We start from the raw sequence: 72,089 nt of genomic DNA, 5'->3' as shown, positions 1-72,089 counted from the left end.
AAATAAGGCTAGGTTAGTAGCAAAAGGGTATAATCAAGAAGAGGGAATAGACTATGAAGAAACATATGCTCCAGTTGCAAGATTAGAAGCCATTAGAATGCTATTAGCATATGCATCCATAATGAATTTTAAGCTCTATCAAATGGATGTTAAAAGTGCTTTTCTAAATGGCTTAATTCAAGAAGAAGTATATGTTGAACAACCCCCAGGTTTTGAAATCCCGGATAAACCAAATCATGTTTATAAATTGCAAAAGGCTCTTTATGTTTTGAAACAAGCCCCTAGGGCGTGGTATGAACGTTTAAGTAATTTTCTACTAGAAAAAGAATTTTCTAGAGGAAAAGTGGATACCACATTGTTCATAAAGAGAAAGCATAATGATATTTTGTTGGTTCAAATATATGTTGATGATATAATTTTTGGATCTACTAATGATTCATTGTGCAAGGAGTTTTCCCTTGATATGCAAAGTGAATTTGAAATGTCAATGATGGGAGAACTAAAGTATTTCCTGGGATTACAAATCAAGCAAACTCAAGAAGGTATATTCATCAATCAAGCCAAGTACTGCAAGGAATTAATCAAAAGATTTGGGATGGAAAGTGCAAAACACATGGCTACACCGATGAGCACTAGTTGTTACTTAGATAAAGATGAATCCGGACAGTCTATAGACATGAAACAGTATCGAGGTATGATCGGATCTCTTCTCTATTTATCTGCAAGTAGACCTGATATTATGTTTAGTGTATGCATGTGTGCTAGGTTTCAATCCAACCCCAAACAATCACATTTGAGTGCAGTTAAGAGAATCATGAGATATCTATTAGGTACAATAAATTTAGGATTATGGTATCCTAAGAACTCAACATGTAACTTAATAGGATATTCTGATTCTGACTTTGCCGGATCTAAAACTGATAGAAAAAGCACAAGTGGAACTTGTCAATTCATTGGATCCGCTCTTGTCTCATGGCATAGTAAGAAACAAAATAGTGTTGCTTTATCCACTGCTGAAGCGGAATATATCTCTGCTGGCAGTTGTTGTGCACAGATTTTATGGATGAAGCAACAATTATCTGATTATGGTATCCTTCTTGATCGAATACCTATTAGGTGTGATAACACTAGTGCCATTAATCTATCCAAAAACCCTGTACAACATTCTAGAACGAAACATATAGAAATAAGGCACCATTTTCTAAGAGACCATGTTCTAAAGGGAGATTGTTTGCTAGAGTTTGTTGATACAAAGAATCCGCTTGCTGATATCTTTACAAAACCTCTCCCAAAGGATATATTCTTTTCAATAAGAAGAGAATTAGGACTTTTAGACCTTAGTGATTTGGATAGGTAAAGTTTTATGATTGATTGATTGTGTTTTGATTAAGTATAACACTTGTTTTGTTTAATTTAGTTTACTTTTCTTGTTAGTATAATTAACTCTTATGATAGTATAAGTTATTAGACTTAGAAATAAGTTTTCTTTTAGGAAAAGGCTATTATTTTGTTCTGGCAATCGATTACATGAATACTGTAATCGATTACACTAGAACAGACGACCTGTAATCTATTACAGTATTCATGTAATCGATTACCAGTAGGCTGCCTCAACCTGTAATCGATTACCATTACTTGTAATCGATAACAATGCGTCCTGGTCTATAAATATCACGTTTTTTAGAAACCCTTGCGCAGCCCCTTCCCCCTTGCGACGTTCCTCCATTCCCAAACCTTGAAACCTTCCTATCTTACTTATTTCTTCATCAAATCGACTCCCGTAACTTGCAATCTTCTTCTTTTTCATTTTTCTTTTGATTTCACCGATTGAAATCTGCAAAAACTCAATCATATGGCAGAATCATCAAAGAAATGTAAGGGTTCATCCACCTCCGCTTCGGCTTCAAGAGCTCATCGTTCCGGAGCCAACAGTGCATCCACAACACCAATTCCACCCTCCTTATCTTCGTCCACACTATTTTCTTCCGAAGAACAGCAAAAACGGTACTCAAATCTTTTCTCATCTCATTCCATTATCGACCCTAAGTTCATTGATATGGAATTCTTTTCTGCTGAAACTTTTGATTGCATTCAAGCCTTTCAGAACCTAGGTCTTATACCTTTCATGTCATTACAATTGCCTATTTATCCTGAATTGGTTAAAGCTTTTTATTGTAATCTTGAAATTCAGGACAACACTTTGATTTCTGAGGTTTTTGGGATAAAAATGGTCATTGACCAATCCCTTTTCCATGACTTAACCCAATTGTCCAGTGACGGTGTACCATTTGAAGGTACACTGAATGACGATTGGAAATTTGATTTCTCTGCACATGATGCCCGCCAGTTGGTTTGCACCAACAATGCGGATATGACCAGTTGCCTTCTTGCCGGTTCATTGGCTTTTGAAAGCCGCATTCTTCATTATCTGATTGTGCAGATTTTGCTTCCACGATCTTCCAATCTTGCCCAGGTTTCTGAGGAAGATCTTGTTATCATGTGGGCCTTTCATACCGGGCGTCAACTTGACTGGGCACATTTAGTTAGATATCGCATGCATAAGGCATTGCGATTAAATGCTCCTTTGCCATATCCACACCTTGTTACTCTCTTTTTTCGCCATTTTCAAATTCCTCTTGATTCTGAACCTTACGTTTAATCAAGAGATCCTTTTTAATTGGTGCTGCTGTGATTGCTTCTTTTGGTTACCGCAAAGAGCATGATGGCTCTTGGGTCAAAAAGGGCGCTCAACCCACTGATGAAGAAGGCAACCTACCAGTTGAAGATAATTCCACTCTTCTTCGAAGGCTTATGGACAAGTTTGATGGTCTTCAAACCTTTGTTGGTGACAAGTTTGATGCCATGGAATTGCAAGTCGACATGCGGTTCGATGCCATGGAATCAAGGATCACCAAAGTTGAAGAAGATGTCTCCTTCATCCGTACTTGCTTTGATCCACCACCACCACCTCCATCATTATCTTAGCTTAAGTATTATGACTAAGTATTATTAGTGATTAAGTATTATTAGTACTATGGTTTATCACCGTGTATTTGGCTTTTTATTGCTTAGTTATCGTAATCTTGCACTTATATTATATTTCTTGACTTTGCTTTGGTTGGTTATGACAATGTATGGATTTATTTTGGTTTATTGTTTGGCTCTGTTTGGATATTGATTATGTTGCTTAGTTCTTTTTTATGTTGCCAAAGGGGGAGAGAACTTGGGAGAGAACATGGGTTTGAAATCAATTAGAAATTTATCATTAAGAAAAGTTAGGCATACATGCCAAAAGATAGGGGGAGTAAGGGTTGTGTGAACATGCTATCATCTTGTATATAGCTTGTCTTAATTTCAGGGATTGTCATCATCAAAAAGGGGGAGATTGTAGACAAAGGATCAAGCTGAATGTTTTGATGATGCCAATGGATGATCACTTGCCAATGGATGATCACTTGTTTCTCAAAGATTTATTCAAGACAAAGAAATTAAAGATATTCAAGATGGATGATCAAGACAGTTTATAGAGTCTTAGGAAGGGTATATTAAATAGGAAGGGAATTCCTATTTGAAGTAGCAAAAGGTTTGGCCAAGAAATTTAAGTTAAAAAGCTTTATTCAAGAGATTTACTTTCTGGTAATCGATTACCAGAGGATGTAATCGATTACCAGTGGCCAAAGATGATTTACAACAGCTATTAAAATTTGAATTCAAAATTTGCACTGTGTAATCGATTACACATATATGGTAATCGATTACCAGCATTTTTTGAACGTTTTAATTCAAATTTTAAAGCTTGTAATCGATTACACACATACTGTAATCGATTACCAGAGCATATTTTCAGAAAATATTCTCAACAGTCACATCTTTTTATTTGGTTCTTGAATGGCTATCAAAGGCCTATATATATGTGACTTGAGACACGAATTTGCAAAGAGTTTTTCAGAACAAAAAGGTCTTATCCTCTTAAAAAGCAAAATCGTTTTATCCTCTTACAAATTCCTTGGCCAAAACACTTGTGATTCAATAAGGAATTATTTGAGTGCTCAAATTGTTCAATCTATCTCTTTCAAGAGAGATTTCTTCTTCTCTTCTTCTTTATTCTGAAAAGGGATTAAGAGACCGAGGGTCTCTTGTTGTGAAAGAATTCTAAACACAAAGGAAGGATTGTCCTTGTGTGTTTAGAACTTGTAAAAGGAATTTACAAGATAGTGGCAGAAAAATCAGTGTTCAGGAAAAGAAAAAAAAAGTGAAAGGGAAGTGTGCTTGTTGTTTTGGCTCAAAATTTGTTCTATAATTGGTGACTATTTTATACCAATCCTAGTTCTGAAATTTCAATTGAAAATTATTGTGAAAACAAGTTCCAAAACTAGAGGTTTCTTGAGTCTTTTTTTTTTCTACTCTACTCTAGATCCATTCTAGGTTTCTCTTTGAGTCCTAGCTTGCTTTTGTGTGCTTTTCATTGCTTTAATTGTTGAATAATCCTTGAAAATTTGTCTTGCTAAAAATATATTGGTTTAGTTTTCATTTCATTTTTTTTGTCTTTGGTTATTGCTTTTCTCTTTGTTTCCTTGCTTGTGAGTTGCCATATAGGGAATTGGAAAGGAGGATTGGTGCCATACCTTGAAGAATTTGAGTCAAGAAGCAAGGGGCCAACCACCTTAAGAGCTATTGGACTAAGAAGCACTCCAAATTGAGTGAAACACCAAAGATAGAATGGCCACCACAATTGATGACTTTTTTTTTGTAATTTTGTAATTGACAATTTTCTTTGCTTTCAAACTTTATAACAAAAAGGCCTTTCATTGGAAGTAAGTTGGGAGCCTTCAATAGGTCACCCTACTTCCATTTGTGTGTAATAATTTTAGGCAATTTTCCCTTAGGATAGTGAGTATTTTGTTGGGAACCTTAAATGAGGTCATCCAAACACTCTTAGGATCTGCCTAGTTTGCATTTCTTGCACTTTAATTTCTTGCTTACTTTCATACCTTATTTCCTTTACCTTCCATTGTCAAACCGCCTAGATAGCTTGCCTTTTACCAATTAGTTTTTACCTTATCTTTCACACCTCTTCTAGTGTTAATGGTGAGGGTTCTACTCCTAAGGACCCCTTGTATAAGATATTAGATGAGTTGAGATCCCTTAAGTTGTGAAAAGAAAAACAAGAGAGAAAAGAAAAAGGAAAAAAAAGAGTGGAAGAAATAAGTCAAGATAAAAGAGAGAAAATAAGAGAGGAAGAAAGAAGAAAAATAATGAAAGAAATGAAAAGAGAAAAACATGTCTCCTATAGTAGTCATGACTCTTGCAAGAGTTTAAGTGAAGAACTTAGCAACTATTATAGAGGGTGCCATAGTTCACATACTAAACATCATTCCCAAAGAAGAGAAAAGGATAGAAGGCCTCAAGAGGTTAACATTAGCCTCCCATATTTCCATGGAAAATATAATGTTGAGGCCTACTTAGATTGGGAAATGAAGGTTGAACAACTCTTTTCTTGCCATCATATTAGCGAAGAGAGAAATGTTTCATTGGCTACCCTTAGCTTTCAAGGGTACGCCCTCTATTGGTGGACTTCCCTTGTTAGGGAATGAAGGATTCATGGGGATCCTCCAGTAGAGTATTGGAATGATCTTAAGAGTACCCTTAGGAAGAGGCATATTCCCTCCTACTATGAACGGGAGCTTATGGACAAGCTCCAAAGGCTTAGACTAGGGAGTATAAGTGTTGAAGAATATAGACAAAAAATGGAACTACTCCTTTTAAGAGCTGGACTTAGGGAGGAGGAAAGAACAAGCATAGCTAGGTTCCTTAGTGGGCTTAATATGTGTCGCAACCTACCCTTCGGCGGGAGGGCGACGCGAGACTCGCGGGATGCGTGTTCCACGAAAGGAATACGCGCGGAGTCGCCACCAACGTTTATTTGAGGAAAACGTCGGAAAAACCGGAAAAGACGCGATCTACGAACTTTTAAGTGAAAGGTCCGGGAGTTGTATTTACGCACGGGGAAGGTATTAGCACCCCACACGCCCGTCCCAAGGGACGGCAGCCTTTAATCGAATGTGCAAACATGACTTTGATTTTTATGTTCCCTTTTATGTTCTTATATCCTTTATACCCTTTTTTATAATTTTTTCTTTTTTGTGGTCGACAAGGGTGTTTCCCTTTGCTCCTACGTATTCCTCAATTTGTGATGAGGAAATCAGACCTACGTAGTTCTTTCGGAACAAAGTGTTTGGTTAAGTTGTTTTTGTCTTTTTTGCAAAATATGTTTTTATTGAACAAAAGGTCATTTAAGGTGTTGAACCATTAAACGGTCTTTTGATTTTGAAAGGGGAGAAACGTTAAGGCTTTGGACCATTAACGATCTCTTGTTTTTGAAAGGAGAGAAACGTTAAGGCATTGGACCATTAACGATCTCTTGTTTTTGAAAGGAGAGAAACGTTAAGGCATTGGACCATTAACGATCTCTTGTTTTTGAAAGGAGAGAAACGTTAAGGCATTGGACCATTAACGATCTCTTGGGGTGGTCGACAAAAGCGGGGCTTTTGCTCCTACGTATCCTCAATGAGGAACTCAGACCTACGTAGTTCTTTCTTATCAAGTGATTCTCTTTTACTTAAGTGGTGGTCATTTTAAGGCGTTGGACTTTAAAAATGATCCATTTTACTTAGTGAGAAATTGAAATGACAAACTTCAAAAGCCTATTTTTGTGGACGAGCTTGACTAGGCGAATTGATTTTAGCCTTTAGTTTCACTTTAGTTATTAATCAATTCGATTAAGAATGAGAAATCCCAAAGAGAAAACGTCCGATTGATTTTCCGCTTTATTTTACTAAAAAAGATATTTTTTGATTATTATATTATTTTTTACCTCTTTTTGATTTCCAACGTGGTTACGGCACGACCGAACGGTCGGAATTGATTTTAACCGAAGTTAACGGATAATATAATTCAAACGTTCGGTGGAAATTTATTTTATTTTTAAGTTAAGCGAGAAATGACTTAAGTAAAATGGCTTAAGCACGTCAACAGGGGGTATAAAAAGTAAACAAAACGAGAATAAAAATGCACGAAACACAATGTGGACCACTACGGGTACATAGAATGAATCGAAAAGCTTGGTTCGAGGTACTTACCCGTTGAAGATCGAAGAACGATGAAGAACGAATGAAGAACGTCGAAGAACGGTTCAAACCTTTGCGAGATTCCTCACGGAAAACGTTACGGAAACGTTTCGGAAGCGCCTCGGCTTAGATTTTCTTCACGGAAACGATTTTTCCAAGCAAATTCGAAAGAGAGAGAAGTGCCTAAGGGGCTGGACCCCTTCCTTCTTCATTTCCTCCCCTATTTATAGCAAAATAGGGGAGGTGGTTGCCGCCCAGCTCGCCCAGGCGAGCTCAGCTCGCCCAGGCGAGCAGGGTTGCTTCCTCCAGAAGCAACCGCCTTCTGGAGGAATCTTCTGGAGGGCCCAAATGGGCCTGGGTGCTATTTGCACCCCCATTTTTACTAAGTACACCCCCCCTCTGCTGTTTTTTTGGTGATTCTTTTTTCGTAAAGTTACGGAAACTTACGAATTTCGTAACGATACTTGTTTTCTTTCCGTAATGTTACGGAACCTTGCGGATTACATAATCATCCCCTTTTTGACTTACGGAATGTTACGGAACCTCACTTAATTATGCAACGATGCTTCCATTTGATTTCCGGTGTGTCACGGAAACTTACGGATTGTGCATCAATATTTTTTTGGTTTTTCGGCATGTCCTGGAATTTCACAAATTGCCTAATGATGGGTGCCAAGCACCTCACGAGGACCAAAGAATGGTCGCATGTCATCAAGCAAAGGTCCCCGGACGAAATTAGGGTATGACAGTTGCCCCTCTTTACTTGTCTTTTATTGGAGATAAAAGAAAAGTAAAGATAAGACACTAATTTCGTCCCTCTCGATTTGACGAGAGTCGCGGGTGACCATAAAATCTCCACATGCAAATGACTTGTTGTTCCCAGAATTTCACAAATTGCCTAATGATGGGTGCCGAGCACCTCACAAGGACCAAAGAATGGTCGCATGTCATCAAGCAAAGGTCCCCGAAAATCAGTGTATGACACTAATTTCGCTCCTCTCGGTTGACGAGAGTCGCGGGTGACCGTGACTTGTCGTTCCTAGGATTTCACAAATTGCCTAATGATGGATGCCAAGCATCTCACAAGGACCAAAGAATGGTCACATGTCATCAAGCAAAGGTCCCCGAAAATCAGTGTATGACACTAATTTCGCTCCTCTCGGTTGACGAGAGTCGCGGGCGACCATGAAATTTCCGCATGTAAATGACTTTGTTGTTCCCGGAGGAACAAAAGGTGCAGAAGACTGTGTCAGCCCCTGCATGCTATCAAGCGTTCTGTCTTACAGATAGCAAAAGAATGGGTGCGAATAACCATAAGGTATCTCCGCGTATCATGGGTGCAGAATGACCAAACTTGGTCTCTGCTTGTCATCGGGCCCGCCGCCTCTGGATGACAAAAGGGTGCGAATAACCATAAGGTATCTCCGCGTATCATGGGTGCAGAATGACCAAACTTGGTCTCTGCTTGTCATCGGGCCCGCCGCCTCTGGATGACAAAAGGGTGCGGATAACCGTAAGGTATCTCCGCGTATCATGGGTGCAGAATGACCAAACTTGGTCTCTGCTTGTCATCGGGCCCGCCGCCTCTGGATGACAAAAGGGTGCGGATAACCGTAAGGTATCTCCGCGTATCATGGGTGCAGAATGACCAAACTTGGTCTCTGCTTGTCATGGGGCCCGCCGCCTCTGGATGACAAAAGGGTGCGAATAACCATAAGGTATCTCCGCGTATCATGGGTGCAGAATGACCAAACTTGGTCTCTGCTTGTCATCGGGCCCGCCGCCTCTGGATGACAAAAGGGTGCGAATAACCATAAGGTATCTCCGCGTATCATGGGTGCAGAATGACCAAACTTGGTCTCTGCTTGTCATCGGGCCCGCCGCCTCTGGATGACAAAAGGGTGCGGATAACCGTAAGGTATCTCCGCGTATCATGGGTGCAGAATGACCAAACTTGGTCTCTGCTTGTCATCGGGCCTGCCGCCTCTGGATGACAAAAGGGTGCGAATAACCATAAGGTATCTCCGCGTATCATGGGTGCAGAATGACCAAACTTGGTCTCTGCTTGTCATCGGGCCCGCCGCCTCTGGATGACAAAAGGGTGCGAATAACCATAAGGTATCTCCGCGTATCATGGGTGCATGTCACATGACCTCAGGGTCAGTATGACAAAGATTATGGGGCGGCCGACAAAAGCAAGGCTCTTGCTCCTACGTATCCTCCAATGAGGAACTCAGACCTACGTAGTTCTGGATAACTTGTGAGACTTGAAAAGTCTCCATCGGAAAATGATGACATCTCCGGAAAGGGCGCAGATGACCATATTGGTCTCTGCTCGTCAATCACACTTGGGGTCACTGAATGACGAGGTGCGGATAACCGTAAGGTGTCTCCGCGGGCTACCAGCTCTTGAGTCATGGCAACAAAAGGCGGTATGGTCGACAAAAGCGAGGCTCTTGCTCCTACGTATCCTCCAATGAGGAATTCAGACCTACGTAGTTCTGGATAACTTGTGAGACTTGAAAAAGCCTCGGTGTTTTCTCCACTAAAATGCGAACATGCTTTAGCAAAGAGACAAATATTCCAACCGATTTAGAGCAGCATATGCTTTTTTGAGTGAAAAACAATGCGCCTACCGGGGAAGGAGAGTCTGCTGATGAAATCTCCCATAACCATAAATGAGATTTTGGATGTTAGCATTTCGTTTCTAAATGACCATTTAGAGGAAACACCGGGTTCGACAAAAATAGAAGAAAATCACTCAAAGTGTATCAATCTTGCACAGGTAAGTGTTTCATCCTAATTCCGAACCATAGATATGTCATGACTTGACTTTGCAAATTATTTCCTATCAAATCAAAAATTACACGCGTGATCATGGATCAATAGGGCTTCCCTTGGGAATGGGTTCTTTTGGTGGGTTCTTCTTTCGGCTTTTGTGTGTTTTTGGCTTTTGATTTTTCTGGCTTTTTCTTTTTCTGTTTTTTTGTTTAGTGCGGGGCGAGAAAAAAGGGTCGCTAGCGCACGGGATTTTGGTTGGTAATTAAAGGGAGAAGACCATTTTAGGTCGTGGTTTCCTTTCCTTCTTTTTTTGTTCATTTGGTGACAATTCTGTATTGTTCAGATATCGTCCGGTCAAAAGACCTTTCTGCACATTTCTTCTAGTTTCTTTGACCAGGAGCTTTCTTCTTTTTTACTTCTTTTTTTTCTCCTCCCATTCTTTGATTGGGAGTTTTCTTTCTTTTCTTTTTCTTTCTCTTTGATTGGAAATTTTCCTTCTCTCCTTTTTATGCTTCCTCTTTGATTGGAAATTTTCCTTCTCTTCTCCCTTTTTTTTTGCTTCCGAGGGTAAGGATTGGCATTCTCACCCTGGGTCAAGGTTTATGGTGAGTCAGGATTTTGGCTCAAAGCTTGTAGAATGGCTAGACATGATACATGTCAGGGTTTGGTTTGGTTCAAGGATAAAAGGGATGCCCCACATTATTTCCATGACACAAAAATGCAAAAATGATGATTTGGAAACTTTATGCAAAACTGGTCATGCATGCACCTATGCGGACACTCAAGTGTCAAATTTTTATGGTCATGTGATGCTAGGGCTCAGGATTCATTTCCTCTATTTTAATCAACCCAATGTTTCCAAAATATGTTCTTTTATCAATTTGTGCATTCATCCGAGTCCATTTTGGGCGTCTGGGAAAATCTTCACAGCATTCACCCTTCAGGTGTATACACATTTTTTCAAAAACTAGTTATGATCAGTGAATTTTTTTCAAAGAAAAGTTGGAAGTCATCTCTTTTCAAAAGCATGTTGGTTTTTCAGCTTGACAACTTATTTTTTCTTTTTTCTCCTTCTTTTTTTTTTTTCTCCTTCTTTTCAGCTTGACAACTAGTTATGATCAGTGAATTTTTTTTCATGAGGTATTTTGCTACCTAAACATGTGTATATTTTTGCGAGATATTTTTGCTATATACATGCATATCCAAGGTATCTTGCTACCTAAACATACATATATATGTTTTGTGAGGTATCTTTTTGCTACATACATGCATATCTAAGGTATCTTGCTACCTAAACATACATATATATATTTTGTGAAGTGTGTTTTTGTTTACATACATGCATATCTAAGGTATCTTTCTACCTAAACATACATATATATATTTTGTGAAGTGTTTTTTTGTTTACATACATGCATATCTAAGGTATTTTCACTACCTAAACATACATATATATATTTTGTGAGGTATGACTACCTTCCGAGCTTGCGCTTGTTTTATTTAAATTCACAGGCTCATGAGCAACTAGGTGCGTCCTACTATAAAAAGTGATCAAATAACAAGCATAGATTCAAAAGGTACTAGGTTGCCTCCTAGTAGCGCTTCTTTAACGTCTTTAGCTGGACGCATGATGGCTTGTAGGTCACGGACCTAGTACTTTGCTTACCTTTGGCTTTGGACTTGGTCGCCTGCTGGTCGGCCATGTGTCGTAGGCAACGCTCTAACCTTTTTGCGGATGAGCTGAGGTGAACTCTAGAGGTGGTGGCGGTGCGTCTATTTCCCGCTGCCGACCATCCCAATGCTGCTGTGGTGTTTCGCCCTGCGCCTGTCTGGGGCGCAGTACTTCTTGATGAAAGCTCGATTAGTAGGGGGCCTGATGCCCTTGCTGGAGGTGACAGGTACTCCGTAGAACTATGATGACGTGACCTTGCCGGGGGGGTACGAGCACCGTGTAGGACTGATAGAGGCCCGTAACCAGAGCTGGAAACCCCAGGGCCCTGTTGGACTTTTTCGGGTCCACTGGGTGTCTTGTGGGTGCGATCCCTGCAAACAATAGATGGTATCAGAAATCAGTTGAACTATATGCATACTTACCTATGTCGGGACGACACAGACCAACTGATACTTTTGCAGGGGGAGATTGGCGTTGCGGTCGCTGGGCAGAATGTTGCTAAGTAGCAATGTCATCTATATCTGTGTAAGAGTGGTCATGTTGGTGCGCATGATCCGCACTCGTCTCTTTGCAGCGGCACGGGTGAAATCTTGCCCCGGTATGCATAGTAGTTGTGTGATAGCCTCCCTCTCTGGTTGTGCTCGCGCAGTTGGCCCTCCTCCAATATCAGGGGGTGGCCCAGGAACCGTTAAAAGGAAACTACTGGCCCCTTAACCGGAAGTGCAAATCTCGGTTAAGCATTTAAGGACAGAGGACCTTAAATTATCTTAAGGTGTGGATATGGAGCCCACTGAAAGTGAGGACACGTAGTCCTCTAAAGGCGAGGGCGTGTAGCCCTCTGAAGTTCAGGACGTGTCGCCTTTCGAAGGCGAGGGAGTGTAGTCCTATGATGGCAAGGACGTGCAATCTTCTAAAGGTGAGGGCATGCCCCCCTTTGAAAATGGGGAACATGTAGTCCTCTGATGGCGAGGACGTGTAGTCCTCTAAAGGTGAGGACGTGTAGTCCTCTGAAGGTGAGGGCGTGTAGCCCTACAAAGGTGAAGGCACATGACCCTTTGACGGCGAGGACGTGTAGTCCTCTGAAGTTGAAGGTACATGACCCGTTGAAGGCGAGGACGTGTAGTCCTCTGAAGGTGAAGGTAACTAGTACCCAAGGTGAGGGCGTGTAGCCCTCTCAAGGCGAGGACTTATAGTCCTCTGGAGGTGAGGGCGTGCAGCCCTCTGATGGTGAGGACGTGTAGTCCTCTCAAGGCGAGGACGTGTAGTCCTCTCAACGGTGAGGGTAACTAGTACCCAAGGTGAGGGCGTGTAGCCCTCTGATGGCGAGGACATGAACTCCTCTGATGGCGAGGACATGTAGCCCTCTCAAGGCGAGGACGTGTAGTCCTCTCAACGGTGAGGGTAACTAGTACCCCAGGTGAGGGCGTGTAGCCCTCTCAAGGCGAGGACATGTAGTCCTCTGGAGGTGAGGGCATGCAGCCCTCTGATGGTGAGGACGTGTAGTCCTCTCAAGGCGAGGACGTGTAGTCCTCTCAACGGTGAGGGTAACTAGTACCCAAGGTGAGGGCGTGTAGCCCTCTCAAGGCGAGGACACGTAGTCCTCTGGAGGTGAGGGCATGCAACCCTCTGATGGTGAGGACGTGTAGTCCTCTCAACGGTGAGGGTAACTAGTACCCAAGGTGAGGGCGTGTAGCCCTCTCAAGGCGAGGACATGTAGTCCTCTGGAGGTGAGGGCATGCAGCCCTCTGATGGTGAGGACGTGTAGTCCTCTCAAGGCGAGGACGTGTAGTCCTCTCAACGGTGAGGGTAACTAGTACCCAAGGTGAGGGCGTGTAGCCCTCTCAAGGCGAGGACGTGTAGTCCTCTGAAGGTGAGGGCGTGCAGCCCTCTGATGGCGAGGACATGAAGTCCTCTGATGGCGAGGACATGTAGTCCTCTGATGGCGAGGACATGTAGTCCTCTCAAGGCGAGGACGTGTAGTCCTCTCAAGGTGATAGGTACAAGTACCCAAGGGTCCACCCTTATGAGAAAGCAAGAGATCGACTCATCGAGAGGGCCGGTCATCCCAAATCCACAAGATTTGGACATCAGATGTAGGAAATCTATGCAGTTAACATAATTTTTGGGGATGCAGATGCATGCAACCTTTGTCGTGAAATTTGGGTAAATGCGGACTTTATATGAAACAATGCAATGTAATGGAAAGTTGTACAATGTTCATGGCATTCTTTCCCTATTTTGTGATTTTGATTTTGATTTGATTTTTTTTGGAAAACACAGATTGACTGTCCTTTTGAAAGAGGTGATAATTCATGCAACCTCATCCCATCTTTTTGCAAATCTCTCCGGGAACTCCCTCAGAGTGTGTGTTCTGTTTGATTTAGTCACTTGACCATTTTGGAGTGACGGCAATGGCCATTTGATGTTTGATCAATCCCTTGAAATCCTAGGGTTTGTCCCCCCTTTTTTGTTAAAAACATCGATGGGTGAGAACTTTTGATCGACCCCTATGTTCACTTGAGGCTCATGCACGGTGCCCCTCATTGCCCCAGTGTAAGGCTTTGAGGTATCAATCGTTGCCTTTCGTCATGACCTTGTAGGAGGGAACCTATTGGGTGAATACTTCTAATCTGCCCCTAGGTTCGCTTGAGGTTTTTGCATGGTGCCTTTCGTTGCCCCAGTGTAGGGCTTAGAGGTACCAATTGTTGTCTTGTTTTCACAACCTCGTAGTAAGGAAGAATGAAAGAAGCAATTGATTTTTGCAAAAAGAATTTTCCAAGGACGAGAAATAGTTGAAGGATTTTTTTCAGTTGATGGATTAAGTCAAATGACTCCTATGTAGAAGCAAGATGTTTTGATGTCTTGATGATGCTAAAGGATCAAGTGCTTCTAAGTTTTATCCAAGAAAATCAAGATATATGATCAAGTTTGATCTCTTTAGAATCTTTAGGAAGAAGTTTCCAAATTGAAACAAACAAAGGTTTGACCAAAGAATTCTATCATTTCAATTTGAGATTTGCTCTCTGGTAATCGATTACCAGCAGCTTGAAAATGTTTTAATTCAAATTTTTAAAACCTGTAATTGATTACATAAGTCTTGTAATTGATTACCAGAGGGGATTTTCAGAAAATAATTTCCAAGAGACATATCTATTCAAATGTTTTATGAATGGCCATTCAAATGTTTTAAAGAGAGTTTTTATTGCCCAAACAGTTTTATCCTCTCGAAAGATCAAGAGTTTTTCTGAACTGAAATGTCTTATCCTCTCAAAAGATTCCTTGGTCAACCACTTGCATATTCAATAAGGAATTTTTGATTGATCTTCATTTTACAATCTACCTCTTTTACGAGAGACCTCTTCTTCTCTTCTTCTTATTTCTGAAAAGGGATTAAGAGACCGTGGGTCTCTTGTTGTAGAGGATTCCTGAACACAAGGGAAGGGTTATCCCTGTGTGCATTGTTAATCCGAAAAGAGAGAGTGATAGTTCAATTGGGGAATAGTCTTTGCATCTTAATTCAACCCCCCTTTTTCTTAAGGTAACTGAGGCCATTTGTCCAACATCCTATTCTTGATAACTCACTTCTCTTTAAAAAGACAAAATGAGGTCACATGAACGTCTACATTTTTACTTGAAAACACAGTCAATCAAATGCCTTTTTATTTTTTTATTTTGAAATTTATTTTTTATTTTGAAACTTATTTGTTTTGAACTTTGCTCGTTGTTTTACGGCACCCCCACCAACGTGCAAGATGAGTAATCTCTGATTGAACGGTCTTGGAAGTCAACACTCAGGAGCGCAGGTTGCTTGAGCAAACAGACCAATGGCTTACACCCACATTCCGGTGAAAGTTGAATAAGCAAACATGCGTTTGTGAGAGGATGAGGGACAAAGATATCAACTTTATCCATTTCATTTAACATCGTAGCTGTGGTTTACAATAATGGCATAAACTTGGAAACCCTGATGAGTCATTAGGGACACCTAACAACAGCTTTCAAAATTGCCCCATGTGTGGCATCTCTTGTCAATGTCAGGATTTACACGCAATTCTCCTCAAATTTCAGCCAGCCCGCATCAATTAGACCTTGCACCTTACGCTTCAGAGCCCTACAATGCTCAATGGAACGCCCCGAGGCTTCTCCGTGACAAGCACACATTGCGTTCGAGTCGTATTCTCGGAGAAATGGAGGTTGATGAACCTTGGCTAGGGTTATGGCTACCATTGAATTATCAAGTAGATATGGGAGCAAGTCAGCATATGACACTGGAATTGGGGTGAATTCTACAGGCTTTCTCGCTGCAAAATTCACTTCTTGGTTGGTGTTTTTGGTTTGTGCTAAAGGTGGTGTTCGTCATTGGAAGTGCGGTAGACAGACTTTGTGGTAGATTTAGGGATGGCCTTTGTGGATAACTGGGTGGTGGGTAAGGAGAAAGTTTGTTATTGGCTGAGTAAAGATATTGTTGGGTTGGTGGGAAACTTGGCCGTATAGGAATGGCAGTCACAGCATGGGTTTGTCCCTCATCCTCACCCTCTTTATTTGCCCCAGTTTTCTCATTCGTCTAAGCAGGATGATTAAATTTGCCTCTTTTCAGATCCACTTCGATCCTTTCACTGGCGAAGACCAAATCCGCAAAGCTTTGAGGGTGCGTAGCCCACCATCTTTTCATAGTAGAGTATCGATAATGTGTCTACCATCACGATTATCGTCTCCCTTTCCATCATTGGGGGTACCACTTGGGCCGCCAGATCCCTCCACCTTTTGGGCGTGTTCTTTGAAAGATCCGTCCCCCTTTTTGCAAATGTTCTGTAGTTGCATCCTATCCAGAACCATATCAAAATTGTACTAATACTGCCTAACAAAGGCAACCATTAGGTCCTTCCAAGAATGGACTCGGGAAGGTTCCAAGTTAGTGTACCAGGTAACAGCTACCCCAGTAAGACTTTCTTGGAAGGAATGTATCAGCAATTCCTCATCTTTTGCGTATTCCCCCATCTTCTGACAATACATCTTTAGATGGTTCTTGAGACAAGTAGTCCCCTTGTACTTGTCAAAGTCCAGCACCTTGAACTTGGGAATGACCATGTTTGGGTATTAGGAACAACTTTTCTAGGTTAGCAAAGGCATAATCTTCACCTCCTTCAATGGCCCTGAGCCTTTCCTTTAGATGATCCGCCTTTCCCTTTTCGGCCATAGCAGGAGGGGCTCTTCCCACCGCAAAATGCAATGGTTGTGGTTGTGGGCGAAACTGAGGGCCCTCCAAAGTGTTTTCAAAGGGTATACCACCAACTGCTTGCCCTTCAGTGGCATATCCGAGCCAAGGCTCGAAGTCAGCTAGATTGTGGTGGGGAATTTCATGTGTCTCCCCCATGGTTTGAGAGATATGTGCCTGATGAGGTTATTTGTTCTCAATGAGTATCGGAGTAGAGTTATTGAGATTTTCATTGAGAGTGTATGCCACATTGGGTGGTGTATAGTTGGGAGGCAAGCCATATGATGGGAAGGCGTGCTCGTTTTGAATTTGCACATCATGGGGTCATCCGTACTTCCCAAATCTTTGCCTACCATATTTGAGGTTGGATGATTCATTTGCTTGAGGCCAGATGGGAGCATCGGGTTCACCTTAGCGACAGCGCTAGTAGCGGCAACTATAACCACATTAGCTTCCATTATCTTCTTCATGCTCATCATGGCCTCCATCATTGTGGCCATTTGCTCTTTTATGGCCTCCATTTTCGGCCTTCATCTTCTCTTGCACCTCCTTTGCTTCACCCATTACTCTAGCTCTGAGTTCGGTAAGGGCGCCGTAAAGCGTGTCCTTTTCTTTTTGATAACAATGATTAAGTTCATTTTTTATTTTATTTTATTTTTCAAGGAAAGAATGCAATGAGCAATGCAAGCAATGAAAAGCATGGATGTATGCGAATGGTGTACAGTTGAAGTATTGCGAATTTTTACACAGGATATGGGGTTGAATCAATTTAGATTTTCAACATGGTCCATGACATCTTTGTCAAGGTGAAACTGGAAGTAACAAGGACATCAATAATCCTAAATATGTTTGGCAGTAGACGAAGCAGTGATGTGACTCGACTCATCTTTTGCCCCAATTTTGCAAGACGGTTACTTCCATATTTCAACTTGACTTGATGAACCTTTTTGTAAAAGCATGAGCTTGGTTCAACCCTATAATCCAAGGAATGGCAATTCTGATCGCCAATACTTCAACAACATCTCATAGGGATGAATGACTCGGGCATACTTTAAGCTTATGCACGGAAAATGTAATTATGAAATTGAGATGCCCGAAGAAACACCCTTTCCTAGTTAACCATGCATTAGGTACCATGTTCAATTATTTTGTCTTTAAGTGAAACGGGTTTATGATCCCAACATGGTTGGCTCGTGGTGCCTAACACATGAAACTAAGAATGTAGTGTGAAGTTTCACGCTTCCCCCTTTTTTTGTTTTTGTTTTGTAGAGGAAAACGCAAGGATGAGCAAACATGAAAACAAATGGTATGCAATTTTGCAGATCAAAAAGTTTGTTGAACGCATATGCATGATGATGCCATGACTCATGCAAAATGTGAGGCTGGAATATGATAACGGACAAATGCAGGATATGTCCATTATGATGTTATGAAGAGATGCTTATGCGATGCATGATATGAATGCATTTTACGGACACGAGAGCCCGGAAAATTATCTCTTCTTACTTGTGCATTTGGGGGCGCAGTGCCCCATGTGTACAATTAAGAAGGTGATATGGACCTTCCGGCTTCCCGTGACAAAGGACGAGACCAACATACAATGCATGCTAGAGATAAAATGCGGGAGTGACTTGATTCGCACTGATTTTTGGAGTAAAAACATGGGATAAACTCATTTTATTCAAAAAGTTATAACTAGTCAAGATCTGAGCGACAATACAAACTTCCTAGCGGTTTCTAATCATATGGTCCATTAAGTCTATATGTTGACAATAGCTGAGAAGTCCGTGGATCTTCTTGGGGGCGGAGTAGGTGTCCGCCATTGCTTTGGCCTTGGCTAGCAATCGGGGAAGTTCTTGACTCCTGTTCAAAGTAAGAGCAAATCGGTCCATCCACATTGTTGCCTCTTGGTGCCATGAATCAATTACCCTCTCCCTTGCTTCGCTTTCTGCTGATATCTTGGCGTACTCATCCTCTAGCCTTTGCTCGTGAGTCGCCGCTAGATTTAGCTTCTCTTTGCACTCATCGATGACGGCCCACATATTCCCTTCAGTCTCGCTTAACTGTTGGGACAAATTTCTTTTCGACCTAAGGTAAGCCTTTAGCTCGTCCTTCAAGATCATGCCTTTGACCCTTGATGATTCCTTTCACCTCTTCGGAGCTTGAGCTTACTATTGCTGCCCTATAAAGCCCCTCAAAACTTTGCTGGCACGTGTTCTTCCTTTCGGGCCTTCTTGGTTTCTCGTTCCAAGGCTTCAGCGGTGGCCATATTGACGTCCCTTAGTTCATCATACTCTTTTCAGACTTTGATGGCTATGGACTTGAACTTCTCTTCGACTACTCGGGCTCTTTCAAGCTCTGCCTTTAGGGCTTGTACCTTATCACTTTCTTCCGAAGCTTTAACCTCATCGTCCCTCACAGTCTTTAGATTTGGGAGCCAATCCAATCCTTGTGTTTGGACTCTCAGCCACTTATGATAGCCGCCGATGATCCCATTACTGCTTCCCCTAAGCTCTCTGTCCTTTCTTCACGCCGCATCCCATGCCTTGCGAACTCCTTGGAGTACCCTCGCGTTTGTGGTCACTGAAACCCCATGCGATGAAAGGCATGATGCTTTCATCTGATGGCACTTCTCTCATGGGGTAGCCAAGCTGTCTTATGGCGAGGACGGGATTATAATTAATACAACCCCTTGTTCCCATCAAGAGAACATTTGGACATCCTTCGCATGAAGATAGAATCCTGATTCTTCCTTCCTTCTAGCGAGGAAACCAATTAACAGACGCCCCTCCATGCTAGCCAAGAGTTGGTGCACAACAAACAATTCTTGCGCCGTTCTTTTCACATCCCCGGTCGAACGTGTCATATATGGCCAAAATGGCGACGACCAGGCTTTCCTTGCCATGATGAAAGGTGAGGAAAGCGTCAATCGCTGCTAGGTCCACTAACCCTTCCATATTCGGAAAGAGGACAACTCCAAAGATCAAAAGCGTCAAGATGTCAATAAAAGAAAGCCCATTCGCCTTGATTTGCCAAGGCCTTTGCCCTTTCCTCCAAACACTTCCTTGGTACTCCGACTACCCCATTCCTGTTTTGCTTTACACGGTCCAACTCTTGTGCTGAGATTTTCACCACCTTGGCAACTCTTGTCGTGGAGGGATAGAACCCAGAGAAAAGATATGGCTTCCTTCCTCCCAGTGGGCATCCCAGGATTTCTTCAAACTCTTTCACAGTCGGTACTAGCTGGAAGTCCTCAAATGTGAAGCACCTTAGGGGCTGGTCATAATACTGGGAAAGGGATGCAATCGGTTCCATGGAGACTTCTACCCTAGCTAGGTCCCAAATCTTACCATAGGCTTTGTGGAAGGCTTGCCGTTGAAGTTGACCCATTAATTGCCCCAACTTTCGTAAACTGGTGACCTCTAAGCTCTTGATTTTGACTTGATAGAACCTCTTTTTAAGCGAAGGCTTTTGACTTGATCCCATGTTTTACTAAAGTGAAATAAAATCTAGTGCGAAACAAAACTCCTACATCTATCATGGGTGGAATGGATGAATGCATGAAGAAATGCATATGACACAGATGCAATCTAGGAATGCGGGGGTCCGGGGAATTTGTCCCCTTCTTAGATACGACGTCTAGGGGTAGCGAAATGCCCCAACGCACGTTTTTAAGAAGGCGACACGGACCCTCCGTTGGTTTGTTTACAGTAGGGATCAAGACAGAACCCATGTGCAATGCCTATGCAAAAGACACAATGCGGGAATGTGCACAGTACGACAATATTCATAAACAAACATAAGCAAGAGGGTATATGATACTTATGCATGGCAGTGTGAAAAATGGCACGCAGCGTGTTTGCTCTGTGCCCCTATTTAAGGGACCTATAAGGGAGAGAACTAACTAGGCTTTTAGCAATAATCCCCAAGGTAGTCATATCTCTCTTGATGGTTTCTAGAGGTATCATCCCCTTCGAAGAACATATTGCAGCAGTAGGGACTACTAGCAACAATAAGTTTTCAAAGAGAAAAGCTCTAGATGAGGGTTCACTGTAATCAAGCAAGTCGGAGACCTAGCATGATCATAGATTCACCTCCACTCCTTATGTTCCCATGAACCCGGGTATAGGGCCCTTTTTCACTCACAGTGTGTGCAAATAGTGTTAGTGTTTGTGTGCATCAAATGAATAAATATTTACCTCATGCATACATTCTAAAACACACTAAAAGCAACAAATAGTTTATATACACAAGAACATAAAACAAATAAAGGGAAACCAACAAAGGATAAAGTCATGATAAAACATTGCACAAGATTAAATGGCCTAACTCTCTAAAAACAGTCCCCAGTGGAGTCGCCAACTGTCGCAACCTACCCTTCGGCGGGAGGGCGACGCGAGACTCGCGGGATGCGTGTTCCACGAAAGGAATACGCGCGGAGTCGCCACCAACGTTTATTTGAGGAAAACGTCGGAAAAACCGGAAAAGACGCGATCTACGAACTTTTAAGTGAAAGGTCCGGGAGTTGTATTTACGCACGGGGAAGGTATTAGCACCCCACACGCCCGTCCCAAGGGACGGCAGCCTTTAATCGAATGTGCAAACATGACTTTGATTTTTATGTTCCCTTTTATGTTCTTATATCCTTTATACCCTTTTTTATAATTTTTTCTTTTTTGTGGTCGACAAGGGTGTTTCCCTTTGCTCCTACGTATTCCTCAATTTGTGATGAGGAAATCAGACCTACGTAGTTCTTTCGGAACAAAGTGTTTGGTTAAGTTGTTTTTGTCTTTTTTGCAAAATATGTTTTTATTGAACAAAAGGTCATTTAAGGTGTTGGACCATTAAACGGTCTTTTGATTTTGAAAGGGGAGAAACGTTAAGGCTTTGGACCATTAACGATCTCTTGTTTTTGAAAGGAGAGAAACGTTAAGGCATTGGACCATTAACGATCTCTTGTTTTTGAAAGGAGAGAAACGTTAAGGCATTGGACCATTAACGATCTCTTGTTTTTGAAAGGAGAGAAACGTTAAGGCATTGGACCATTAACGATCTCTTGGGGTGGTCGACAAAAGCGGGGCTTTTGCTCCTACGTATCCTCAATGAGGAACTCAGACCTACGTAGTTCTTTCTTATCAAGTGATTCTCTTTTACTTAAGTGGTGGTCATTTTAAGGCGTTGGACTTTAAAAATGATCCATTTTACTTAGTGAGAAATTGAAATGACAAACTTCAAAAGCCTATTTTTGTGGACGAGCTTGACTAGGCGAATTGATTTTAGCCTTTAGTTTCACTTTAGTTATTAATCAATTCGATTAAGAATGAGAAATCCCAAAGAGAAAACGTCCGATTGATTTTCCGCTTTATTTTACTAAAAAAGATATTTTTTGATTATTATATTATTTTTTACCTCTTTTTGATTTCCAACGTGGTTACGGCACGACCGAACGGTCGGAATTGATTTTAACCGAAGTTAACGGATAATATAATTCAAACGTTCGGTGGAAATTTATTTTATTTTTAAGTTAAGCGAGAAATGACTTAAGTAAAATGGCTTAAGCACGTCAACAGGGGGTATAAAAAGTAAACAAAACGAGAATAAAAATGCACGAAACACAATGTGGACCACTACGGGTACATAGAATGAATCGAAAAGCTTGGTTCGAGGTACTTACCCGTTGAAGATCGAAGAACGATGAAGAACGAATGAAGAACGTCGAAGAACGGTTCAAACCTTTGCGAGATTCCTCACGGAAAACGTTACGGAAACGTTTCGGAAGCGCCTCGGCTTAGATTTTCTTCACGGAAACGATTTTTCCAAGCAAATTCAAAAGAGAGAGAAGTGCCTAAGGGGCTGGACCCCTTCCTTCTTCATTTCCTCCCCTATTTATAGCAAAATAAGGGAGGTGGTTGCCGCCCAGCTCGCCCAGGCGAGCTCAGCTCGCCCAGGCGAGCAGGGTTGCTTCCTCCAGAAGCAACCGCCTTCTGGAGGAATCTTCTGGAGGTCCCAAATGGGCCTGGGTGCTATTTGCACCCCCATTTTTACTAAGTACACCCCCCCTCTGCTGTTTTTTTGGTGATTCTTTTTTCGTAAAGTTACGGAAACTTACGAATTTCGTAACGATACTTGTTTTCTTTTCGTAATGTTACGGAACCTTGCGGATTACATAATCATCCCCTTTTTGACTTACGGAATGTTACGGAACCTCACTTAATTATGCAACGATGCTTCCATTTGATTTCCGGTGTGTCACGGAAACTTACGGATTGTGCATCAATATTTTTTTGGTTTTTCGGCATGTCCTGGAATTTCACAAATTGCCTAATGATGGGTGCCAAGCACCTCACGAGGACCAAAGAATGGTCGCATGTCATCAAGCAAAGGTCCCCGGACGAAATTAGGGTATGACAATATGGAAGTGAGGGACAAGGTTGAATTCCTTCCATATAGGGACCTAGATGAGCTAGTCCAACTTTGTATAAGAATGGAGCAACAACTTAAAAGAAATCCTTCTTCAAAATATAATGGCTCTCACTCTTATCCAAGGAAGGACCAAGCCCATGGCTCTCACTCTTATCAAAATATAATGGCTCTCACTCTTATCCTAAGACCATAGAGAAATACACCCCTAAGACTAGTTCCCAAGAAAGGACTAGCAACATTAAATGCTTCAAATGTCTTGGGAGAGGTCACATTGCCTCTCAATGCCCCACAAAGAAAACCATGATCATGAGGGGTCAAGACATTTATAGTAGTCAAGAGGAGACTACTTCTTGCCCTTCCTCTAGTGGAAGTGAAGATGAAGTAAGGGGTGAAGAGTCTAGTGAGGAAGTCTACCCACATGAAGAAGGTGGCCTCTTAATGGTTAGAAGCTCCTTGGAGGTCAATCTTGTGATCTATCTCAATCCCAAAGAGAGAACATCTTTCATACAAGATGCAAAATTTTAGATAAAACTTGTTCTCTCATTGTGGATAGTGGATCTTGTTGAAATTGTTGTAGCACAAGATTAGTTTCCAAGTTGAACCTCACTATCATTCCCCACCCAAAACCTTATAAACTTCAATGGCTCAATGAGCAAGGGGAAATGATAGTTAACCAACAAGTGAAGGTACCTTTCTCTATTGGGGCATATAAGGATAAAGTTAATTGTGATATAGTTCCCATGGAGGCAGGACATATTCTTTTAGGAAGGCCGTGGTAATTTGATAGGAAGATCATTTACAATGGCCTAACTAATGAGATTACCCTCATCCATCTTGGCACTAAATTTGTGTTGCATCCTCAAACACCTTCACAGGTGGCCAAAGATCAACTAACTATGAAAGATAAAAGGGATGAGGAAGAAAAAGTTGAAAAACAAAAGAAAAAGAAGGATAGTAAGGCATTGTCTTCAAAGGCCAAGGGGAAGGAAAAAGAGGAAAAGGATTCCTCCAAAAAGATTGTTAAGAAGGAAAATCATTTTGCAACAAAAGGTGATATTAAAATAGCACTCCTTCTTAAACAATCTTTCTACCTTCTCCTATCAAGGGAAACATCCCTTAGCATTGCCACAATTCCTACATTTGAGACCTTACCCCCAAAGGTCCAAGAACTGTTACATGAATTTGGTGATATATTTCCCAAAGAGATACCCCCTGGGTTACCTTCTTTAAGGGGAATAGAACATCAAATAGATTTAGTTCCAGGAGCAAGCCTTCCTAATAGGCCAGCATATAGGACTAACCCTCAGGAGACTAAGGAGATAGAGTCTCAGGGTTAAAGAATCGTTGGAGAAAGGCTGGGTCCAAGAGAGCCTAAGCCCATGTGTTGTGCCAGTGTTGTTGGTGCCTAAAAAGGATGGTACGTGGAGAATGTGTATAGATTGCAGGGCCATCAACAACATCGTTGTAAAGTATAGGCACCCCATTCCTAGACTTTATGATTTGCTTGATGAGTTGCATGGTGCCAATATCTTTTCAAAAATTGATCTTAAAAGTGATTATCACCAAATCAAGATGAAAAAGGGTGATGAGTGGAAAACCGCTTTCAAGACCAAGTTTGGTTTGTATGAATGGTTAGTGATGCCTTTTGGGCTCACTAATGCACCAAGCACCTTTATGAGGCTTATGCATCATATCTTAAGGGATTTCATAGGTAGATTTGTAGTTGTTTATTTTGATGATATTTTAGTGTACAGTAGGAGCCTAGATGATCACTTAGAACATCTCAGGCAAGTTCTTTCAGTCCTTAGGAAAAACACCCTCTATGCAAATATAGAGAAGTGTACCTTTTGTGTAGATAATATAGTTTTCTTAGGTTTTGTAGTTGGTAGAAATGGGGTCCAAGTGGACCCTGAGAAAATCAAGGCCATCCAAGAATGGCCCACCCCAAAAAGTGTGGGAGATATTAGGAGCTTCCATGCATTAGCAAGCTTCTATAGAACGTTCGTTCCTAATTTCTCTACAATTGCATCACCTCTCAATGAGCTAGTGAAGAAGAATGTGGCATTTACCTGGGGTGAAAAACAAGAGCAAGCCTTTGCTTTGCTCAAATAAAATCTTACTAAGGCACTTGTTCTAGCTCTTCCTGACTTTTCTAAAACTTTTGAGCTAGAATGTGATGCCTCTAGAGTGGGAGTTGGAGCTGTATTATTACAAGGTGGGCACCCTATTGCTTATTTTAGTGAAAAACTTCATAGTGCCACCCTCAACTACCCCACCTATGATAAAGAGCTTTATGCCTTAATAAGAGCCCTCCAAACTTGGGAACATTACCTTGTTTCCAAGGAATTTGTCATTCATAGTGATCATCAATCACTTAAGTACATTAGAGGGCAAAGCAAGTTAAACAAGAGGCATGCAAAATGGGTAGAGTACCTAAAGCAATTTACATATGTTATCAAATACAAAAAGGGAACAACAAATGTGGTAGCTGATGCCCTCTCTAGGAGACACACACTGTTTTGCTCCCTAGGAGCCCAAATTTTAGGATTTGATAATATTAGGGACTTGTATGCTTTAGATGAACATTTCTCTCCCATTTACAAGAGTTGTGGGAAAAAGGCCCAAGATGGATTCTATTTGGCTGAGGGGTATTTGTTCAAAGAGGGAAAGATTTGCATACCCCAAGGATCCATTAGGAAATTACTTGTGAAAGAGAGCCACGAGGGTGGGCTCATAGGCCACTTTGCGATAGACAAGACCCTGGTCTTACTCAAAGAAAATTTTTATTGGCCCCATATGAAGAAAGATGTCCATAAGCTTTGCACTAGGTGTGTGGCTTGTTTACAAGCCAAGTCTAGGGTGATGCCTCATGGGCTATACACACCCTTACCCATCCCCTCTACACCTTGGGTAGACATTAGTATGGACTTTGTCCTTGGGCTTCCTAGAACCCAAAGAGGTGTAGACTCTATCTTTGTGGTGGTGGATAGGTTTAGCAAGATGGCACACTTTATACCATGCCACAAGGTGGATGATGCTTCCCACATCTCAAAACTATTTTTCAGGGAAGTTGTGAGACTCCATGGTTTGCCTAGGACCATTGTGTCAGATAGAGATGCTAAGTTCCTTAGCCACTTCTGGAAAATGTTGGATCGAGTGGCCTCAGAATAATTAAGAAGGGGGGGGGGTTGAATTAATTATTCCTAAACATTTACTAATTAAAAAATTACTCTTCTAAGGCTTTTACTAAATTGTTAATAGAATGAGGAGTAGAAGAGAAACTTAACCAAAAGTAAAAGTGGAAATTAAATACACAGCGGAAATTAAAAGAGTAAGGAAGAAGGAGACAAACACACAAGAGTTTTTATACTGGTTCGGCAACAACCCGTGCCTACATCCAGTCCCCAAGCGACCTGCGGTCCTTGAGATTTCTTTCAACCTTGTAAAAATCCATTTACAAGCAAAGATCCACATGGGATGTACCCTCCCTTGTTCTCTTTGAACCTAGTGGATGTACCCTCCACTAGAACTGATCCACAAGAGATGTACCCTCTCTTGTTCTCAGTAAAACCCAAGTAGATGTACCCTCTACTTGTACCACAAAGGATGTACCCTCCAATGTGTTAAGACAAAGATCTCAGGCTGTTAAACCTTTGATACTTTGTGAATGGGGATACAAAAGAATTCTCAGGCGGTTAGTCCTTTGAACACTTTTGTATTAGGGAAAGGGAAGAATCAAAAGAATTCTCAGACTGTGTCGTTTTGAATTCTTTGACAAGGGAGAAGGGAGACACAAAAGAATTCAGGCGGTCAGTCCTTTGTTCTTTTGGAAAAGGGAGAAGAGAGACACAAAATGAATTCAGGCGGTTAGTCCTTGGCGAATTCTTTTTGGCAAAGGGAGAAGAGAATGAAAAGATGAATAGCACAAGTTTTCAAGGTTTAGAAAACCAGAAAACTTCAGAAAGCTTTTGGTACAAAGAAGAAGAAGAAGTTCAAAGAGATTCAAGGCTTGTAAAGGATTGTATGAGTATGTGTTTAAGATTTTTGAAATGCAAAACAAAGCCTTGCTTTTATAGACTCTCCATGTATGGTCAAGAAGACCATTCAGAAGAGTTATAACTTTTAGAAAAACTTAAAACCAATTTGAAAAAGTCAAAAACCTTTTTGAAGAGTTACATCTTTTGATTTATCAGAAACAGTCACTGGTAATCGATTACCAAATTAGTGTAATCGATTACACAAGGCTTTTAAGTGAAAGGATGTGACTCTTCACATTTGAAATTGAATTTCAATGTTCAAGGGCACTGGTAATCGATTACCAAAACATTGTAATCGATTACAGCCTTTTAAAAATAATTGGAACGTTGTAAATTCAGTTTGAAAACTTTTTCAAACTTATTTTGCTACTGGTAATCGATTACAACAATATGGTAATCAATTACCAGAGAGTAAAAACTCTTTGGTAAAGGTTTTGTCAAAAACTCATGTGCTATTCAAAGTTTTGAAAAAACTTTTTAATACTTATCTTGATTGAGTCTTTTCTTCATTCTTGAATCTTGAGTCTTGAATCTTGATCTTGATTCTTGAGATCTTGAACCTTGAATCTTGATTCTTGATTCTAGGCTTTCTTCTTGAGTCTTGAATTCTTCTTGATTCTTGAACTCTTGAATTCTTCTTGATTCACTTGAGTTGTTCTTTGATTGATCTTTGAGCTTTTTGTCATCACCTTTGTCATCATCATTGTTATCATCAAAACACCTTTGAATCACCTTTGATTCACTATGAAGCTTTGCTTCTATAATCTCCCCCTTTTTGATGATGACAACTTCTGAAATCAAGAAACACACACACTTTTTCCTAGTCGATCACTCTCATAAATTCTCCCCCTTAGATTTTGAATTTATGCTTATCTTAAAATTAAATTGATTACTCATGTGAGTTCTTGATTTAATCCCATTGCTCTCCCCCTTTGGCATCAACAAAAAGCCAAAGTGCGTATCAAACAAATTTTATTTAAACATCCATACAATGTTCATAAAAAAATATCAACCAAATCATGAAGCAAGAAGCAAGAACCATGAAACCATGAAGCAAACAGCCATGCATAGATTAATTATAAACTCCACATAGTCAAATAACATACTTAATATTGGTCCAAACATACCGTGCAAATAAGGAAATAGTAAATTGTTCAAATACCATACTAATATAGCCAAAATACAAGACTGAAAATCAAAGTACTAATATTAAAATATAAGTCTAAGATGATGGTGGTGGCGGTGGTGGAAGATCAAAGCTTGACCGGATATAAGATACATCTTCTTCAACCTTAGTCATTCTTGACTCCATTTCATTGAAGCGCATATCCACTTGCAGTTCCAAAGTATCAAACCTCTCACCAATAAAGGTTTGAAAACCATCAAACCTTTCCATAATCTTTAAAAAAAGAGATGAATCTTCTCCTTCATTTCCTTCTTCACCAACATTTCTAGCACCCTTCTTCACCCAAGAGCCATCATGCTCCTTTATATAACCAAAGGATGCTATGACTGAAGCACCTATAAGGAATGATCTCTTGATTGGAACATAAGGTTCAGAATCAAGAGGGATGTTGAAGTGTTGAAGGAAAAGGGTAACAAGATGAGGACAAGGCAATGAGGCATTCAATCGCAATGCCTTATGCATGCGATATCTAACAAGGTGTGCCCAATCAATTTGTAAACCTTTATGAAAGGCCCACATGACAATGAGATCTTCTTCGGAAACCTGAGAAAGGTTTGAAGGTCTAGGGAGTAAGATGCAATCAATAAGGTAATGGAGGATGCGGCTTTCGAAAGCCAATGAACCGGCAAGAAGCCTTCCGGTCATATCCGCTTGGTTGGTGCAAACCAACCGGCGGGCATCATGCACAGAGAAATCGAATTTCCATTCATCAATCAGTGCACCCTCAAAAGGTACACCTTCACTAGACAATTTTGTTAAATCATAAAATAGGGATTGGTCAATGACCATCTTAATCCCATAGATTTCAGTCATTAGAATGCCTTCATGAATTTCTAAATTGGAATAGAAAGCTTTGACTAATTCAGAATAGACAGGTAATTTCAAAGACATGAATGGAATTAGATTGGAGTTTTCAAATGCTTGGAAGCATTCAAAATTCTCATTTGAGAAGAACTACATATCTATGAATTTTGGGTCTACAATGGAATGAGAGGAAAAGAGATTTGTGTACCATATACGCTGTTCCTCTGATGAGAATAATGATCCAGAGGGAATGGAGGGAGGAATTGGGGCTTCCTGTGACCCGGAATGCCGCTGACTCTGACTCGAAGTTCCTTTCCGCTTTTTCGATGTTTCCGCAATTTGAAGAGTTTTTTTGGGATTTCAATCGATTTAAATGAAAGAGATTGAAAAAAGATGAAGTTTGGGCTTTGCGGGGAGTGATTTGGACAAGAATTGAGTGAGATAAGGCTGGAAGAAAAATTGGGGGCGAGGGTTTTTGAGAGAGTGAAAGATTGCAGGTTTCAGAATTTGAAATTTGAATATATAGGTGCAGGGACGCGTCGTAATCGATTACACACATATGGTAATCGATTACCAGAGAGCAACTTTGCCAGAAATAACTGCTTGTAATCGATTACACTATTATGGTAATCGATTACCAGTGGTTATTTTAACCAGAAAACAAAAACAGAAGGCTTTCTAGGAGAGAAGAAGTTTTGAAAACTATATTTGAAAATACTATATTTGAAAATACTTTATGAATAATTTTCAATCATGTAATTTACATATCATGTCATGCAAAAATATTTAAAGCATGAAGATAATCAATTTTATCAAAATCAATCAAAACACAAGTATGAAGAATATTGATTTTACTTAAATATATGAATGAATATTTCATGCAAATTAAATGAAATCAATCAAGCAAATATACTCATGATTTCAAACAATCAAAAGACAAACAAATAAAGAATTGTTAGTCATCATAATCAAATTGTTTGAATAAAAATTTCAACTTTAAGAGAAATTTTAATAAGATAATGGTTTTGATATTACCTTTTTCAGGATTGAAGTGTCTAGATCTTCAAATATGAGGATCATGCTTTTTCTCCTTGTTTTTCATTCTTGAGAGATATTCTCGTTACTTTCATAATCTTTGGTTAGAAGATTAATCTCCTTTTCTGAACCATCGGATGAATCATTGTCATCCCATACAATGTATGCTTTCTTAGTTCTTCTTTCGTCAAATCTTTTCTTTTCACTTTTCTCCGACCATTCTTCATTTGACGGACAGTTGGCCTTGATGTGACCAATTTGGTTTCATTTGTAGCACCTAAGGACTTGAGAATCATCTTGTGATTTTCTTCCATTATTGAAATTCTGACACCTGTCAATTCTTCTTTTCTTGATGAATTTCTGAAATTTCTTAACAAAGAAAGAAAAATCTTCTTCATCATCTGAATCTTCTTCGTTTTCTTCTTGTATTGAAGATGAGGTTTTAAGGGCTATGCTTCTCTTTTTTGTGTCATTTTCTTCATTCTGATTGAGGCGTTGAAGTTCCATCTCGTGTTCTTGAAATTTACCAAATAAAGTGGCAAGAGACATGGAAGAGAGATCTTTGCTTTCAGAAATAGCAGTTACCTTGGGCTGTCATTCCCTACTTAAACATCTTAAGACTTTATTAATTAAATCTTCATTGGGAAAGATTTTTCCTAAAGATGCAAGATGGTTTACTATATGTGTAAATCTCTTTTGCAAACTATGGATATTTTCATTTGGGTTCATCCTAAATAATTCATATTCATGGGTAAAGGTATTTATTCTAGACCTTTTTACATCTGTGGTTCCTTCATGGGTTAATTGGAGAGTATCCCACATATCCTTGGCATTAGTACAATTTGACACTCTAAAGTATTCATCTATCCCTAGGGCTGAAGTGATGATATTTTTGGCTTTGAGATCATACTGGATTTTTCTCCTATCTTCATCTGTCCATTGATCTCTCGGTTTTTGGGTTGTAGTTCTTGTGCTTACATCTACTATAGTGGGTATATGTGGTCCTAATTCTATTGCTGCCCATATATTTAGATCAATGGCTTCAATGAATATCTGCATGCGGGTTTTCCAATAATGGTAACCCTCTCCATTGAAAATGGGTGGTCTGTGAATAGAATTTCCTTCAGGAAACAAGGGATTTGAGGAGGCCATTCTACAAGGAACCTGCTCTAATACCACTTGTTGGATCGAGTGGCCTTACAATAATTAAGAAGGGGGGGTTGAATTAATTATTCCTAAACCTTTACTAATTAAAAAATTACTCTTCTAAGGCTTTTACTAAATTGTTAAGAGAATGAGGAGTAGAAGAGAAACTTAACCAAAAGTAAAAGCGGAAATTAAATGCACAGTGGAAATTAAAAGAGTAGGGAAGAAGGAGACAAACACACAAGAGTCTTTATACTGGTTCGGCAACAACCCGTGCCTACATCCAGTCCCCAAGCGACCTGCGGTCCTTGAGATTTCTTTCAACCTTGTAAAAATCCATTTACAAGCAAAGATCCACAAGGGATGTACCCTCTCTTGTTCTCAGTCAAACCCAAGTAGATGTACCCTTTACTTGTACCACAAAGGATGTACCCTCCAATGTGTTAAGACAAAGATCTCAGGCTGTTAAACCTTTGATACTTTGGGAATGGGGATACAAAAGAATTCTCAGGCGGTTAGTCCTTTGAACACTTTTGTATTAGGGAAAGGGAAGAATCAAAAGAATTCTCAAACTATGTCGTTTTGAATTCTTTGACAAGGGAGAAGGGAGACACAAAAGAATTCAAGCGGTTAGTCCTTTGTTCTTTTGGAAAAGGGAGAAGAGAGACACAAAATGAATTCAGGCGGTTAGTCCTTGGCGAATTCTTTTTGGCAAAGGGAGAAGAGAATGAAATGATGAATAGCATAAGTTTTCAAGGTTTAGAAAACCAGAAAACTTCAGAAAGCTTTTGGTACAAAGAAGAAGAAGTTCAAAGAGATTCAAGGCTTGTAAAGGATTGTATGAATATGTGTTTAAGATTTTTGAAATGCAAAACAAAGCCTTGCTTTTATAGACTCTCCATGTATGGTCAAGAAGACCATTCAGAAGAGTTATAACTTTTAGAAAAACTTAAGACCAATTTGAAAAAGTCAAAAACCTTTTTGAAGAGTTACATCTTTTGATTTATCAGAAACAGTCAATGGTAATTGATTACCAAATTAGTGTAATCGATTGCACAAGGCTTTTAAGTGAAAGGATGTGACTCTTCACATTTGAATTTGAATTTCAACGTTCAAGGGCACTGGTAATCGATTACCAAAACATTGTAATCGATTACAGCCTTTTAAAAATAATTGGAACGTTGTAAATTCAGTTTGAAAACTTTTTCAAACTTATTTTGCTACTGGTAATCGATTACAACAATATGGTAATCGATTACCAGAGAGTAAAAACTCTTTGGTAAAGGTTTTGTCAAAAAATCATGTGCTATTCAAAGTTTTGAAAAAACTTTTTAATACTTATCTTGATTGAGTCTTTTCTTCATTCTTGAATCTTGAGTCTTGAATCTTGATCTTGATTCTTGAGATCTTGAACCTTGAATCTTGATTCTTGATTCTAGGCTTTCTTCTTGAGTCTTGAATTCTTCTTGATTCACTTGAGTTGTTCTTTGATTGATCTTTGAGCTTTTTGTCATCACCTTTGTCATCATCATTGTTATCATCAAAACACCTTTGAATCACCTTTGATTCACCATGAAGCTTTGCTTCTACAAAAGACCTTATGGGCTAAGCTAGGAACTAAACTTCTTTTCTCTACCACTTGTCATCCACAAACTGATGGGCAAACAGAGGTAGTGAATAGGTCTTTATCCACCCTTTTAAGGGCTCTTCTGAAAGGCAACCATAAGTCTTGGGATAAGTATCTTCCTCATGTAGAATTTTCCTACAACAGGGGGGTTCATGGAACCACCAAGCAATCCCCTTTTGAGGTTGTCTATGGGTTCAATCCCCTAACACCGTTAGACCTCATTCCCCTTCCACTGGACACTTCTTTTATACATAAAGAAAGGGAATTTAGGTCAGAGTTTGTAAAGAAGTTGCATGAGAGGGTTAAGAACCAAATAAAGAACCAAACAAAGGTGTATTCAACTAAAGGCAATAGAGGAAGAAAAGAGCTAGTTCTTAATGATGGTGACTGGGTTTCGCTCCATCTTAGGAAGGATAGATTCCCTACTAAAAGTAAATCCAAGCTTAGCCCTAGAGGGGATGGACCTTTTCAGGTTTTGGAGAAGATCAATAACAATGCCTATAGGTTGGACCTCCCAGAAGAGTATAGAGTCAACGCCACTTTTAACATTATTGATTTAATTCCTTTTGCAGGTGGAGCTGATATTAAGGAGGAGGAACTAACAGATTTGAGGTCAAATCCTCTTCAAGGGGAAGGGGATGATGCAATCCTCCCTAGGAAGGGACCAGTCACTAGAGCCATGAGCAAGAGGCTCCAAGAGGATTGGGCTAGAGCTGCTGAAGAAGGCCCTAGGGTTCTCATGAACCTCAGGGTAGATTTCTGACCCCATGGGCCAATGTTGGGTCCAGTTATCTTTGTACATATTAGAATAGGATGTCATTATATTTGGTCCTTGTGTTTAGGGCTCTATAATGTAGGTAGGGTACCCTAAAAATATAGAATTTTTCAGCCCTTGTATTTTAGGGCACCTAGACTAGTTTTTGTATTAGGGATAGTTTTGTAATTTCACATGCACTAAGTGAATATTTGATGTGTGTAGTTGGAAATAAATTTAATTGAATTGGTTGAAGCTCAATCCAATTAAATTTTAGAGGGGGAGGTGAGCATTTGCTTACTACACCACATTGCCACATCATATAGTTACACTTTGTGCATGTCCTTCATGCTTTACATGCCTCATGACACCTAAGCACACTTAGTGGAGAATCTTGGAATTGATCTTGGATTAGTGGGCTGAACTATAACTAAAATTCACTAATCATAATTAGTGAAATTTTGGCTCCAAAGTTTAGCTCCACAAATTCAATTTCAAATTCAAGTGAAATTTGAATTGAAATTCAAATTTTCCTCCAATTTTGTGTGACACTTAGGCTATAAATAGAGGTCATGTGTGTGCATTTTTTTGAACTTTGATCATTTGAATATTAAACTTCAGATTTTAGAGCTCTTTTAGAGCACAAAATTTCGTGCTCTTCTCTCCCTCTCCCTTCATTCATCTCCTTCTTCCTCCAAGCTCTTATCCATTGCCTCCTATGGTGGTGAGGTTCTTCTAGACTCATCTTCTCCATGAAGTGGCATCTCCTCTCTCTCTTCCTTCTCCATTGATGAAGAAGATCCTAGGCCTACAAGCTCCAATGGAGCTTACATCACTAACCTAACTAGAATTCTTCCAACGGCCTTTCACCATTTCCTCTACATCTTCCTCCAACAGAAAATCATTTTCGAATTTAAACCTTCTCCTAATATGTTGATGGTTCAATTCTTATTAGGTAACTAAAATAATGGGACTATGACCTGATATAGATGCTATTGAATTTCACAATTCTACATTAGGATAATAGTCAAACTAGTCACTAGTAACCAAGGCACGATCTAGTCTCTCTTCCACATCATTAATAATACCTTTACTATGTAACCAAGTGAAAGGATAACCCACCATAGGAATGTCCACTAGATTGCATTCTAACACAACTTTCTTGAATCCATTGATTAGCCAAGATGGATGATCGACTCTTCCATATTTATCATCTGGGAAAGAACATCATTAAAATTGCCAATAACACACCAAGGAAGAGATGATAGAGAAGAAAGATTTCTAAGCATGTTCCATAAATTTTTCCTTCTATGGCTTTCAAGAAACCCATACAAATAAGTAAATCTCCAATTTTTATTATTATCATCAATAACCATTACATTGATAAAATTCATAGAATAATTCATAATTTGGCAGTTGACCTTATTATTCCAAAACAAAGCAAGACCCCCACTCTTACCCTCTCTATCAACAACAAAGCAATTATTAAACCCGACTGTCCTTTTTATTTCCTCCACTTTATTTGCATGTGCCAATGTTTCTGATAAAAACATTACATCTAGTTTATGGCTCCAAATGAGGTCCCTAAGAGCAGGAACTGAATGAAGGTTGCCCAAGCCTCAACAGTTTCAACTCAAAATGATTATTAGTCTTGGAAGGCCTGGTTGTCAGACTCTACTATGAAAAATTCATGGTTCATGATTTTGTACTCTTCATCTTATCCTACGTGTTCCTTTCACTTTGTCACAATTGTTTCACTCACCCTCACACTATTTCATTCATAGTCTTAGCAGTCAAACTCTCAACGACAGAGAAAATGTAACATCCCAATTTTCTCAAGTTGGGAAGTCCTCTGTACAAATTGTTTGTGTTTGTTGATATGCAATGTAGTAGTATTATTCTCAGTGTAATTATACATATAAGACATAAGTCTAAGGAACAATGATTTAGACACAGAGAACCCTTAGTCAAACCATCAGTCAACTAAAGTTAACTATAGTTTAGAAAGTCAAAGTAAGGATATCCTTCATTAATGACAATTTAGTAATTAAATAGTTTTAGGCCAAGAAGAGAGATTTAGACAAATTAATGAAAGTTTATAACATGTATGTGTTTAGATGTGAGAAACTATTAGTTTAAATGATTAAGGAAAATGAGAATTAATTTTTCATTCTCTTTAATTATTTTTAGTTAAAATTAATAGAAGAGATTAATAAGTGAATTTATCACCCTAGAATTAAATTAGAAGTTAGAATTAATTAGTGACTAATTGAAAGATTAAGTCCCTAAGTGTAGTTATTTTGAATAGAAAAATAGAGAGGAAAAAACCTATGGGGACCCAGATCTGGAGGCCCCACTTAACCTAACCCTTCCCTCTATAAAAAAGAAGCAACCCCCCTCCCCTCTTGTGTGTTGCCAGTCCAAGGAGAGAGAGAGAGGGGGGGGGGGAGTTCTTTGCTTCTTCTTCTTATCTTCCTCCATTGTTGAGGGCTTAAGTTCTTGGAGGTCTAGGTGAGTTTTCTCAACCTCTTCCTTTGCTCATGACCATATTCTTCTTCTCTTGAAGCTTGAATGCTCATCTCCTTCTATTTCATTATCCATTTTCATGACTGGGAAGGATTCAGATTTCTAGCTCAACCCACACTCTTTTCATTGCTTCATTGAGTCAACAAAGAGGTAAGATAGGAGTATTTCATTTCTTAGGACCCATACTATGTTACTAGGCACTAGAACTCCATTTATATGATGATTTTGTATGTTTAACACAAATCTCGTAACTCTATAACTGTGGTACTGTGAATTCTGCGAATTGAATTTGTGAATTTTGAGTTCAAATCTGAGTTCCTTGACCCCGAAAACCTAGGAAAGCATATATGATATGTCTCATTTGGATTTGTGTAGCCTTGGGAAATTAATTTTCAAGTTAGGGCAAATATTATATGATTTTCATGCTTTGTTTTCATAGCTTTTGAATTTGGAGATGGAATCTATTGGTATGGACCTAACAATTGAACTTATTAGGTCCAAGAACCTTGGGCTAGACATAAAATACACCCCATTTGAGTTAGTATAGCCTATGGAACCATAATTTTAAGTTTTGTGCTCTTTTGGTAAATCTTGCATTATTTTGAATGAAGTGTGCATATGGGCTTGTTTTCTATAGATTTTGACCATAAAATTGAGTTTCTCGTATTTAAAAAATAGGGTTTGGTATACAATTTTCATGAAATGGATTTCTACAACTCTTGAAATTTAGGAAACAAGTTTGTGAACTTTAGAGACCAATTGCAGGGCATTTTCGAAATCTGACCAAATGGGATTGGAATTGGAGGATTTTGAATCCAAAACTGAATTCCTTACATCCAAAAACTTTTAGAAACATATATGGTTTGCCTCAATTGGATTTCTACACCAATGAGAATGTTGTTTTTAAAAGCAGCTGATTAGGTGTAAATCAAAATGAGAAAGTGTTTGTATATGTAGAATTGTATGAAAATTATGGTATAGCTTATGGATTTAGTTACTTGCTTTGATTGATTATTATTATCATAAGGAATTGTTATGATTAAATGTGTAAGACCAAGTTAGTGTGACCGCACTTGGCAAGGCATTTTGCATGATATGGATTATTATGATATTGATCTTGAATTGTTGCACTTTGGAATTAGGCCTGGGGTTGTCTAACCCTCAACAAGTTTTACTTGGATGTCTTGTGATGGATTAGGTATTGGATTGATAGTGATGGATGTGCAAGTGGTAATTGTAAAACTCCAATATCAAACCTGTGATTTTACAAAAAAACAAAAACGAAACATAGGTCATTAACAAATGCAGAAAACAGAATCAAAATATACCTCCAACCATAGCCATGAATGAGTTGCTTTGTTTTGGTTCTTTCTAGCTCTCATTCTCTTTGTAGATAGTGTATTAGACAAAAATGAAAGATATGAGCTCAGGGACCAAACACATGTGCTATATATAGGCATTCTACCATTAAGAATGCATTTAGTAGCCATTACCACCCATTGATGTCATTCAATGTTTGGCTTTTCAACTCCAAAACTGATGGATAACTTGACCTTCTAAATCCAAAATGTGCAGACCACTATTAGGGAGTTAATCAAAGATTTCAATAAAAAAAATAATTACAGTAATGTCCCCTTAAGGGCAATTTTGATGATGACTCTAGAAAGAGAAGAGAATTAATTCCCTTCCTCTCCTATTATGTTTGTGTGTGCACGCGCAATGGAGGATACTTGCAATTAGGAGCTACATGAGGATCGACATGCATTACGAGGAAAAGATGAAAAATGAGGTAGCGTAATTGTGTTAGAATTAGAGTGAATGTTGTATCGAGAGTGAGGCATGACCCTTAACTCAGTGGGAATACATCCTCTAATGTCTAATCACAAGTAGCAATGCAACCATCATTCACATTGTTCATCATGAAGAATGAGTGAGGATTCGTTAAGTGAGGATGGATGACACACAGTAAGAGGTACACTAGGGGATGGTTTGAACAATTCAAAGGAACCTAGGGGAAATTTTGAGTGGTGATAATCTGACTAAGGGTCTTATTCTCGGTTAATGTGAGGAACTCATAGGCCACACTTGGCATTCCTGACTAGAGAGGAGTTGTATCAATGGTTGGTCAGAACACTATGCCCTATACTAGCATGTGACATGCCTCCCAATCTTCATCCATATGTTACGTAAGACAATGAAGGCCTAGGAGGCTTAGTGGCAGTGTTAGGCCCAAGGTAAGAACAACAAAAGTAGAATGCATAATAGAATGTTGTGAGTGTTGCTTCCTAGTTGACCACCCATAGTGGTTGTTAGGTTATGTGTGGGACTTAACATCCGTGTTTGTGGTTCCAAAAGGGATGGAGTACTCAATCTGTTATTACCATTTTCAAGACCAAATGATGAGCCCGACACCGCCTCCCACATTTTGCATTGATGCTGATGAGACCAAGTGGGAACATAATGACATGCTCCATGTGGATCACTTTTTCAAGTTTCTATGTTTTCATCGTAAGCCAAATGTACCAGGAGATAGGATTCATATTATTGACTTTTGCTTTTCATGGACCCAGCCTATGTCATCCTACTTTCGCTTTACAACACCCGTGTTTGAGGTGGTTGATCATTCCATCTAAGTCACTTTCGTTGTCTTTTGACATTGCAATGCCTGATCTGCTAATTTTGACTCCTCATCCAAGGATAATGATGCCACTTCTCCTTCTCTAATATCTTCTCATTCGGTGTTGATAGAGGCTTGGGTACCACCCAAGGTAGATATGGTGGATCATGTGTTGGAGGATGAGGGAGATAACTAGGAGGAGGACATGTCATATGAGGAGGATCTATCTATGGATGAAGAGGACCTTGATATGGAGCCAAAGATCATGGAGGAGGACTCCTCATGAGATTCGTTTAAGGAGTCCTACTAAGAGGCCTTTCTCCATCTGACTTTGACTTATTCTTTTTTTTTTTTGGATACAATTGACTTTGGGGCTTGGGTATAGATGACTGTTTTGAGTTTTTAGGATTTGCGCTTATATGTATTTTGGGGATAAGTAGACCTAGGCTCAGACCTTTTGTAATTACCCGTCATTAGTCTTTACATTATTATTCTAGGTTGTAAATGTTACTCCCTAGTCCATTTAAGGATGTACATTTTCTATTAACTCTTTTGGCATATGATACATATTACTATTATTATATTTCTACGTATGTATAATTTATTTCCATTCCTATTTACTCGTCACCTTAAGTTTTAACGTGCTAAACAGTTACTACGTTTTACCTTGCACAATTTAAAGATAAGATGATGTCCTTTGAATTAAACTTAGAAAGTTTTTATTTTTGACAAAACTTTCCACTACCTTTTCTAACATTTGAGTTAGCATTAGTAAGAATTGAGCATATCTTTTTTTTTAAGTAAAATTAACAGGTTATTTGAAAGGTTATCTTTAAGGGTGTTACAAAAAACAACACTCTCAATGGAGGAGTTAACTATTATTATTATTATTATCCATTAAATCCTGTAAAGAATAATAAAAACAATAATAATAACAATAACAATAATAATAATATATTTTAATAGATACATAAAAAAATATTTTAAATATGTGCAAAAATTATATAATAAAGAGAAATAATTGAGCTATTTAATTAAATTGATTCAAATCAATGGTTATTATATAGTTTAAGTTTTGATCAAGGATAAGGTTTCAAATTTTATATTGTTTCTTATATAAATGACTATTATAGATTTTAAGTTTTGGTCTAATGGTTATAAAAGTTTTGAAGTGAATCTTACTTATACACTAGATTTTAAACTTGTGTTTGTACGAATTTGTTTAAATTATATATTTTAATATATTTTATTTTAATTTTATAATGTAAATAAATAATTTTTTATTTTTAATTTATAGTAGTATGTTAAATTCAAAAGTAGATTGAATAAATTTGAATATTATGTTTGAGTGTTCATTTTATATTACGGATATTCTTTATCGTCTAATTATTTTTTGTGTTTATAATTAATCAATTTAAATGTATTTATAATAAAATTAAAACTTATTTTAAAATTTTCGAAATTTTATGTTTTTTTATACTTTCATAACTATTATTTTTAATTATATTATTTCAATTTGTAATTGGTTAATCTCATCATGACATAAATTATTATTATTATTATTATTATTATTATTATTATTATTATTATTTATTTTTTACTTTTTAAGGTTATTTATGTATAGGAATTATTGTATGTTTTATATTTTATATCTCATAAGTTATTATTATAATTCTTACTTATCTATACGAATTATTATTTATATGTGTACATGCTACTTTTTATGTTATTATTGAATTTTTCATTCTTTTTTTTTTAGTAATTTTTTCTCATTCTGAATGAATTCAGAAAGGAAAAATATTTAATTAATAGCTACAATTGTTTTATATTTATGACACTTTATGAGTATTTTTTATACTTTTAACTCTAAATTTATAAGAATAAAAAATCACATTGTCTAATAGTTCACTACTGTTTTTTCTACCTTATTTGTACATTTGATTGATAATGAAATATACACGAGCATGTTGAAGTTTAACACAATTAGGTCAATTAAATATTATTAGTTTCATTGAACAACTAATACAAAATTAAAATACTCAAATAGTAGCATATAAATAATTAAGTAGTAGATCTTAATATATAAGTAAAATTTGAACCTTTTCTTTTACAAAACTATGAAGTCAAAAATAGGACCTATGCACACCTTAAGGAAATGAAGAATGAAACTACTTAATCTAAAGGCTAAAATCATAGATGCAAACAACAAAAGAAAGCCATTTTTCTTTCAATAATAATAGTAATATGCTCATTTTCAGACTGTTATTATAGAAACATAAGGACGAAATTGATGTTGAAAAAAATCATATTCATAGAATTTATGAGAGAAATACCATGGGTATAGTGCCTCTCCAACTTCAGCCTAAACATGGCTTAGGTTTCAACAAATCTAGTAAATTTCATAACACAAATTAGAGTATAATTGAAAAGTAAAACTTTGAAGACTCAAATGATGGCTGGAAATAAAAAGTCAGTATTCTTTAAATATTCATCGTGTATTATATTATCATTGAAGAAAATAATAATACTTTATGAGAAAAATAGGAGAAAAGTAGTATTTAAAAACAACATAATGTAGAAACAATGTTTAACATATATATAGAAAAATATCGTTTTGGCTCGCCTAAAAGTGGTAGGAAACTTCAAATGTCACTACTAGAAAAACTATTATCTACAACGCTGTTTCTAAGACGGTTCTAAAGGACCGTCTTAGAATAGGAGGCGGTGGCAATTTTGTAATTTGGAGAAGAAATAATATTTTTTACATCGCACATTCTAAGGCGGTTAGAAAGAACCGTCTTAGAATGTAAGGTAGTGGCAATTTTGTAATTAAGATTAATAAACCAACGACGGCTATTGCGTAAGCCTATCTTAGTTTAATTGCGTCTCATACTCTGGCCTTACTTTTAAACACTTAGTCGCTTGACATTCTTTTGCCCTAGCTTACGCTAGTGAAGTGAGTGAGCGAGCAAGTGAGGTTCCGCAGCCACTTACCCACTCCGCCGTCGTCATCCTCCGGGCTCTAAGGCCGGAGCCCTTCACCTACCTGGATGACTTCCCCCGCCCCGATCCCAACCACGATGAGACGATCCTTGCCATCCCCCGCTCCGCCTCCGACAAGAACATCTCCACCAAGGAACGTCGCGCCAGGCGGCTTTGGAGCATTGTGTTCGAGCAAGAAGACGGCCAGCACAGCGGCAAGAAGCACCTCATTTATCCTCCTTCTCGTCTATTCAACCCTCTTTTTCTTCTATTCTTTCCTTCTTTTCCATAAATGTTCATTGTTTTGTAATCACTGTGTTTTCTTTCTTTCTTTTTTTGGTTTCAGCTTTTGTGGCGAAGTCAGTGGCGAGAGAGGACGGCATTAGGGAATGCGCAACCACTGTTCGCGCTGCCAATTCTAATGTTCTATCCGGGATTGGATTTTCTCGCCCTGTTTTTCACCATGACGGTATGCAATCTTCTTCCCCTGTTGTATTGATTTTACTCTCGCACTACTAAACACACAGTCTAAACTCAATCCTTAGATTTAGGCTCATCATAATCCTGATTTTACAAAACATCATTTACTTTAATCTAATTTTTTATGCTAAAAATTAGGGGATTAATATGAGAATTTTGTAAAGAACTAAAATGACCTACACTTGCAATCTCGAACTAGAATGAGAGTTTACTCTGATTTTCTATTATGTGTTATGTTGGAAGGGTCATGGCTCGTGGCTTACTTTACTGATGCTTTTGACTTGGCAGGTTCAAAAGGAGGGGGTGGGAGTGGGAACATTTCTGCCTTGCTGACTGGTGTTCCGCGGGATGTTAATAAGCAATTGTTACACGTAACCTCAGGTAACCAATCTTATAGATAGTGTGATTATAGATGATGTTGACTGCTGAGTAAGGAGGGATAGTCTTTAATGAAATTTTTTGCTTATACATCATGTGATCCTTCCCCACACATCAACTAATTAATTGCACAGCTCAACTTTGACTTCATAAAAATTTCTCTTTAAACCCTATCTATATAGTCTGAGGCACTCATATTGTTGTTTGAATAGTGAACCTAATGTATGTTGAATTTAATCTCTTGTGCCGCAGCATTTTTGTTCTGAACTATAGTATTTTTCGTAATTTATAACTCATTGTAGTTTGCTTCTATTACTTATAACATTATGTTTTTGCATTTTTCTTTGTGTATTTTTCCTTTTACCTTCTGTCTAAACCTTATTTTTCCTAAGCTTGATATGTAATTATGTCTTTTCAGGAATGACCTTTAGCAGTAAGACAATTGGCGGCAATTTGAATTCTAAGGTTAAATCTGCTGTGATGAAGGGTTCAACACTAATGAAACCTACTGCTAGTCTGTTGGCTAAGCAAAATCAGCCCCATCCAATTGTTAGCTCAAGGTGATTATCGGAGAAACTTGTCCTTTGTCATGGTTCAAGGCATGAATTATTAGTGAAAATCAAACAGTCTTGCAACGCTTGATTAGTTGGCAAACATTTTTTGAATTGAATCATGTAACTGCATTCTACCATAGGATATTTGTTTGCTCCGCATGGTGCATTGATTTAAATCTTGGATGGTTACTCTGTTCTTTATGAAATCGTGAATTGTTATTAAGTAGGATTGCCGGAGTATTACTGCATTTATTCCCTACTTTTTCTCTTTGGTGCTATGATGTTTTATGGTTGTATCTAGTTTTCTAATCCTTGGATGCCGAGAAAACTGTTTTTTCTTGTATATCTACAACTCAACTATTCCATTGTCCTCAGGTTTCAGAAACTACAAGATCGTAACAATTTAATGGATTATAGATTATAGGTTATTAGAAGTAAATTTGCCCCCATGTTTGGCTGGTAGCATGGAAGTACTTGAAACCATGAACTGAGAATTTAAATGTGTATTTACTATTGATGGCTTTCCATTTATTTTTAGACTGGGTAATTGGATTACTTACTGTATCTTGTCTATGATAGGTTGGTGATGTGAAGCAGCAAGTTAATTTTGTCCACAAGGCACCTAAAAAGGTAAGGGTTGTAATGCAATTAATTTCAACGTCTTCACTTCACTGCAATGATTCTGATAAGGTTAATTTAATTCACATAATTTTAAGTAGTAATATTAATGTCTCTTCACATAGTTTTATTCTATCAATGCCATTCATTTTTCTTGTACCGATATATGAATTACATTGGTTATGAAATTTCTGAAGCTGTACTGCTTTTGACCTGCATTTTCTTGCTTTAATTTGTTTTTACAAGATATATATGATTAGTGATCTCCAAGGAACTGAAGTTTGCTGGTTGCAGGATTTGGGCCTGCATTTTCTTGGTAAATGTTAGAATTAACATTCTATTTCCATAAATCATGAAACAATGGTACTAACTTCAAAAAACTCCATTTGCATAGGTGCCTCCTCGTGTAATTGGTAAGCATGCAGAATTCATTATTTCAATAATACAATTGTTTACGCCTACCAATATTCATAATTTTTTATTTAATATGTCAATTTTTATTATTTTTTTACTTAAAATCCCATATTATGCTAAAAGTTGTCTGATCATTTTTTAAAAGAATATTAATTTTATAAAAAATGTGTAAAATAAATTTATAGATTAATTTTAATGATAATTAAAGTACAGGTATTTAAAATTTTAATTTTTAGACATGCCCAAAATTTATAGATTAATTCTAATGTATATCAATAGTTGTCGCAACCTACCCTTCGGCGGGAGGGCGATGCGTGACTCGCGGGTGCGTGTTCAAAGAAAGGAATACACGTGGAGTCGCCACCAACGTTTATTTGAGGAAAACGTCGGAAAAACCGGAAAAGACGTGGTCTACGAATTTTAAATAAAAGGTTCGGGTGTTGTATTTACGTATGGGGAAGGTATTAGCACCCCACACGTCCGTCACAAAGGACGGCAGCCTTTAATCGAGTGTGCAAAATATGACTTCAAATTGTTTTATTTTCCCTTTTTTACGTTTTTATGTCTTTTTATGCCTTTTTGTATTTTTTATCTTTTTGTGGTCGACAAGGGTATTTCCCTTGCTCCTACGTATTCCTCAATTGTGATAAGGAAATCATACCTACGTAGTTCTTTGAAAAGGGGCCAATCAAGTGATTCTTTTTACTTGGAAGGGGGTCATTTAAGGCGTTGGACCTTAAAATGATCCATTTTACTTGGTGAGAAAGCTAAGGCGTTGGACCTCTAACCATCTCACGAGGTCGACAAAAGCGGGGCTTTTGCTCCTACGTATCCTCCATCGAAGAGGAAATCAGACCTACGTAGTTCTCGCAAAAGACAGTAAAGTGATGTGTTGATTTTATGCTTTTGAACGGTCCATGTTAACCGATAAAAGCAAAGAGGACCGTTTAAGGCGTTGGACCTTAAAACAGTTTTTTTTTTTTTTTTGTGGACAAAACTTGATATGTGAGTTGATTTTAGCCTTAGTTTCACTTTGGTTATTAGTCAATTCATTCAAGGAAACTTCCAAAGAAAAACGTCCAATTGATTTTTTTGATTATTTTATTCGAAGATATTTTGATTATTTTATTATTATTTTTCAGGATATTTTGATTATTTTATTATTATTTTGCTTTTTTTTGGTTTAACCGTGGTTACAACGTGAACGATTGGTTAGATTTTGTTTTAACAGTGATTCAACGAGATTACAACACAAATGATCGATTGAAATTCATTTTATCATTTATTTGGTGAGAAAACGGTTTAAATAAACAGTTAAAGCACGTTGAAAACGGAATAAAAGAAAGCTGGAAGTAAACAAAATTAAAGTGAAAGTACACAAAACAAGAAATGAATTGAAAGTCTCGGATTCGAAAACTTACCCGTTGAAGAACGAAGAACGAACGAAGAACGGATGAAGAACAGTGAAGAACGATGAAGAATTTCCACAGAATTGCTTACGGACATTACGGAAGCACTTCAACTCGATTTTTCTTCACGAAAATGTGTTTTTGCCCGAAATAGCCGAAATGCATAGCCAAGGGGTCTTGAACCTTTTGAAACAGCTCCCCCCTCCCCTATTTATAGGAAAAAAGGGAGGTGCTTGCCGCCCAGAGACTTAATGAAGAAGATTTCTAAGCGTACCCAAACTACTAAGTTCACCCCCCTTTTCGTATTTTACAAAAAAGTTATGGAAGCCTTACGGAAGTGTTTCGGATTTGATTTTCATCTTTTTTCTCTTCTCTTTCACCAATGTTAAGTGGAATATGCTTACCCAAGGTTTTCGGAAATTTTACGGAAGCCCCGGAAACCCTTTTTCAAAAACGTGGAGGAGCTTGTCGCCCAGTTGCTTCCTCCTTAAGCAACCCAACTTCCAAAATGTTCCAAAAGGGCCTAGACTCAAATTTCTATTTACACCCCTATCTTGATAAGTTCACCCCACCTTCTTTGCTAATTCTTTTTCCGTAACATTACGGAACCTTACGAATTACGTAAAGATACTTGTTTTCTTTCCATAATGTCACAAAACTTTATGGATTACGCAACCATCCCCTTTTTTTTGACTTCCGGAATGTTACGGAACCTCACGAATTGTGCAACGATGCTTTCTTTTGATTTCTGGCATGTCACGGAACTTCACAGATTGCTTAACGATGGGTGTCAAGTTCCTCAAAGCGGTCAAGAGAAGGTTGCATGCCATCAAACAATGGTCCCCGGACTAAATTAGGGTATGATAGTTGCCCCTCTTTACTTGTCTTTTATTGGAGATAAAAGGGAAGTAAAGATAAGATACTAATTTTGTTCCTCTTGATTGACAAAAGTCGCGGGTGACCATAAGATATCTCCGCATGCAACTGACTCGCTGTCCCTAGATGACAAAGGCGCAGAATTCGTCTATGCACGTTTACCACCCAACTTGCTGCTCTTGAATGATAAAGGTAAAAATGCGGGACCAACTAGTTCCCGCATGTCATCAGACCCGCCGCCTCTGGATGACAAAAGGTGCAGAAGACGACGTTAGTCTCTGCGTACTATCATGCTTTTAGTCTTAGAGATAGAAAAAAAAAAGTTTAAAACGGATAACCACTCAGGTATCTCCGCATGTCACATGACTCCAGTGTCAGTATGACAGAAATTGTCTACACGGAAGATGACATAAATCTCGGTGTGTCAACGGGCTTGTTGGCCGCGATTGACAAAGGATGCAGAAGACGACGTTAGTCATTGCATGCTATCATGCTTTGAGTCTTAGAGATAGCAAAAGAAAGTTTAAATGGATAACCACTCGGGTATCTCCACATGTCACGTGACTCCAGTGTCAATATGACAGAAATTGTCTGTGCGGAAGATGATGTAAATCTCTGCGAGTCAACGGGCTTGTTGGCCACGATTGACAAAGGATGCAGAAGACGACGTTAGTCTCTGCATGCTATCATGCTTTGAGTCTTAGAGATAGCAAAAGAAAGTTTAAACGGATAACCACTCGGGTATCTCCGCATGTCACGTGACTCCAGTGTCAGTATGACAGAAATTGTCTGCGCGGAAGATGACGTAAATCTCCGCGTGTCAACGGGCTTGTTGACCGCGATTAACAAAGGGTGTAGAAGACGACGTTAGTCTCTGCGTGCTATCATGCTTTGAGTCTTAGAGATAGCAAAAGAAAGTTTAAACGGATAACCACTCGGGTATCTCCGCATGTCACGTGACTCCAGTGTCAGTATGACAGAAATTGTGGGGCGGTCGACAAAAGCGAGGCTCTTGCTCTTACGTATCCTCAATGAGGAACTCAGACCTACGTAGTTCTGGATAACTTGTGAGACTAAAAATAGTCTCGGTGTTTTCTTCACTAAAATGCGAACATGCTTTAGTAAAGAGAGAAAACTTCCAACTAATCAGAGCAACATATGCTTTTCGGATGAAAAACAATGTGTCTACCGGGGAAGGGAAGTATACTGATGAAATCTTCTCATAACCATAAATGAGATTTTGGATGTTAGCATTTCGCTTCTAAATGAGCATTTAAAGGAAACACTGGGTTCAACCAAAATAGAAGAAAATCACTCAAAGTGTATCAATCTCACACGGGTAAGTGTTTCATCCTAATTCCGAACCATAGATATGCCATGACTTGATTTTGCAAATTATTTCCTATCAAATCAAAGATTACATGCGTGATGATGGATCAATAGGACTTTTTCTTGGGAATGGTGTTTATTTGGTGGGAACTTTGGCTTTGAGTGTTTTTGACTTTTTTCCTTTTCTGTTTTTGTTTAGTGTGAGGTGAACAAGTCACCGACACACAGGATTTAGGTTGGCAATCAAAGGGAGAGGACCACTTTAGGTCGTGGTTTCCTTTCTTTTACTTGGTGACAATTCTGTATTGTTCAGATATTGTCTGATCCAAAGACTTTTTTTGCATATTTCTTCTGTTTTTATTCTGATCCTTGATCGGGAATTTTCTTTCTTTTTTTTTTTTGCTTTCTCTCGCTCTTTGATTGGGAATTTTCTCTTTTTGCTCCCCCTTTTTTGTTTTCTTCCGAGGGCAAGGATTGACATTCTCACCTTGGGTCAAGATTTATGGTAAATTGGGATTTTGGCTCAAGGCTTGTAGCATGGCTGGACTTGATATATGTCAGGGTTTGGTTTGGTCCCAGGATAAAAGGGGATGTCCCACATTATTTCCATGACAAAAATGCAATAATGATGATTTGGAAATTTTATGCAAAACTAATCATGCATGCACCTATGTGGACACTCAAGTGTCGAAAATATTTTGGTCATGTGATGCTAGGGCTCATAATTCATTTTCCCTATTTTAGTCAACCCAGTGTTTCCAAAATATGTTCTTTTATCAATTTGTGCATTCATCCGAGTCTATCTTGGATGTTCGGAAAAACTTTCACAGCATTTACCCTTCAAATGTGTACACATATTTTTTTCAAAAACTAGCTATGATCAGCGAATTTTTTCCTTCAAATAAAAGTTGGAAATTATCTCTATTCACGAGCATGTTGTTTTTTAGCTAGACAACTCTTTATTCTTATTATTTTCTTTTTTCCTTCCTTCTTTTTCTTTCCTTACTTGCTCTCTTTTCCTTTTCTTCTTTTTTTCCTTTTTAAGTTATTTATCATTTGTTCGTTTCCTCTCTCTTCTTTCTTTTTTTTTTCTTTTTTTCTTTTTCCATAAGGTATTTTGCTACCTAAACATATGTATATTTTTGTGACGTATTTTGCTATATACATGCGTGTCCAAGGTATCTTGCTACCTAAACATACATATATATGTTTTGTGAGATATTTTTGCTATATACATGCATATCCAAGGTATCTTGCTACCTAAACATACATATATATATTTTGTGAGATATCTTTTTGCTACATACATGCATATCTAAGGTATCTTGCTACCTAAACACACATACATATATTTTGTGAGGTATGACTACCTTCCTTGCTTGCGCTTGTTTTATTTAAATTCCTAGGATCATGAGCAACTAGGTGTGTCCTACTATGACTTGTGAAACAAAAGGTGATCAAATAACAAGCAGAAATTTAAAAGTTACTAGGTTGCCTCCTAGTAGCGCTTCTTTAATGTCTTTAGCTGGACGCCTGATGATCTGTCGATCACGGACCTAGTACTTTCGCTTACCTTTGGCTTTGGACTCGGTCGCCTATTGGTTGGTCATGTGTCGTAGGCAACGCTCTAACCTTTTTGTGGATGAGCTGAGGGGCTCTGAAGGTGGTGGCGTTGCATCTGTTGCCCGCCGCCGTGATGCCTTGCCCTGTGCCTACCTGGGGGCGCAACACTTCTTGATGAAAGCTCGGTTAGTAGGAGGCCTGATGACCTTGCTGGGGATGACGTGCACTCCGTAGAACTGACAGAGGCCCGTAATCAGAGCCGAAAGCCCTAAGACCCTGTTTGGACTTCTCTGGGTCCACTGGGTGTCTAGTGGGCGTGATCCCTACAAATAATAAATGGCATCAGAAATCAGTTGAGAGAAGTGTATACTTACCTATGCCACGATGACATGACCTTGTTGGGGGGACGGGCACCCTGTAGGACTGACAGAGGCCCGTAACTAGAGCTGAAAACCCCAGGGCCCTGTTGGACTCCTTCGGGTCCACTGGGTGCCTTGTGGGCACTATCCCTGCAAATAGTGGATGGCATCAGAAATCAGTTTAGCCACATGCATACTTACCCATGTCGGAACGGCACAGACTGACTGATACTTCCGCAGGGGGAGATCGGTATTCCGGTCGCTGGATGAAATGGTACTAAGTAGCAGCGTCATCCATATTTGTGTAAGAGTGATCATGTTGGTGTGCATGATCCACACTCGTCTCTTTGCAGTGGCATGGGTGAAATCTTGCCCCGGTATGCACAGTAGTTGCACGATAGCCTCCTCCTTTGGTTGTACTTGCATAGTTGGCCCTCCTCCAGGATCAGGGTGTGGCCCAGGAACTGATAAAAGGAAACTACTGGCCCCTTAACCGGGAGCGCAAGTCTCAGTTTAAGCATTAAGGACAGAGCAGTCCTTTGAAGGCGAGGACGTGCAGTCCTCTGAAGGCGAGGACGTGCAGTCCTCTGAAGGGGATGACGTGCAGTCCTCTGAGGGTGAGGACGTGCAGTCCTCTGAGGGTGAGGGTACTAGTACCCAAGGGTCCACCCTTTTGAGAAAGCAAGAGATTGACTCATCGAGAGGGCCGATTATCCCAAATTCAAAAGATTGGACATTAGATGTAGGAAATCTATGCAATTAACATGATTTTTAGTGATGCAGATGCATGCAACCTTTGTTGTGAAATTTAGTAAATGCGGACTTCATATGAAACAATGCAATGTAATGGAATGTTCATAACATTCTTTCCCTATTTTGTGATTTTTGATTTTGATTTAATTTTTTTGGAAAACACAGATTGACTGCCCTTTTGAAAGAGGTGATAATTCATGCAACCTTGTCCTATCTTTTGCAAATCTTTTTGGGAACTCCCTCAGAGTGTTTGTTTTGTTTGATTTAGTCACTTGACCATTTTGGAGTGATGGCAATGGAGCCGTTTGACGTTTAATCAATCCATAGAAATTCCAAGGTTTGTCCCCCCCCCCTTTTTTTGTGTTTAAAAACATCGACGGGTGAGAACTTTTGATCTGCCCCTATTTTTACTTGAGGCTCATGCACGATGCCCCTCATTGCCCCAGTGTAAGGCTTTGAGGTACCAATCGTTATCTTTCGTCATGACCTTGTAGCTGGGAACCTATTGGGTGAGAACTTCTAATTTGCCCCTAGGTTCACTTAAGGTTTATGCATGGTGCCTTTCATTGCCCCAATGTTGGGCTCTGAGGTAACCATCGTTGTTTTGTTTTTCACAACCTTGTAGTAAGGAAGAATGAAAGGAGTAGTTGATTCTTGCAAAAAGAGTTTTCCAAGGACTAGAAATAGTTGAAGGATTTTTTCAGTTGATGGATTAAGTCAAATGACTCCTATTCTTGATAACTCACTTCTCTAGGAATGATAAAATGAGGTCACATGAATGTCTATATTTTTACTTGAAAACACAGTCAATCAAATTCTTTTTTTTTTCTTTTATTTTGAAACTTATTTGTTCCCCCACCAACGTGCAAGACGAGTAATCTCTGATTGAACGATCTTGGAAGTCAACACTCAGAAGCGCATGTCGCTTGAGCAAACAAACCAATGGCTTGCACCCACATTCTAGTGGAAGCAAAGATGTAATTACGAGAGGATGAGGGACAAAGATGTCAGATTTATCCATTTTATTTAGCATTGTAACTATGGTTTACAATAATAGCATAAACTTGAAAATCCTGATGAGTCATTAGAGACATCTAACAACAGCTTTCAAAATTGCCCCATGTGTGGTGTCGCTGGTTAGTGTTAGGATTCAACAAGTGATTCTCCTCAAATTTTAGCCAGCCCACATCAATTAGACTTTCCATCTTATGCTTCAGGCTCATACAGTGCTCAATGGAATGCCCCAGGGCTCCTCCCTGATATGCACATGTTGCGTTCGAGTCGTATCCTCGAAAAAATGGAGGTTGAGGAACCTTGGTTGGGGTTATGGCTACCATTGAATTATCAAGTAGATATGGGAGCAAGTCAGCATAGGACACCAAAATTGGGGTGAATTCTACAGGCTTTTTCGCTGCAAAATTCATTTCATGGTTGATGTTTTGGTTTGTGCTAAAGGTGGTGTTCGTCATTGGAAGTGTGGTAGACAGGCTTTGTGGTTGATTTAGGGATGGCCTTTGTGGATAACTGGGTGGTGGGTAAGGAGAAGGTTTGTTATTGGCTGAGTAATGACATTGTTGGGTTGGTGGGAAACTTGGTTGTATAGGAATGGCAGTCACAGCATGGGTTTCTCCCTCATTCTCACCCTCTTCATTTGCCCCAGTTTTCTCATTCGTCCAAGCAAGATGATTAAATTTTCCTCTTTTCATACCTACTTTGATCCTTTCATCGGTGAAAACTAAATCAGCAAAGCTTGAAGGTGTGTAGCCCACCATCTTTTCATAGTAGAATACTGGTAATGTGTCTACTATCATTGTTATCATTTTTTCCTTCGTCATTGAGGTGCCACTTGAGCTACTAGGTCTCTCCACCTTTGGGCGTATTCTTTTGAAAGATTCGTGCCCCCTTTTTGCACATGTTCTGTAGTTGCATCCTATTCGGAACCATATCAAAATTGTACTGATACTTCCTAACGAAGGCAACCATTAGGTCCTTCCAAGAATGGACTCGGGAAGGTTCCAAGTTAGCGTACCAGGTAACAGCTACCCCAGTAAGACTTTCTTGGAAGAAATGTATCAACAGTTCCTCATCTTTTGCGTATGTCTCCATCTTTCGACAACACGTCTTTAGATAGTTCTTGGGGCAAGTAGTCCCCTTGTACTTGTCAAAGTCCGACACCTTGAACTTGGGAGGGGTGATGATATTGGGTACTAGGAACAACTCTTCTAGGTTAGCAAAGGCATAATCTTCACCTCCTTCAATGGCCCTAAGCCTTTCCTTTAGATGATCCAACTTTCCCATTTCCGCCATAGCATGAGGGTTTTTAATCATTGTGGAATGTGAGGGGTGTGGTTGTGGGTGATACTGAGGGCCCTCCAAAGTGTTTTGCAGGGGTATATCACCAACTGCTTTCCCTCCAGTGGCATATCCGAGGCAAGGCTCAATGCCTGCTAGATTGTGGTGGGGCATTTCATGTGTCTCGCCCACGGTTTAAGAGACTTGTACATGATGAGGTTGTCGGCTCTCAATGAGCATGGGAGCGGAGTTATTGACATCCTCATTGGGAATGTATGCCACATTGGGTGGTGTATAGTTGGGAGGCAAGCCATATAATGGGAAGGCATGCTTGTTTTGAATTTGCGCATAATGGGGGCCGCCCGTACTTCCCAAATCTTTGCCTACCATATTTGAGGTTGGATGATTCATTTGGTTAAGGCCCGATGGGGGCATCGGGTTCACCTTAGCAACAGCGCTGGTAGCGGCAACTGCAACCGCATTGGCTTCCATTATCTTCTTCATGCTCATCATGGCCTCCATTATTGTGGCCATTTGCTCTTTCATGGCCACCATGTCGGCCTTCATCTGCTCTTGCACCTCCTCTACTTTACCCATTACTCTAGGAAAGAATGCAATGAACAATGCAACCAATGAAAAGCATGGATGTATGTAAATGATGCACAGTTGAAGTATTGCGAATTTTTATGCAGGACATGGGGTTGAATCAATTTAGATTTTTAACATGGTCCATTACATCTTTGTCAAGGTGAAACTGGAAGTAACAAGGACATCAACAATCCTAAATGTGTTTAGCAGTAGACGAAGCAGCGATGTAACTCGATCCATCTCTTGCCCCAATTTTTTGCAAGATGGTTACTTCCATACTTCAACTTGACTTGATGAACCTTTTCGTAAAAGCATGAGCTTGGTTCAACCCCGTAATCCAAGGAATGGCAATTCTGATCGCCAATACTTCAACAATATTTCATAGAGATGAAAGACTCGAGAATACATATGCTATGCATGGAAAATGTAATTATGAAATTGAGATGCCCAAAGAAACATCTTTTCTTAGTTAACCATGCATTAGGTACCATGTTCAATCATTTTGTTTTGTTATTTGTTAGTATTTTTTGTTTTTTGTTTTTTTAGAAATGGGTTTATGATCCCAACATGGTTGGCTCATGGTACCTAACACATGCAACTAAGAATGCTTTTGTTTTTATTTTGTAGAGGAAAACGTAAGGATCATGCATGAGCAAAACATGAAAACAAAAGGTATGCAGTTTGTAGAACAAAAAGTATATTGAACGCATATGCATTATGATGCAATGACTCATGCAAAATGTGATGCTGGTATATGATAACGGACAAATGCAAGAATGATATGTCTATTACGATGCCATGAAGAGATGCTTATGCGATGCATGATATGAATGCATTTACAGACACGAGAGACCGAAAAATTACCTCTTCTTACTTGCACATTTGGGGGTGCAGTGCCCCATGTGTGCAGTTAAGAAGGTGATATGGACCTTCCGACTTCCCATGACAAAAGACAAGACCAAAATACAATGTGTGCGTGATGACATGATGCAGATGCACAAAAGTGCAACAGGGGGATGTACACAACATGGCACAATATCCACAAATAATCATACAGCAAAGGCGTACACGACATTTAGGTCTACATGCATGGCAATCTTAAAAATGGCACGCAACGTGTTTACTCCGTTCCCCTATTTTAGGGACCTACACGGGAGGAAACTAAAAGGGCTTTTAGTGATAATTCCCAAGGTGGTCATATCTCTCTTGATGGTCTCTAGAGGTATCATCCCCTTCGAAGAACATATTGCGGCAGTAGGGACTACTAGCAACAATATGTTATCTAAGAGAAAAACTCTAGATGAGGGTTCACTATAATCAAGCAAGTCGGAGACCTAGCATGACCACAGATTCACCTCCACTTCTTATGTTCCCATGGACCTGGGTATAAGGCCCTTTTTCAACTCACCGTGTGTGCAAATTGTGTTGGTGTTTGTGTGCATCAAATGAATAAATATCTATCTTATGCATACATTTTAAAAAAACACTAAAAGCATCAAAGAGTTACATATACAAGAACGTAAGAGAAATAAAAGGAAACTGATAAAAGAGGAAGTCATAATATTGCACGAGATTAGAAGGCCTAACTCTCTAAAAACAGTCCCCAGTGGAGTCACCAACTGTCGCAACCTAACCTTCGGCGGGAGGGCTACGCGTGACTCGCGGGTGCGTGTTCCAAGAAAGGAATACGCGCGGAGTCGCCACCAACGTTTATTTGAGGAAAACGTCGGAAAAACCGGAAAAGACGTGGTCTACGAATTTTAAGTGAAAGGTTCGGGAGTTGTATTTACATACGGGGAAGGTATTAGCACCCCACACGTCCGTCACAAAGGACGACAGCCTTTAATCGAGTGTGCAAAATATGACTTCAAATTTTTTTATTTTCCTTTTTTTACATTTTTATGTCTTTTTATGCCTTTTTGTATTTTTTATCTTTTTGTGGTCGACAAGGGTGTTTCCCTTGCTCCTACGTATTCCTCAATTGTGATAAGGAAATCAGACCTACGTAGTTCTTTGAAAAGGGGCGAATCAAGTGATTCTTTTTACTTGGAAGGGGGTCATTTAAGGCGTTGGACCTTAAAATGATCCATTTTACTTGGTGAGAAAGCTAAGGCGTTGGACCTCTAACCATCTCACGAGGTCGACAAAAGCGGGACTTTTGCTCCTACGTATCCTCCATCGAACAGGAAATCAGACCTACGTAGTTCTCGCAAAAGGCAGTAAAGTGATGTGTTGATTTTATGCTTTTGAACGGTCCATGTTAACCGATAAAAGCAAAGAGGATCGTTTAAGGCGTTGGACCTTAAAATAGTTTTTTTTATTTTTGCGGACAAAACTTGATTTGTGAGTTGATTTTAGCCTTAGTTTCACTTTGGTTATCAGTCAATTCATTCAAGGAAACTTCAAAAAAAAAACGTCCGATTGATTTTTTTGATTATTTTATTCGAAGATATTTGACTATTTTATTATTATTTTTTAGAATATTTTGATTATTTTATTATTATTTTACCTTTTTTTGGTTTAACCGTGATTACAACGTGAACGATCAGTTAGATTTTGTTTTAACAGTGATTAAACGAGATTACAACACAAATGATCGGTTGAAATTCATTTTATCTTTTATTAGGTGAGAAAACGGCTTAAATAAACGGTTAAAGCACGTTAAAAACGGAATAAAAGAAAGCTGAAAGTAAACAAAATTAAAGTGAAAGTACACAAAACAAGAAATGAATTGAAAGTCTTGGATTCGAAAAATTACCCGTTGAAGAACGAAGAACGAACGAAGAACGGATGAAGAACGGTGAAGAATTTCCACAGAATCGCTTACGGAAGCGTTACGGAAGCACTTCGACTCGATTTTTCTTCATGAAAACGTGTTTTTTGCCCAAAATAGCTGAAATGCATAGCCAAGGGGTCTTAAACCTTTTGAAACAGCTCCCCCCTTCCCTATTTATAGGAAAAAAGGGAGGTGCTTGCCGCCCAGAGACTTAATGAAGAAGATTTCTAAGCGCACCCAAACTACTAAGTTCACCCCCCTTTTCGTATTTTACGGAAAAGTTACGGAAGCCTTACAGAAGTGTTTCGGATTTGATTTTCATCTTTTTTCTCTTCTCTTTCACCAATGTTAAGTGGAATATGCTTACTCAAGGTTTTCGGAAATTTTACGGAAGCATTATGGAAGCCACGGAAGCCCCGGAAACCATTTTTCAAAAATGTGGAGGAGCTTGCCGCCCAGTTACTTCCTCCTTAAGCAACCCAACTTCGAAAATGTTCCAAAAGGGCCTAGACTCAAATTGCTATTTACACCCCCTATCTTGATAAGTTCACCCCACCTTCTTTGCTGATTCTTTTTCTGTAACGTTACGGAACCTTACGGATTACGTAACGATACTTGTTTTCTTTCCATAATGTCACAAAACTTTATGGATTACGCAACCATCCCCTTTTTTTTTTTACTTCCGAAATGTTACGGAACCTCACGAATTGTGCAACGATGCTTGCTTTTGATTTCTGGCATGTCACGGAACTTCACAGATTGCTTAACGATGGGTGTCAAGTTCCTCGAAGCGGTCAAGCGAAGGTTGCATGCCATCAAACAATGGTCCCCGGACAAAATTAGGGTATGACAATAGTGATTTGAAATAATATTTTTTTACTGCAGTTTAAATTAATATATATTGATTATAAATTCTGAAATATTTAGGATATATTGTTGTTCAGGATTTAAGTGTTTTTGCCAAAAGGAAGCACCGCACTGGATTTAAGTTCAATTATCATTAATATATTTTTGTAAGATAATTATACTATAAATTGTCAATGATAGCCTTGTTTTTGCCAAAAGGAAGCACCGCACAGGATTTAAGTTTCAATTTAAAACACTTTTCATGAAGTTACCTATTATTCAAGATAAAACTTAGAAGGAATTGAGCTATATTACTACATTATAATTAATGATGGGCAATTTCAATATTAAAGTATATTAAAACTATTTTTCTCATTCCCCTCTCATACTATTTTTTCCTTTATGTTTAGACAGCGCGTGGACCCTTTTATGACTTCGTAGGGGCAGGACTAACTAGTGTGAAGATCAAGGGACTAAACAATGGGACAATAGACTTGTCTTCGTATGTCTAGACTTACAAGGTATTAGTAGAGCAGTAATATTTTTAAATGCTTTTTTTTTTGGTAAAAAGTATAATTAACTAGTCTACCTATGAACATTATTTTAGCTAAATCATTTCTTATATTTTTCTTTTTACTTATTTTCTCTCTCTTCATTTCAATTCAATTCATCCGATATTTTGTGTTGAGTTCTAAATACAACAATAATTTTAATTTTATTCTTTGATATTTTGATTTAGTCTATAGTAAATTAGTAAATTTCTTATCTGTTCCTTGACAAATTATCGGATTTCATTGTTAATAATCGCAACATGATTTTTGTATACTTGCTTAACCACAGCGTGTCATTTATTTTAGATAATTAAGATTATAATATATATATATATATATATATATATATATATATATATATATATATATATATATATATATATTCAGTCTGTTCTACACGTTTTGAAGCAATTTCAAAGCAAAATGATGTTTAGGAACAATTCCATTTTCTGCTTCTATTATGATTCTTCTCTAGTCGTTTTCCAAGAATAGTGTTATTTGTTATGAAATTTTTGCTTCATGTTTATGTTACACCTGCCTCTTGACCTTAATGGGCCATATGACAAATTGGGGCATTAATACTAGTGACATTTTAGGTCATTTTTTGTTTAAAAAAAATCTGTCAAAGAGACTCAACAGAAACAAATTAATTGATTGGTGATATCTATTGTTATAAATAGGAAATCAAAAGAGGGAATCATGACCAAATACAATTTTTATTTAAGGTTGGATTAAATTAAGGGAATGCTAGTTACTATTTTCGTTTTGTCATTGTTGAATCATATTACGATCCACAGTTATGATAGGGGACCATAGATGAAAAGTTACATTTTTTTATAGTGTTAAAACAGAAACAGAATTTCAAGTTCTGAAGCTATATTTAATTTATCTTTAGCTTAAACAAGAGAAAAATTGACCATAACTTAAGAATTAGTTACTTTCAAATTTTCCTTCTAGAGATGATTATGCACTACAATGATTAAAACTCCTTATGTAGATCAATACTCAATACTTTTTGGCATCCACATCTCTTTTCATGCTGCACTATTTTTGAAGGTGGGTTTCCCTCTCCAAGTGTTGATCATCAAAGGTTGACGTTAGCACTTTTGGCTTTTGGAAGGCATCGGGAAGCAAAACCTGCATTGACTTGTGATTCAATTGCATAACGTGGCTGATTACTATTGCACCATTAGTACTTGACTACTTGTTGATGCAATATTGTGGTCAACCTTGTAGAAAATGCATGTCTATGTTAACATATGCAATATAATTGGTGTGTTGTATTTTATCCACAAATACCATCATGCTAGCCCATTTTTTTTGCATCTAAATGTTAGTGTTAGACTTTAGTTGTTTAAGTTTTCAGTTTAAGTATTATAACCAACAGCCACTTATTCCTACATGGTTTTATGCTCACATTTTGTTATTTCTAGTTACTGTTGAATCTGCTGTTTATGGAACATCTTCTGCCAAGTGATGATAGAAGTTTAAGGAGGACTAAAAGAGGCTAGCCTTGTAGGAAATGTCTTTATTAGCTACATCTTGTTATATTGATGCTATAAAACATTATTGTTTTCAGGTATATCTTTGACTTGCAAAGAAGGAAGCAGAAGAATTGAAAAAGGTCATTCCAAAAGAAATAAAATAAAAAAAGTAAATGAATACTACGATGGTTATTAGATGACCGTCTTAGTATATTAGACATACTATGACGGTTGTTCAATAACCGTCATAAAAAACCATTGTCTACAGACACATACAAAGACGGTTCCCCATAATCCGCCGTAGTAGTCGAAATAGTCTAAGACAGTTATATAATAACCGTCGTAGAAAGTAGTGTCACAATACAGACATATTAAAATGGTTAAGCCAGCAATCGTTGTAGATTGATCTGATATATTGCAACGGTTTTGTATCAACCGTCGTAGAAAGTAACCTATATAATGACGGTTCTGTAATCCGTCTTTGTAACTTTTTTACTTTTTACAACACCTTATTTTACAACGGTTCAAAATCGTCGTAAAATGTATAATTTAACCGACTTAAAAAGTAATTTTTCCAGTAGTATGTGCTTCAATTGTATAGAAGATAGAAAGATAGTAGAAAGAAACACTCAACAATTCCACATCTTATGAAACCTATCCAAAGACTCTTCAAATGGATTTTAAATGGAAGAGTCTTTATAAATTAAACAATTCTTGTGAACATTATAAATTTGTTACTTACTCTTCCATTGCATTTTTTAAAAGTATAACTTTTTTGCTCAAAGTAGTTATTGCTTCTTGATATTGATCACTAATGAGAGTACCCCTTCTTCCCTTATCATTATTGGAAGTAGTCATATGTGTGAAAGAAACAAACAAAAATAGTATGCAAGAAAAAAAATGAATTATTATTGAAAACGTGTGGCATAAACCAAAATGTTATTGAAAAATAATGACATGAAGCCATGAAATAGCAAACGGAGGAGTTAAGCGTTCAGTTTTTTTGCCAATATTAAATTAGTTTTAAATCATTTAATGAGAGCAAAAACTTTGAAACGTTATGTTAGTTTTAAATACTTGTAAGAACTTGAACATGATTTGATGAATTGTCCTTTAATTAATAGTAATGATAAATGATGATAATATTGAGCAGTAACATTTATTTGTTATATCATGTAAAAAATATTTTATTTATTATATAATTTTTTGAAAATTAATATTTCTGTATAGAAATTAAATAAAATATTACTATATATGTATACATATATTTGTATAATTCATTTTTAAAATTGATTACAAAATCAGCGGGAGTAAAAAAGTCTATTTGTTTTAACATGTTTAATATATTTTTGTACATTATATTTAACCAGATATTTCAGTTAGTTTTTAACTTTTCTTACTAAATGAAAAACTTATTTAATTATTCGATAAGTAAGTTTTTTTTAGTAACTTCTAATTTTTATATTTTCTTTCACTTTGATCATCAATATAAGTTATGTTCAACAAAATTAGTTGAAAAGCTAACTCAAAGTTGAAAAACTAACTTATTAAATTATAAGTGATTTTTGTAAAATTAATTGTTGAATTAACTAAAAAGTGTAAAATGAAAAAAAATAAAACCATGATTTATTTTCCTTGTTACCTTTTTTAAATAAATCATAGTTTTGTTATTTTTCTGTCTTTTTAAATTTTTTAGTTAATTTAACATCTAGTTTTTTTGAACATTTATAATTTAATAAGCTAGTTTTTTAATTATTAGTTGACTTTTTAGCTTTCAATTAGTTTTTCAACTTCCGATTAGCTTTTTAGCTTTGAGTTAGTTTTATCAAATACAACTTATAGTTTATGTTGAATCAAATTAATGGATTAGCATTGAATAAAATAAATGATTGTTGTCAAAATAATTAAAACAAATCTAATAGTTAAGTATTTTTTATGCATTTTATTTGGAAAAAAATTCAATAGTCAAATCAACAGTAGTTATGAAATTAGAATTTTTGATCAAATGATCCAAAGATAATGATATTAAGTAGTAACATTTTATTTGTTATATAGTTTTTTAAAATTAATATTTTATTATAGAAATTAAATAAAAATTATTATATATATCTATATATATATATATATATATATATATATATATTGTATAATCCATTTTTAAAATTGATTATAAAATCATCAAGAGTAAAACAAATCTATTTGCCCTAAAATGCACTACTAAAAAAAATGCCTTTTACATCGGTTTTAATGGACTTTCTACATCGGTTACGACGCGTGGTGGTAATACAGTGTCGTTGAATACCGACATCGGTTGGAAGACCGTCTTTGAAGGGCGACCTTTCTACATCGATTGTGTAGCTCAACCGATGTAGAATGTGAGCTTTCTACATCGATTCTAAGGTTGAAACCGATGTTGAATGGTAGGGTTTCTACATCGGTTATCAGTAAACCGATGTAGAATGAGTAATAATGGCAAGGTTTCTACATCGGTTATAAGTCAACCGATGTAGAATTTGAAGGATTTCTACATCGTTTATTACTGAACCGATTTAGAATGTGTAGGTTGTTACATTGGTTATGAGTCAACCGATGTAGAATTTGAAGGGTTTCTACATTTTTTATCACTCAACCGATGTAGAATGATTTTTTTTTATTAATTTTGCGAAATTTATAATTTTCCCTTCAAATATTGATGTGATGTTAAAGTGCATGATTGTGGTTTACTAAATGTAAAAATACACATATTTGAGCCAGTAATAGAAAAATCACAAACTACTACAAAAAGCATAAAATAAATTACACATCAGAAAATATTCAGTAGCATTAACAAAATTGTCCGCAATGCCATTGTAATTTGAAGGTTTTTGGGGTCTCTGTGGCCAAGTCACTACCACAACTGTGGCCACATCTTGCATATGGCGACATCATGCATATTTATCTACCAATTTCTATAATATCAAGATTCCTGGCAAAACTGAAACTGAAATCGCAATTTAAAATCTCGTATGATATACTATTCGTATCACAGCCTCCATTGGAAACAAAAGTACTTATTTCAATTGTATCAATAAAAATTATTTTTATCAGCATAGTAATTCCATTCTTTAAATCAACGAAATATTTACAATCAACCTATTCCCATCTTCCTATATTAAAATGTAAAACACAAGCATTCATCCTCCCACGTTGAAAGGTATAGAAAAGTACCTCCGCTTTCCTCTGCAACTTATCCACAAATTTTATATATTGCTTCAGTGAATAATCTTTTGAGCTTCCAAGAGCTGCCTCCATAGCCTGTAGTAGAGCCCAATAATCACTTAATTACAATACAATAAAAAACAAATAATACCAACTAGGAATCACTTTGGTATGAATGATACAACTTTTTTAGATATTTTTAGCTAATATGATTAATTTAAACGTGGATAGACAGATATCACAAAGGACAGGCACCTAATTTGATTAATTTCGCTGCACACTTTACGATACGTTGATAACTCAACTTAAATCTTGCCATGTGCGTTTACAAGAGTTAATTTTAAGAAAACTCTATTTTCCATCAAAATAAACTTACATTGAAATTTAAAAAGATAACTTACATTGAAAATTTAAAAACTTTTAGATCTGTATATAAAAAATTGAAATTTTAAAACAACTAAATTAGAAAAATGCCAACATATAAAGATTAAGATTAGAAAAATAAATTTGAAGAAACCGAAAATTTAAAAACGATAACTTACATGCACCACAAAAACATTTTGTGCCATCAACTATTGGACTTTGGAGCAACTGTGTGGAGAACATTAGAAGAACAAGAGAATATTGAATGTAATAACTTACATCAACATCACACAAGTGCCCTGCCATTATTCTTAATTATATTTTAATACAAATAATATTTGCATAGTTATTAATTACATTTAGTTATTTCATGCCAAATAACTTCAAAATCACTAACTCGGGAGACCACGGTGGTCTCATTAAACTATAGATGCAAATATAGTTAAGAAAATGACTAAAATCTAATATTATATTCATAAAGCACATTTCTAGTAGTGCTAACGTGACTTTACTACTACTACTTATTATATACAAAAATGAATTTACTAATTATTTAGACTTTTTTCATTCCAAAATATTGATAGATTATTAAATATTAAGACTTAAATGGGCTTTTTATATATAAAAAAGCTTATGTATATATATATTTTTTGATCAGCAAAGATAAATCTATATATATATTAGAGAAGTACCAGAAGTACTAAATACAGAGTTAGTCACCATGAATATGGTTCCCCAATCAGGCAGCATAAGTCTGATTAGGAACTAAAATATGGGAAGAAAATACATGTGATATGATCCCAAAAAAACCCCTGCTACTGCAAAAAATGATGTTTGAAATTACTGGACAAGTGATTGAAATCAATAGTAAAATCCTTCTCCAAATTATGAAGCCAAGTCCACATTAAGAAAGTGGCGTCTTCAACCAATTTATTTCCATCGAAAGTCGCTCCAGAGAACAGAATTCTGTTTCGAAGCTGCCAAGTAGACCAAGTGATAGCCAACCACCAGTATTGCCACCTCCTATTCCTTCTACCATCTTCTTGCAAAAAGGAGTACTGCATGAACAACTGTTTTGTACTCAATGGCATATCACCTTTGAGATTTATCCAGGACATTGAATCCCACCATAAAGGTTGGATCTTACTGCAGTGGATAAAAAGGTGAGATGCATCCTCCTCCATCCTTCCACAAAAGGGACAATTCAAATCAGAAATCTGCACTTGTCTAGCCTGCAAGTTTGATTTTGTGGGTAACCTGTCCCTAAGGAGCCTCCAAGCAAAAACCGCTATCTTACTTGGAATCCTAATTTTCCATAACACCCGGAAACAATCCTCTAAATTCTCCTCTGCAACCCCTTCCCATAACACTTCATAAGCACTTTGAGTAGAATAAATACCCGACTGATCTGCTACCCAAACCCACCTATCAGCCCCATGAGTGAGAATAACTTGACCATCAACTTCAGAGAGGAAAGTGATGGCCAAATCAACTTCACTATCAAACAGCGGTCTTCTCCAAATAAAACGCCACTCCCAAGTGGAGTTAATATGCTCCCCCACTTGACCAATTAGCTGCTGCTGCTAGGAAGAAATCAGATATAACCTAGGATACTTTTCAGCTAGAGATTGATCATGACAAATCCATCTATCTTCCCAAAATTTTACCTTGTCCCCAGCTTCTACCATCCATTTGAATTGTTGTTGAAGACTTATACCATGGTGAGAGTGCTGGATTGCTCCTTTTAAGTCCCTCCACCAAATGGACTGCAGGTTGGTTCTTCCTTCTTCAAGTAAACCTCTCCAGCCCCCATATTTAGCCTCCAAAACTGCTACCCAAAGAGACCCTTGGTGCTGCATAAGGTTCCACATCCATTTACCAAGCAAGGCCAAATTAAAAGTCAGAATATCTTTGATGCCTAAACCCCCTTTGTGTTTAGGAAGACACACTTTCTCCCAAGCTATCCAAGAAATCTTCTTGCTGTCTTGACCCCCTCCCCAAAGAAAACTCCTTTGAAGCTTGATTAATCTGTTGATAACTGATTTTGGTACCCTGAAAAATGAAAAATAATAAATAGGAATAGAGGTAAGTACTGATTGGATAAGAGTCACTCTCCCCTCAAAAGAGATAAACCTCTGCTTCCACCTAGCTAGCCATCTCTCACATTTTTGAATGATTGGTTCCCATACACGAGCTCGCCTCGGATTAGCCCCAATAGGTATGCCAAGATAGACAAAAGGAAGGACCAGCTGACTACAGTTCAGATAACTTGCTGCCCTTTGCTTCCAAAGGTCATTCATTCCAAAAGCTCCAAAGCTACTCTTAGCAAAATTGATTTTTAAACCAGAAACCAATTCAAAAGTTCTTAGGATAGCTTTAATAGCTTTCAGATTATCCAAAGAGGCCTCCCCAAAGAAGATAGTGTCATCCGCATATTGCAATAGACTAATGGACACATCACTGCCTGAAATATTAAAACCTTTGTACAGGTTATTCTCCACAGCTAACCTCATCAAGCCATTCAATGCTTCAGCAACCACATTAAATAAAAATGGAGCAAGAGGGCCTCCTTGTCTAAGACCTCTTTGGGGTAAGAATTCGGATGTGGGGCTGCCATTTATGAGGACCGAAATAGAGGCAGATTTCAAACAGCCCTCCATCCAACTTATCCATTTAGGGTTAAAACCAGATCTGCTCAACATATAAAACAAAAACTCCCAAGATATCAAATCATAAGCCTTCTCGAAATCCACTTTGAAGATACAGCAAGGTTTGGAACTCCTTTTAGCTTCATCAATCACTTCATTGGCTATAAGAACACTTTGGAGGAGATGTCTTCCTTCAATAAATGCAGCTTGCGCTTCATTAATAATAGTAGGCATCACTTTCTTCAATCTCTTAGCCAATATCTTTGCCACAATCTTGTACATACAACCTATAAGAGATATAGGTCTGTAGTCATTCAAATAAAGCGGGTCAGCCACCTTAGGGATTAGGGCAGGGAAGGATGCATTACATCCCCTAGGGAAGACACCGTTGACATGAAATTCATCTAAAAACCTAAGGATATCAGGTTTGATCAGCTGCCAAAAATTCTTGATGAATTTAAATTTAAGTCCATCAGGACCCGGACTCTTGTCACTACCGCAATCCCAAACTGCCGTCCTCACTTCCTCCTCCAAAAAAGGTGCCACTACCAAGCTATTCTGATGATGGGTAATAGTTGGAAAATGAATGCCATCCAATTTAGGCCTATGCAGATCTGATTCTCTGAATCTTTGAGAGAAATAAGCCTTAGCTTCCTCCTTCACTTTATGAGGTTCAGTTGTCCAAGCGCCATCCACCATAACCCCTTTTAGAGAGTTTTTACTCCGATTTGCATTTATCAACATATGGAAAATTTTGGAATTGCAATCTCCCTCCTTAATCCACCTTGATCTTGATTTTTGTCTCAAGATAGACTCATGAGCTTGGGCTGCTGCCCAGAGCTGTTCCTGCAGCTTCTTCCTTTGCTGAACTTCATGATGAGATAGCTGCCTTTGATTTGTGTCTTCCTCCAGCTTATTTAATTCAGATTCAATCTTTTTGACCTTTGTGAAAGTATCTCCAAAGTGATCTATATTCCATCTCTTCAGGCTGGTCTTTAAATTCTTTATCTTCTCTTTAAGGATATAACCACCCCACCCTGGTTGCTGGAGGGATGTCCAGCTGTGACGGACAGTTTCTTTGAAGGATCTATCAAGAAGTCAACAGTCTATTATCCGGAAAGGTTTGGGGCCCCAATCAATCTCATTAGAACGAAGGACAATTGGGCAGTGATCCGAAAAGTTCCTTGCGAGAGCAGTTTGAATGCTGTTAGGCCATTTTTCAAGCCATTCATGAGAAACAAGAAACCTATCAAGTCTGCTTCTAGAGGCACCATTAGGTCTATACCACGTAAAATTTCTACCAAGCCACGGAACCTCCAAAACCTCCAAATCCTCTATCCATTCATTAAATTCTCTAGATGAGTTGTCCTCAGCCAAGCTATGGCCAGATGTAAACCTTTCACCAGGTCTTCTAATGGAATTAAAATCCCCCAAAATACACCACAACCCTCCAACCAATGCCTGTCTCAATTGTTTTACAGAATCCCACAGGATTCTTTTACTATTTATATCACATGGTGAATAAATAGTAACAATTGTGACTAATTGAGCTTCCTGAACCCATTCTCCCATCAATAAAATAAAACCAGGGCGATCTCAATTATGTATATATTAAGTGCGTAGAATTTTAAAATAAAGCGTCGATCTAGTAGATAAGTATAACATTTACACATCGTAGCATCTTAATCTATATGAATAGTTTGCTTACTCTAAGCGCCTAACGAAAATTCTCTGACTATTCAACAATATTAATAAATTATAAAAAGAAGACAGATTCTATAAGAAATGATTGAAAATTGTTTTTAAACCTTTGAAAGGAATGTGATTAGTTGGACTTTAAGAAAGACTTTAATTACCTAAAAGTTTGACTTTTGAATAACTTGGATGGCAGTTTTGTAGCTCCTGCATCCCCCATGCCAAGTCACAGTCTATAATCAATTCAAATATGCAATAAAAGTTTCTTGCTTTTCTAGTCTTTTTAAAATGGAAGGAACCCAGCAATCATGCACAGGGATGTGTCTGATTACCAACCCAAGGGACCCTACCTCTGTGCATCAACTTGGTACACACTTCTACTACTGGTTTTGCAGACTCCTTTCCTTTTAGAATATCATCATCTACTAAACTTCAGCTTCTATGTTTTGAGTTTAATTATATTTTTGTCCTATTTTTTAGTTTTACAAATTTTTTATTTTATTTTTTGTTAATTATTTGTGAATTTGACCTCTATTATTTTAATTATGCATTAGTTTATTTGGTAACTTAACAACTAATATTTAATAAAAATACTATGTGACAGTATAATAATAGAATGTTATGTGAATATGATAATATTAATGTGAGAATGTATTAGAGTGGCATGTTAATATTTCTATTAAATATTAGATGTTGAGAAACAATATCAGAATAGAACCATAAGAGCTAAACCAAAGATAAAAAAAAAGGAAAGATAGAAGAACTATAGAATAAGCTAGAGAAAGGGGATTACCTGAACAGAGGAAATGACACATTAGGAGAAATATTACATAGTAAAATACACGCCTTTCCATCTTTAATCTCACTACTCAGCTTCTTCTTCTATGGCACTTGCTTCTCCTCTCTCACTTCTTTTTCAATATGGTTCCCCAGTAATAGTAGTTCTTCCTTTAATTTGATTCAATGAAAGAGAAAGGAAGATATGATGAACTACAGAGGAAAAAAAGGGAATACGGTCAAAAATAAATTTTCTATTCCAGCAGTTATAGCTCATTAAAAATTCAAATGAGATATTCAATATAAGTAGACAACTTAAAGACAAAAATAAGTATACAACTTGGTCCAACTTGGCTTTGCAAACAAGTAGTGTAATAATTGGAACTTCAAATGAATTATTACATTTCCAACTTTTGTAACAGTTATTGGGGGATATTGTTATAAACTCCAAGGATTAAAAGAGCTCTCAAGTTTGTTAGAAAAAACAGCTACGTAATTAACATAGCTATCAATCTTTCCGCTGATAAAAAAAAAATAGCTATCAATCTTTCCATTCACATAAATTTTGACATGGCATTACAGAGTTTTTGTTTTCTATCCATACTTTCATGGCTTCTAAAAGTAATCCATTCCAGTACCAAATACCTTCTTAGCACCTACCTACCACATTCCAATACCTTCTTACCGAACCCTTTTGGAGCCATCAGGTAAACACTTACAAGGTGAAGGGTTTTCCATATCAGTAAAAGTATTGCAAACCTGCAAACAAATCACAACCAAAATAGATATATGAAACTTTTAAATTTTATAATATTTACTTTTTTACACTACCATTATGAAACTCACATCCTTTGCAGTTCATTTTTTTTAAATGTATCTCCTATAGTTAAAGATTACTGAGTGGCCTCTGGCCATCATAACTATATATATATTCAGTTTACATTTTAATATACTTATAAGTTATAATTAATAAAGAGTTATCTTCTATCCACATGGATGAATTCCATGAATTCACCTGAGATTATTTCAGCTTATTTCGAAATTTTGAATTTAAATTATGTAATTATATTTAGTGAAAAAAAATTATGAATCATAACTATCTTACAAGTTCGAATAGGATACTACTGGCTAAAAAAACTAATAAATAATTGATAATGATATTTTGTATAATTCAAAGATAAATAAAAACAATTTAAATGTAACTTTTTGAACATGGGAAAGTATATTAGTCATTTGCTTTGTGAAATGAGTCTCTGAAACAAAGCACGAGGAAAGGAGCAGGAGGTGTAAATTGCGTCTTTTTGTGGCACTCCAAAGGCTCCCCTTGCCAGAGATGGTTTTAGCTTTATTTCCTCACACGCGTACCCTCAGTGAACTTGGTGCTTTGTGAAATGCTCATGACTCCTTCCTAGTACTCTGCTAGACACATTGGTCCAACAAAAAGTTAAAAATTGCAAAGGTCAACAACACAACTAAACTAACAATCCAGATTCCACAGGAAACCTTCTTCAATGCTTCACTATTTTTTGCATTAAGATCCGTTGATTTATAGCATTAAAAGTATTGTTAGGTTTTGATCTACATGTACCAAAATCACGCTTACCAGTAAATGTTAACCCCAGTTTTTTATTTTATTTCTTTCAATGTCATTTCTCTAGATCTACCAAAATCTATAACGAAAGAACCTAAACATGACTTGCAAACATAAACTTTCATAATCAATCCACTAATACCAAATTAGCAAGTATTAAGTACAATCATCAACTTCAATAAATATCTCAAAATCTGACATTCCAAACCCTATTTAGAAACAATTATATAAAGTAGAACAAAGATACTTAAATATATAAACACAAAAGTTGTAAAAATTCAAGTTATATATCATTTTGTGTCACTGAATCAAACCACAATCACTTGTTCAAATTTTTCCTTACACAAATAGCAAACTCGAGAGCTCAACCTTTCCAGTGAAAACGAAAGTAAATAAATAAAGAAAGGGAAAGAACATGAGTAATACCTGCTGATCCGATTAACTGCAGGATCAGAGACCGAGATCTCCAAGAATGCCAAATTAGGGCACGAGAACGCAATACAAGCCAATATCGTGGAATCCACATCACTGCAACATCAACAAACATGATTTACAGTTACAATTTTAACACTGAAACCCCAACAAGACGTTCTTCATCTTGCGGTACCACTTGTGTGGTTTTCTCCACCAACAAAGCCATGGTTTATGCGCTGAGAGAGAGAAAAAGAAAGAAAGAAAAAGAGTGGAGTGGCAGCGAGGAAAGAAAGAGAGTGGAGTGGTGAGGAAATACTCTGGAGTCGTGGAAGGCCAAACCATGTTGATTGAGGGTTAGCGTTTCAGCGCAAAAGGGGACCGCGTTTTGTTTTAATCCAAATGAATTAAAAATTTAATTATATATAACATTCTAAGACGGTTTTTATTAACCGTCTTAAAATGAATGTCGTAAAATGCTCTTTTTTGTTAAAATAATTACAAAAATGCCACCGCACTATTTTCTAAGGCGGTTCCCAAACAACCGTTGTAGTGTCCGTGTCATAAAATGTTATATTTTTAGTAGTGATGTTTGATACTTTTTCTTACAAAAAATTCCGTTGAATAAAATATTTTTTTTCTAAAAGAATTTACAATAACTAAATCAATTGTTGTTGTGAAATTAGACTTTTGATCTAACAGTTGAGAAAGCTTCAAGGCTCTTTTACATATAGTACCAAATCAATGGTTGTTAATTATCAAATTAGAATTTTGATTCAACGGTTGACAAAATTTCAAACTTTTTCTTTTCATATAGTATAGATAGATATATAGATGGTAAGCTTTGTGAAATTATTTTCATTTTATTTATTGTGTTAAAAATTATAAAATATTATATTTTAAAAAACCATCTTATTTATTGTGGCAAAACTTATGGAATATCACATTTTTTAAAAATTTATTATTCAAAGCAATGACACAGGAGGTAAAATCTAGATTATTAATACATTAAAATAATGTAAGTGTATACATATTTTAAATTTAGTATATTAAATATCTTTTAAAAGTAAATAATTATCTTAAAACACAAATGATAATGAATGACATTTATGCAAATAATTTAACTCTTCATTAATGTTAAATTTTCTCAAATTTAATCAACGGTTATTGAGTCTTATCTTTTTATAAATGGTTGTAAAACTTCAAGTAAAATTTTTATATATGTAACCAATAGCTATTATAAAATCTAAGTTTTGATTAATGGTTAGAAAAACATCGATTGAAATTTACTATTATAACAGATTTTAAACACGCGCAATGCACACGTTCATTTAAATTATATAGTTTTAATATTTATTATTTATTTAAATATATATGCATAAATAAAAGGAATCTTTAAACTATTTAGTAACATATTATATTATCTACATTAAAATTGAGTAAAAAAATTAGTTATATTTTTAATTGATTACAAGTTGTTTTTATTATAAGATTTAGTAACATAACATATTATTAAGCCTATTGAAATTTATTATAATTAATTTATTTTAAATTTATATGTATATAAATAAATTAATTATTTTTTAAAATATTTTATAGTATATTAAATATAATTATGTTAAAACTTAGAAGATGATTAATTACACTTTTAATTTATAAGTCTAAAAAATTATTAAGCCTATTGAAACTTGTTAAGTTCAAAGACATTTATGTTTTAAAGATGAATCAAAACTCTTAATTATTGTAATTAGATACAAATAAATACAAATTATAAAAACTATGTCTGATGTGCTATCAGATCATAGTATGTATTCTTGCATCTTAGTTTTTAAGAGATACATCCATATAAGACGATCTAGCATAACATTTAGTAGTATTTAAGACTTTTATTTAATACTGTGTGTTTGAGATTGTCTCTTGCAAAATAACATTCTCTTAGGATTTGTCAAAATCCTATGAAGAATAAATGAAGTTCATAGTCGTGAAGTATTGTTCTTCATCAAAAGGCGTAGTCTCTGGTGCAAACCTACTATGATGAAAGAAGTAACTTTCATGATGAAGTGTAAGACACACCAACCAACTTATCAGCATGGACTTTAGATGAAGAAAGGACGTATATTAAATGCTCCAATGACCTCAAGACTTCAAAAGAAGAACAGAGTGAAAAATCTACTCGTTGTGAGACAACAAATACTTGAAGATAA

At 37.4% G+C, this 72,089-nt stretch overlaps 1 protein-coding gene and 1 long non-coding RNA gene across 11 annotated transcripts; one reads left to right on the top strand and one right to left on the bottom strand.

Annotated features, from left to right (window-relative positions):
- Positions 1 to 42,747: 42,747 nt before the first annotated feature.
- Positions 42,748 to 43,738, top strand: LOC102665983 (uncharacterized). Its single transcript, XR_005890448.1, has 3 exons — positions 42,748 to 42,793; positions 43,209 to 43,350; positions 43,720 to 43,738. It is a non-coding gene; the product is annotated as an uncharacterized lncRNA (long non-coding RNA).
- An 18,528-nt stretch (positions 43,739 to 62,266) lies between these two features.
- On the bottom strand, positions 62,267 to 70,271 carry LOC102669631 (F-box/LRR-repeat protein 17). Of its 10 annotated transcripts, none has more exons than XM_006605612.3 (5): positions 70,205 to 70,271; positions 69,901 to 70,002; positions 68,544 to 68,642; positions 67,900 to 68,096; positions 62,267 to 62,496 (listed from the first exon to the last, which is right to left on the bottom strand). In XM_006605612.3, exons 1-4 carry the CDS (start codon positions 70,228 to 70,230, stop codon positions 68,057 to 68,059), a joined length of 267 nt encoding a protein of 88 aa, XP_006605675.1. In that variant the 5' UTR covers positions 70,231 to 70,271; the 3' UTR covers positions 62,267 to 62,496; positions 67,900 to 68,056. The 10 variants fall into 10 exon arrangements, 3 of the variants coding, with proteins under 3 accessions (XP_006605675.1, XP_025983304.1, XP_014628504.1); XM_026127519.2 differs by having other exon boundaries at positions 68,548 to 68,642; XM_014773018.2 differs by having other exon boundaries at positions 68,561 to 68,642.
- Between the last annotated feature and the right edge of the window lie 1,818 nt (positions 70,272 to 72,089).

Source organism: Glycine max, chromosome 20 (genome assembly GCF_000004515.6).
Source record: "Glycine max cultivar Williams 82 chromosome 20, Glycine_max_v4.0, whole genome shotgun sequence".
NCBI classification, from domain to species: Eukaryota; Viridiplantae; Streptophyta; class Magnoliopsida; order Fabales; family Fabaceae; genus Glycine; species Glycine max.
Note: the sequence above shows the minus strand (reverse complement) of the source record. Positions and strands in the feature narration are given on the sequence as shown.

Coding starts and splice junctions, on each gene's coding strand:
- LOC102669631 (XM_026127519.2), bottom strand. CDS start 70,230: ATGGTTTGGCCTTCCACGACTCCAGA. Junction 70,003..70,204: donor TGGCCTTCCACGACTCCAGA/GTATTTCCTCAC, acceptor TTGATGTTGCAG/TGATGTGGATTCCACGATAT. Junction 68,643..69,900: donor GCAGTTAATCGGATCAGCAG/GTATTACTCATG, acceptor ATTTGTTTGCAG/GTTTGCAATACTTTTACTGA.